Raw genomic sequence first — 70,397 nt, forward strand, 5'->3', positions numbered from 1 at the left:
GTAGGTAAATGCAAATTAAAACCACAATTAGGACTGGGGCTGTAGCTCAGTGGCAGAGCGCTTGCCTAGTGTGCGTGAGGCACTGGGTTTGATCCTCAGCATCACATAAAATTCAATAAATAAAAATAAAAGTATTGTTTCCAACTACAACTAAATATATATATTTTTATATATATTTAAAATAAATAAAAGCATTCTGTCACCTACAACTACAAAAAAAAATTAAAACCACAATTAATACTATTTTTTAATGACTAGGACAACAACTTTAAAAATGAAGTAAAATACAGGTGTTGGATTAGGGATATAACCTAGTGGTAGAGCACTTGCCTAGCATATCAGAGGCCCTGGGTTCAATTCTCAGTGCTGCAAAAATAAAAATCAAATAATACAAATGTTAGCAAGGAGGTGGAGAAACTGGAACCCTTGTACATGCTGGAGGGAATATCAGATGGTACAGTTACTGTACAATACAGTTTGGTGGTTTCTCAAAAAGTTAATCATAAAGGGCTGGAGATGTAACTCAGTAGTAGAGCATTTGCCTAGCACATGCAAGGCCCTGGGTTCCATCCCCAGCACCAAAAAATAAGTAAATAAATAGATACTCTCCTGCTGCTCTGCCTCTCGCTGTCTCCACTCCAGCCACATTGGCCCCTTGCTGCTGCTCGATGCATTACCCAGCTGTTTCCTTTGCCTGAAATATTCTTTTCCATGGCTATCTGCTCAGTTCCTCATTTTCTCCATGTCTTTGTTCAAATCTCACTTTTTCCCCCCACAATTTTTATTGGTGCATTACAATTATACATAATGGCAGGACTTGTCACATATTCATACATTTTTTTTTGCCCAGTATTGTTCCCCAGTATTTTCCCTTTCCCTTCTCTCCTCCCTCTCCCCAGTTCCTTTCCACTGTTCTACTGAACTTCCTTTGATTTTTCATGAGATCCCTCCTCCACCTTTTCCTTTTTCCTTTCTAGCTTCCACATATGAGAGAAAACATAAGACCCTTGTCTGAGTCTGGCTTATTTCACTTAACATAATGGTTTCTAGTTCCATCCATTTTCTTGCAAATTACATAATTTCATTTTTTCTTTATGGCTGAATAAAACTTCACTGTGTATAGACACCACATTTCCCTTATTTATTCACCTGTTGATGGACAGCTAGACTGGTTCCATAGTTTGGCTGTTGTGAATTGTGCTGCTATAGACATGGGTATGCATGGATCACCATAGTATGATGTCTTTAATTCTTCAGGATAAATATGCAGGAGTTAAGGTATAGCTGGGTCATGTGGTGGTTCCATGCCCAGTCTTTTGAGGAACCTCCATACTGATTTCCATAGTGGTTACACTAATTTACAATCCCACCAGCAGTGTAAAAGTATCTTTTCTCCACATCTTCTCCAGCTTTTATTATTTGTATTCTTGATCACTGCCCTTCTGATGGTGTAAGTTTTGATTTGCATTTCCTTAGTTGCTAATGATGTTGAACATTTTTTCATATATTAAATCTCATTTTCTTATCAAAGCTTCTGCCTAATATCCTACATAATACTGCAACTTCGCCTGTCACCTTTGGACTCTTTACCTGCCTTTCCTTCTTTTTGTCCACAGCCCATATCATCTATTACTGTATTGTTGTATTTACTTATTGTGTGTCTACTTCCCCCCTGCTGGGCTCCCCAAGGGCAGAGATCTTTGTTCATTATTTAAAGTTCCTAAAATAGCTGGGCTGGGTGCAAACCTGTAATCCCAGCAGCTCCAGAGGCTGAGGCAGGAGGATCGAAAGTTCAAAGTCAGCATCAGCAATTTAGCAAGGCCCTAAGCAACTCAGTGAGACCCTGTCTCTAAATAAAATACAAAAACAGGGCTGGGGATGTGGGCTCAGTGGTTAAGTGCCCCTGGGTTCAATCCCCAGGTTCTAAAATAGTGCATAGGGCATAGTAGGTGCTAAATACACACTTATTAAGAGACTGTGATGATTAAATGTGACACTGTAAAATGCCCACAGTAATGCCTGGCCCATAGAAAATGCTCAATAAACGACTGTACTATTATGATGTTTAAGTAGATCTTACCTCCATCCTCATGGGGTCCAGTCCCCTCCCATTTATTTATTTATTTCAATTGCGGCTGGGTCTCACTAAATTGCTGAGCCTGGCCTCAAGCTTAGGATCCTCCTTCCTTAGTCTCCCAGGTTGCTAGGATTACAAGTGTGTGCCACCATGCCCAGCCAGCTGCTTCAGATCTCATGAGATTGTTTTAATTTCTGTTTCTCACTAATTTTCATTCTTCTTTCTCCTTGCACCTTAATGTCACCCTCTCATTCAGAGGCCTAGGTTAGGCTGGATCCACCTTCCGTGGGCCATCCTAGCCTTTCATAGTTACACTCTTACAACACCCTGAACTCCATTGTAACAGTGCAATCCTCTGACTTTTCTGATAGTAGAAGCTCCACCAGGTCAGGTCAGCGACCCCTCGGACATGCTTGACCCCTCAGACATGCTCACTTGGGTCTCCTAGCTCAGTGCCGGGCATGCAGCAAGTGCTCAATAAAATGGGGGAATGGAAAAATGAAAGGACATATTTTCCAACCAGATCTCCTTATTGAAAGGCTTAGAGTCTTTGGACTAGGGTCATATTTCCAAGGATAGTGCTTTAAAGAAGCTAAACTGAAGTTGTGTCTTGCCTAAGGAGTCTCCGCAGCTGAGCCAGCATCCCAGGGCTAAAGCTGGGAATCTTTCCTCTAAGGGAAAATTTCCGAGGGGGCGGGGAATTGTACTGCAGGCGTCTTTCCTCCTCCAGGAGATTTTACAAATCCTCTGGGGCGGAGGTAATAATTCTCTGTTCCCTCTGGATTCCCAAATAATTTGTTCTTAGTTTTTCAATGGGTTACAATTTTTGGTCTCCTTTTCTACCTACCCGCCCCCCTTGCACTTCCCAGAGACAAGCACAAATAAGCGTCCCTCTGGAATCACTAACTCCACGTTTGAACCCTGACTCCACAGCTGTGTGACCTTGGTTAAGAAGCTGTCCTCCTCCGGGGTCTCCTTCCTTGGAAAGTGATAACGCCATTGACCGGATGGGGCCATTGAGACAGGAGATCTGATCAGGCTGCTCAGGTGCTGGGCCGCAATTCTGGCAAATCTCAATTTTCTGTTTCTCAACAAAGCTTTGGCGAGTTGCCGAAATTTGGGGGAAAGTGTCCAGAACTGGGAATCGGGAGCTCTGACTTCTAGCCCGGGTGACCTTGACCAAATCCCCCTCCCCTCTCTAGATCTCAGGTCAGGGGTCTGGGAACTGTCTGAGGTTCGAGGTTCTCCCGGCGGGCACCACCCCCAACCCCTAGCAGGAGACATTCTAAGATTCCAAAAGCCACTGAACTCGGGGGTGGGGGTGGGGGTGGGGGCGGGGGGCGGAGGAGAGGAGGCCGGGGAGCCCGATTGGCCTCCGCTCGCCACGTGTCGCGCGAGGAGCCGCCCGCGGTCAGCCCTGCCCATCCCCGCGCTGCGGCTGCTGCTGCTCAGCTAACGGGCTCCGACCCAGCGAGCTTCGCGTCCGCGCGTCTGTCAGTCCGCCGGCGACCCGGAGCCTCCACCGCGCGGTGAGTGGGCTGAGGTCGGAGAGGGGAGTCCTGCCCAAGGCTGCAGGGACAAGCGACAAAAGCCCAGTCTTGGACTGATCGGAGCCCCCCGCTGGTTCTGGGTAGCGGCGCGGGCAGCGGGGGAACCGCTGGGCTCCGGGGGAAGGAGGGCGCGGTAACCCGAGAGTGGCTCGGGCTGGGTGTGTCTGCGGGAGCCCAGGAGCAAATCCAAGGCTGGAGGCGGAGAAGCGCCGGCGGACGGCGCCCCTGCTGGGGGAGGGGGAGGGAGGGCGCCCCGGCTCTGCAGAGGGTGTGGTCCAGGGCCGGGGTCGCCGGGGCTGGGCGGGCTGCTGGTCCTGCTGGCCTTTTGCGGGCTTGAGGGAACTTTGAAGGCACAGGGCTGGGGACAGCTGGAGACAGATCTAAGGACTTTCAGGGAAGGATGTGGCTGAGGCCAAAGACTGAGAGTATGAAGAGTGGACCCCTCGAGCTGCTTATAAAATGGCCTGTGTGTGGCATTGGGGGGGCGCTGGTGCATACTTCAGGGCTCTGGTGGATCCCCACTCCCACCCACTCTGGGCCCCTGCTTACCTATGAAGGCCTCTCCAAGGGCTCTTGTGCGGTGGTAGTTTCCTCATCCTTCTTTCTGCTTCCCCTAAGTACAGTTCTATGCCTTCCCAAAGTTCGGAGGCTTCCGGTGCCTCCTAGAATGCTGGCAGGGGAGTAAATTACCCCAAATCCAAATCCCAGGGCCACCACAGCTTGCAGAGTGACCTTGAGCCAGTGGGTATCCCTCTCTGAGCCTCCATTTCTTTCTCCCAAGTTCAGGGCTGATAAACCTAGCCCCTTTCAAAGGAAACAATGGCTGTAAAAATGGATTTATTTGTCAGCTGCCAAGACCCATTCACAGGTTTGGAAATCTTGATTACAGTCTTGAGATGCCTGGGCCAACTCTTATAGGCCCTGGAAGGGGAAAAGGAAGGAGAACGGAGTTCTTTGGGAGGATTTGTCTGCTTTCTCCCTCCCCTTCTTTTGTCTAAACTCTGGTGGGTCTTCCCTGACAATTCCAAATTTGGGCATATGGCTCCCGGGTTTGTGGAAGAATTCCAGTTTCCCCTCTAGAATCTGTCCACTACTCCTTGCCCCCTTGACCTGAAAAACCCTTAAAATCACTAGTCCTCTGGGCAGGATGGCACATGCCTGTAATTCCAGAGGCTGGGGAGACTGAGGCAGGAGGATCTCAAGTTGGAGGGTAGCCTCAGCAATTTAGCATGGCCTTCAGCAACTCACTGAAACACTGTCTCAAATTTTCTTTTACTTAAAAAAAAAAAATGTTAGGGGGAGCTGGGAATATGGCTCAGTGGTTAAGCACCCCTGGGCTAAATTCCTGGTACTAAAAAAAAAAAAAAATCACTAGTTCCAGTAGGTTGCAGTGGCAGTAGTACAAGTCTGTAATCCCAGTGACTCAGGTGGCTGAAGCAGGAGGTTCAAAAGTTCAAATCCAGCCTCAACGACTTAGCAAAACCCTTAGAGACTTGGAAAGACCCTATCTCAAAATGAAAAAATAAAAAAGACTAGAGATGTAGCTCAGTGGTAAAGTGTCTCTGAGTTGAATTCCAAGCACACACACCAAAAAAAAAAAAAAAAAAAAAAATCAAATCACTGACCCCAGATAGGATTTCCTGGCCTGCTTAGCCTTTCTAGGTGTATCTGCCATTTTAGCCCCTATAGACCTTGACCTTCTATCTGGCAGGCCCAGAGCTCTGCAGAGGACACTGGCCTGCTGCTAGTAGAAAGCTGGCTTACAGTTCCAGATGTGTTAGAATCCTTGGAGAAGCCCCTTGACTCTGGGCTTTTGTTGCCCACTAGACTGCTGTGAGATCCAGGGCTGGTGTTCTAGCATTCAACCATTCTAAGATGTAAGATTCTGGGAACTGGGTGGGGCTGGGCAGAGAGGGAGGCAAAAGCTTCCATCCCCTCTGCAGCTGTGACAGTCACTCATCCATCTTCCTCTGCTTTCTTTCCTTTGTTCCCAAGGCACCATCCGCTGGGATACAGCAATTATTTGTGGTTTCTGGTAAGGGCTGCAGCTGTTACTGGGGCAGAAAGTGGATTGAGTGTGCGGAGGAGAGGGCTGCCCTGAGGAGTCCAGAGCCTGGTCTTTTGAGGTGGATCCTGGGATGGGTGGGGGTGGGGAGACCCTGCAGTGCTGGATGGCTGCCAGCATCTGGAACATCTGCACTGCAGCACCCAGAGGGAACCCTGGAATACCAGGCTCTAGCCTCACACCCAGCCTCTGTCCTGCGGCTAACCAGCTAGCTGTCCTGGGCACACCCACTGCCCTCTCTGCTTTAGCTCCTTCCTCTGTAGAGGGAAAAGACCTGTGCCGGGGGCACCCAGCTGGTAAATTGAGTTGGGTTTGTGTGGTTCTTCTTGCTGTACCATTCTAGTATATCTTGAGGAGGCCCCGTGGTGTCTCTGGCCTCACCCCCAGCCTCTCCAAGATACTTACTGGGTGGGGAAAAAGCACAGGATGTGGTCTCTACACTGATTCTTGAGCACACTCCCCCCCACACACACACCTCAACTGCCAATGGAGAGGAAGTGTGTGGGGGTGGGGGTATCTTTATGCTTATATAGTTCCTGACTTGGCTTAGAATCCAGCCACATTCCCATCTGCATTCCCAGTATCCTTTCCACAGGGACTGGCTCTAGAGGAATCACTGTCCATGACTGTTCATGGATTTTTTTTTTTTTTCCTGAGCTTCAGGTCCCTCATGTACAAGAAGGGTGAGGCTGATACCTTCACAAGTGGCAGATATGAAAGTACCTTGTAAACTGTAGAGTGCTCTAAACAGAAGCAAGTGTTGCTGTTATAATCTGAGAAGGGTGTGGTGCTTGAGAAGACAGGTGACCTGGGCCTCAGGTTCCTCATTTTGTAAAATGCCATCTTTATTCTCCTTAAGTAATAACCATAAAAAGGTATAAACCATTATTAATTGAACCCTTACCATTCTCCAGGCCCTGGCTGATATGTTAGGTGCTGTTACTATTTATGCCCATTTTGCAGATGTGGACGCTCCAGCCCTCAAAAGGGGGAAAATAAGGAATAACAATCACAAACTCTTTATTCTAGTGCTTTCCATGTGCCAAGTGCACTGCTAAGTGCTGTACTCCTTAATTCTTTCACCCCCACCATAATTCTTGAGGTAGGGGCTGTTTCTACCCCCATTTTCCACATGAGACAGGTGCACAGAGGTTATGCCTATCCTGGGCTGCGTGGTTACACATAGTGTCAGGGCTTCAGTCTCAGGTAGTCTGGCTTCAGGCTAACCTGAAAGACACTACATTTGCTGCCCTTTACAAAAGTGACCTGAGCTGGGATTCAAACCCAGGTCACACCATTTCCAATGCTGGGGAAGCCATATGATCTCCCCGGGCTTTGTCAAGCTGAGAATCAATGGTTCTGGGTCAGGAGGGCAAAGACACTGCTCTCTAAGAAACCTGAGTGCCTGGAGCTGGGGGGGTGTGCCCAGGCCCAGGGCCAGGGATGGCATTTACCCTCGATGCATCCGTGGAGGCTCCTGGAGGGCAGTAGGCTGCTCCTGGTGTCTTCCTGCAGATTGGGGGGGGGAAACCATCAGAAAAGGAGGAAGGGAAGGGTCTAGATTTTGTGTGTGTGCTGCTTGGGATGGAACCCAGCGCCTCACCCATGCTAGGCAAGCGCTCTATCACTGAGCTACAATCCCAACCTGGGAAGAAGGTAGATTTTATAAAAACCAGGGCCTTCCAACACACTCTGGATGCACTGAAGATAATATTCTGGAATACGGGAAGAGACTGTCAGACTCTTAATGTACTTTTTTTAAAATTGATTTTATTATTTTTTTTTAATATACCACAACAGTGGAATGCATTACAATCCTTATTACACATATAGCGCACAATTACATGTACTTTTAATACCATATTTTTAAAGTATATTTTTGTTCATCATGCTAAACGCTATTTTTTCTTTTGTCACTGGTGGTGTATAGAATCCAAAAAATTTTGCAAACTGCTTTACTAGACTGCCAGTTCCGTGGAGACAGCATTCCCATCTGTCTCGTTTTCTCTTCTGCCCCCAACTCCTACCAGTGAGCCTAGTTTGTTGATAAGTATTTTTTTGAAAAAATGAGTCCTGGGTTAATCAGTAATGTTCCTTATGGAGTTGGCCAAGTTGCCTAATCTCTCAAGTTCTTTTCCCTTTGGCTGTAGAATTGAGGAGTAAAGCATGGTTTGAAAACCACTAATCTAGACTATTTCATTTTTATTTATTTTTTCCTGTGACTTTTCAAAGACATCACTAACGGAAGCTTTTAGAGCTACTCCGGGCATTTCACTTGACAATTGTAAAGAGCTACCTCCGCTTGCCAAGGGCAAGATTTAACCTCTCTGGGGAGCTTAACAGAAAAGCATATAAAGTAAATATAATAATTTTCAAAAAAGGGTAAAATCATGACTCACCCAGATAGAAAAATGATCTTGAGCTAAAAATTTTATTGTCCTTATTAATCAGTGATAAAAGCAGGCAGGTAACCTGCTCAAAAGAGAATTGTAAATGCCTTTATATTGAACAGAATATGCAACTAGAGGTAAAACTGGTTTTTCCACTTGAGGGGGAGGGAAGTCCATCTCTAAATAGTCCAAAGACAATGAAAGCCCAGAATCAGATAGCCTGGAGGATTTTCCTTTGAATTATGGATTTTTTCCTGGAATACTTGGGAGGCAGGCAGCCTCCATACAATGGAGGAGTGATAAATTCACAAGGGTCGACCAAAGCCAGTCAGGTACAGGTAGTTGCTGAACACTGCAGAGTTTCTAAGGAGGGAAAGATTGCCCCTGGCTTTCTAGAAATTGTGGCATTTAAATCTAGCAGGCAGCAGTGGTTCTTGACCTCCTTGGCCGCACATCAGAATCACCTAGAAAAGTTTTTAGAAATTACCAAAGCCCAAGCCTTGTCCCAGAGCAGTTGAGTCAATCTCTGGGAGATTTTGAAAAAGTCCACAGGTTGTATTAATGAAGCCAGATAGGGAAGCTCTGGTCTAGGTTCTAGAAGTCTGGATAGAAAATACTGGTGCAGAGTGCTTCTGCTTTAGGGAGAGGGGAGGGTGTGGTGGGTGAAGAGGTGGGAGGTGAAGGCAGATACATCAGGAAGAATCCCACAAGGGCTTGAAGGCTGAGCTAAGAAGACTGGCAACCCAGGGCACCATGAGAGACTGGTGAGCAAAGGAGTGACCAGCTCAAATTATAGCCCCCTGGGCATCCAGGAGGCACAGAGGTACACTTTTCCCTCCAAAGTTTTGATTTTTTTTTTTTTTTTTTGGTACCAGTGATTGAACCCAGGGGCATTTAACCACTGAGCACATCGCCAGCCCCCGCCCTTTGTAAACTATATATATTTTATTTAAAGACAGGGTCTCAGAAATTGTTTTAGGACCTCACTAAGTGGCTGAAGTTGGTTTTGAACTTGTGGTCCTCCTGCGACAGCCTCCAGAGTGGCTGGGTGTGCTCCACCATGTCCAGCTAGTTTTGAAAATTTTAGTCTATGAAATGAATTGACATTACACAGACTTACAGGGGAAAAATGCACATTTATAGATGTGCATCAGCGTGGAAGCCAGGCACAGAGCATGAGAGTGAATAAGGGACAAGATCGATGAACCTTGTACAGAGTTAAGCAAAGGGTTGGGGGCTGGAGCTTCTAGAAGGAAGGAGGAGGAGTAGGCAGTGGAAGGTTGTGAGGGGAAAATGTCACTATGAGCAATAATGATCTTGTTAAGCAGATGCAGTCTTCCAGGTAAGGCTACCTGTGCTCCTCTGTCTGGGCCAGGTGTCAAACCCCCAATCTCATCTTCCTGTGAAAAGATCTTTTCAACACAGAAAGGGGGATATTAGATACTGCCTATGCTGCATCTGCTGTTAACACAGATGTCAACTTCTCTTTACAAAGGGACACCTTTGCAGAGCTTGTCTTATGTCTGCTTTCTTTGAATAACTAACTCAAAATACTCCAAAAAAATATGTTTGGAGCCCAGTGTGGTGGCGTACACCTATAATCCCAGTGACTCAGGAGAGGGAGGCAGGAAGATCACAAGTTCAAGACCAGCTTCAGCAAGTTAGCGAGACCCTGTTTCAAAATAAAAAGGGTTGGAATGCAGCTCAGGGGTAGAGCATCCTGGGTTCAATCCCCAGTGCCAGAGAAAAAGAGACAGACAGACATTTGGGGGTAGAATGTTTTACTCTCCCACAGAAAGCTGAGTGATCTTTATGCGTCATCTTTCAGTACCCCATAAAAACCAAATAGGATTGTCTTCTCAGAGATGAAGAAACTGAAGCAGAGAGAAGTTACATAACTTGCCCAAGGTCCTTATCTAGGAGTTTGCAGTGTCAGGATTTGAACTTGGAGACCTTGACTGCAAAAATCTGCATTTATTACCATGCTAGGATGCTGCAGTCTTTGAAAATGTTTGTGCTTGTCTTAATAGAAGTTATCATTTATTGATCCTTGACTTTGTGCCAGTCACTGTGCTAAGTGCTTTTCATATCACAAGTTGGTGTTTCTATATGCATTTTGCAAATGTGGAAATTGAGGTTCGGTTGAAGTAACTTATCTGAATCCCAAACTGGAGAACAACTGGGCCTCAAAGCCCATGTTTTTGCATGACTTGGAGAGACCCTACCCTTGTCCAGCTCTCTAGGATTGGGCAGTGGTGACGGCAGTGGGTGGCCACACAACACAAAGCCTCCCAGGTGACTCCACCCCGATTGGATTTCTAGAGCGATCAGCTGTGATGAGTTTTTATGGGTGTACAGATCAGAAAAGATTCAGAGTTTCTGGGAGGAGAGAGAGACTGTGTTTGCCAGGCTTGAACAACTATTTCAACAAAGTGATGAATCTTGCATAATTGGAGAGGGGCTGAGGTGGAATCCTGTGATCTGGGGGACAACCCTTCCAGGATCCGTACTCTGCTGTGAAAATCCCTGGTTGAAATCTATAAACGCCCCTCATATCAACTGTGGATCTTCCGAAAGAGGGAGGAAGTGTTATATATTGTTCCCATCTTTTTTATGTGGTGATGAGGATCGAATCCAGTGCCTCACACATGCTAGGCTCTACCAGATGAGCTATAACCCCAGCCCATATTGTTTCCATCTTATTGATGGAGAAACTGAGGCCCAGAGTTGGCCCTACTTGTCCAGGTCACATAGGGACAGACTAGTAACCAGAGTGTGGGTCTTTTCCTTTGGCATCTTCATTTGTTCCGCTGAAGCCAGTGTCAACAGCTGTGTGGGGGCTTGCTGTGGCCTGCTGCTGTCTAGTTTCTGAAAGGTCACTTTTCATCCTGAGATGCTGTATCTCTCAGAAATCAGAGGCTTAGAGCAGCAGATCGTTCAGCACCCTGCTGGGATCCAGGAAAACTGGGTATAAAAATTTGCCTAGTTTGAGAAGTAGGGTCCGGAGGGATCAGAGCTTCTCTTAAATCCAGGGTAAGTGTTAATGGCACATCTGTTTCGGACCTTCTCTGAACCCCTGGAGGGATCCACAGGGAGACTGGCCATTTGAACTGGAGTCTAAATGTCTAATTCTGGAAGAAGCTCCCTTTCCATGTAGCAGGAGACGTGCACTCACACAGGCCACCACAGAAACTGTTCTCAGAGCTGAGACCATTTTCCCAAAGGCTTAGAGGCCCCTCCTTGGAGCCATCTCTCCTTGGAAAGGGGCTTTCTTCCAGATGATCCTGGGCGGCAGCCAGCTACCAAAGTTTCCAGCAAACAAGGCCAAAGGAAACTGCTTCGATGTGCAGATGATGGACTTCAGCCCTCCCTCCCCTGTCAATCGACTTCCGGGGCCTCATTTAGTCAGATTCTCTGCTATACTTGGGGTTCCCTCACCCTTTGACCCCCACCCCATCATGCCCCAGACCTGGGGAAATCCAGAGCTGGCTGCCAGCCCAGTCTGGGGTGGATGTCAGTCCCCAAAACACACGCGCACACACACACACACTGTGAGGGGATATAGTTTCCATTTCCTGGTAAAAGCTGCATATTTGTACCAAGAGGCCCCTGGTTGCCAGGGCGACAGTAGGGTTTCCTTGTGAGCAGAGCTGAGCTGAGCTCAGCTGAGCTGGCTTTGCAGGCAGGTCCCCTTCACTCCCAACCCCATCTGATAAATGTCCTTTGCTGCAGTTTGGGGAGCTCATCAGGCAGTGGGAACACATGAACAAAGCTCCTGTCCTCAACCCCACACCAGTACAGTGAATTCCACCGTCTACTGAGAATATGACTGTCCCTGCTGCCCTGGAGATGACTTCGGTCTCATCCTCCAACAACCCTGAAAGGCAGAAAAGGGAAAGCCCCAGTTTTGTGCTTAAGATAAACCCAGAAATAGAGCAGTGAGACCTTGGTTACATAGCTTCAGATGACAAAACAAACATTCCAATCCAGGTCGCTCTGACTCTAAAACCTACATTCTTTCCACTCTGTCCCACCATGTCCAGTGTCCCCCAAAGAGTAAGGTCAGGGGCTGAGGTCTACAAGATTTCCTCTGAGGTTTGAGGGGTATGTAGAGGAATAAAAAGCATTGATCTGGACTGTCTCCTTGGTTTCCACCACCCCTTTCAATTCTGTTCCTTGTGGGTCTTACTGAGTAAATTTGTTATTTTTACTTTTAAAAAACAATACACAGGGGCTGGGGTTGTGGCTCAGTGGTAGACGCTCGCCTAGCATGCTCGAGGCCCTGGAATCCTCAGCACCACATAAAAATAAAATAAAGATACTGTGTCCACATAAATCTAAAAAATAAATATTAAAAAAAAAAGCAATACATAGACATGGTTGAAAGAGATGAGATCACACAGGCCTGTTTACTACGGAAAGCAAAGTTCCTTCATTTCTCCTCTTTTTATCCTGAAAAGTTTGCTTAGCTTTCATCTCTTGCCTTTCTGCTGAGAGTTCTCATTAGCCCAGCACCTGCCCACTTCCCTTCCCCTTTCCAAACCAGTTACATCCTCTTTTTCATTTATTTGTAGGTAATGTACCTGTGTCTCTTGTTTCTTCACTGTAGACCCTGGCTCCTGACATCACCACCCCTTACTCCTTATCCATTCTCCATGAGATCATGTGTCTTGTTCAGATCCCCTGCAATGGCCTTGACTCATCAGAGGAAATTGATCAGAGGAAAAAAAAATCAGACTTTTTTTTTTTGTACTGGGAAGTGAAACTGGGGTATTTCCCCACTGAGTTACATCCCCAATCCCCAGGTCAGCACAATCCCCCCCCCCCCAACACACACACCTTTTTTGAGACAGAGTCTTGCAAAGTTGCCCGGGTTGGCTTTGAACTTGCCATCCTCCTGCCTCTCCCTCCCAAGTCTTTGAGATGACAGGCATTTGCCACTCCCCCAGCAAAACTTCAGCCTGCACAGTGGCCTGAGGCACTGGCCTCCTGCCCCAGTCCTGTCAACCTCCTTCCTACGGCCACCTGAGCCACACCAAGCTCTGTGGTGGCTTCATGACACCCTCTGAGCAGCCACTTGAGATCGCGCCTTTGTCACTCTCCTGGCCAAGCTTTGTCTTTTTGGTGGTCCTTACCACCACTTGAGGTATGCATTCGTCACTCTTCCCCGTTAGGACTCAACCTCCAGGAAAGCAGGGATTTCAGCTCTCCTATACCTGCTGTCCTAGAGCAGGGTCTAACTCGGGACAGGTGGTAATGAATGGTAGACCTAGGAGAGGTGTGGATGGGAGCCCCTGCCCCCATCTGCACACCAGAAGTCCTGGGTTCTGAAGCCATTCTTGGTGACTTGGAGAAAGGCCACACAGGCTGCAGATAGCATGGACTCTGGAATCTGGGATCTGACTTGGAAGCTGAAGTGGTCGGATTCAGTTCTAAGCTGGTTGACCTCGGATCACACGTTGCGGCACCCCAGCCTCCTTTCCTCCTCTCGAGAGGGGTGGGTTGGAAGGATGATGTGAGGAGGGTTAGTGTCTGGGCAAGTGCTCTGCAGGGCCTGGAGGCTGCTGGGTCAGTGGTCCTGCCCACCCGCCCTCTTGGCTCGCCCTGGTGTGACTGTCTGGACACCATCTAGTGTATGGATTGTCATCTGAAAAAAGGTACTAAGCCAGACCAGGTCTTTGGATGTGGTTTAACCGGAGGGGCTTGAGGCAGCTGGAAAGAAAATTAGGGTGGGGGTGAAGAAAGGAAAGGATCAGAATTCAGGGGAATCTCACGAACTCTTTTTCTTCTCCACAGTGGTTTCTGCTGCAGAACCTGACACCATGGCCAATCCAGCACAGGTAAGGGGACCTTTCTCTCCTGAAGGTTGTGCCCTGTCTTCCCTGGGCCTAGGATCCCCCTAGAGTCATTAGACCTCCTGCAGAGACCCTCTGATAACCTTCAGCCTAAAACCATCAGGAAATGTGTTTAAGTCCTATTAAAAGTCACAGCTCTTCAGAAGCAAGTCACCAGTGATGCTATACAATATCCTAAGCAGAAAAGGATGCTCATTGGCCCAAATGATCAAGAAGCACAGGACTTCAAGTCTGGATAGATCCAGGGGCCCAGATGATAGTCAGGATTCTTTCTCTGTGAGTGAGCTTCTCTGGCTGGCTTTATTCTTGAGTAGGTCCTTCTTTGCCTGGCACATTAGTTACCAGCAGCTCCAGGTTTCCATTCCTCTGCTTTAGTAGACCAGGAGAAACCAACGCATGCTTCCAGGGGAAGACTCGGGTTTCGTTCCTGCTGGCTTGGCCTGGGTAACATGCCCTCTCTTGGAACCAGGAGGTTGAGTTGGTTTCACATGAACTGCATGGCCCAAGAGTGGTTCCCCAAGAAAGGAGACAGATACTCAACAAGCCAAGAAGCAATAAAGTCCTCTCTGCCCTGGAGATGGGGATGTTCCCTGTCACACGCAGTCAGGATTATATTTCCCTGGCTTGGAAGACTCTAAGCTCACTCTCTCATTCTGTCTGCCCATGCTGCTGGGAGGAGAATAGGAGACATGTTGGAACTTGAACTCCTGTGTGGCTAAGACTGGGGTCTATTCATAGTCAGCCCAAGGGGTCACCTTGTGCCAAAGTTGGCCTGAGAGTGGTCCCTGGTGGTCAGCCTTACAGAAAGAGGTGTGGTCAGTGGGATGATGGCATTGGAGGGGGAGAATAAAACTGAGGGACACGGAGCTCTGCCTTCCCCGGGCCTGGGGTCCCTCTAGAGTCATGGCCCCTTTGGAGCTAGGAGTTCTTCACTCTCCTTGGGGCTCATTTCCCCCTTACAAGGTGGCTGAACTCAGTGCAAAGAACTTCACCCTTATGTTCGTGACTTGCCACCCTATGAACTGGGGCCTGAAGGATACCCAGGGCTTGTGTAGAGCAGTGTTATGTGACATAGGACCAGCACCCTCAGGAGAACTCCAGTGTGGCCTCCCTGCCAGTCCCTTAGGAACACACTTTGCATGGTGGCCTCTGACCACAAGGAGAGAGTATTTGTGGTTATGGGCAAAATTCCAGAGCAGAGCTCTTGCCGTTTCCCCATTTCCCATCTGCAGTCAGACCAGATGGGCATTTGCATTGAAGGGTGCCAGATGACCCAAGTGGACCAGAGGAACCAGGACCTGAGGCATGGAGCTTTGGAATTCTGGGCCAATGCTCTAGGGCCAGGCCCAGTCCCTGGATGATCATTGTTTTTATTGTCAGGGACCAGGGGCCAATAGACCCCTGCAATCAAGTCCCAGAGTAGCAGGGCCTTAGGGGGCCCTCCTCCCATGGAGGGTCAGTACCTCGTGCACAGTGCTCTGATGGGGAAATACGGGAGCTCTGGGGCAAGCAGAGAGGATGGGGACAGTGGCCTGTAGAGAACTACTCAGAGGAGACACCAGAGGACTGAGGCATGGCCTAGGGAGGAACAGCTGAATCAGGCCAGAGCAGGGAGAGAACAGTGTGGTCCGGGAGGAAGAGTAATTTGGTGTGCTCAGAGTGCAGCAGCTGGGGCAGGGAGAGGTTGCAGAGGACAAGATTAGAGGAAGATGACAAAGGTCTTCTGGCCACTGAGCTAGAGTTTGTGTCTCTTGCTCCAGTTCTTAACTCTGTTTCCAGGGCCCAACCCCCATGTGCAAACACACGCAAACACACTCTTCTCAGGTCTGATCACCTGCCTCCAGTTCCTCCCACCATGGTGACTGTGCTGTCCTCCCATGTCTCCTTCCAGAAGAGGGGAACTTTAAACCCAAAAGCATGAGGAAATACTTCCATGTCACAGAAGTTCCCAGGAGGCATGTCTCTGTGGCCTCGGTTTCGTGGAATGTTCTGGGTCAGAATGCAATGTTGAATGTAGAAAGGCTTTGGGGACATGGCAAGAAGGGCAGGTGCTGGTGCCAGGAATTCTGGGAGTTATGGAGATGAGGCCTGGGTCAAGTCCTATCAGTTGAGGTCCTGTGCAGCCAGCCGTCTCTCTGGGGACGCCTGCTTCAGCTTTGAGAGACCAGGGACACCTGCTCCAGCAACAGCCTGGGAGGGGCCTCAGACCACAGAGCCCCAGGGCTCTGGCTGCTCACCAGCTGGCACCAGGACCTGCTGAATATTTCAGGACGGAAAGTCCCTTCCCTGCTGTCCCCTCCCTCCATTATGAGTACCTGTGGCCAGGATCTTGTCACCGGTGTGATAGGAAGTCAGGGTCAGAGGGATGAGGAGAGGCTTGGGCAGCCATACAGGTGACACTTAGAGATACAGAATTCACACCGTGGGTGTGAGAATGACTGACAGCAGTGGGAAGTCTGCGCCTGGGTGCTTTGAGAAGCTGTCTCTGTGGTTCTACATGTGACCAGTGCGAAGCTCCCCCCACCACGTGGGGTCCCAGGGTAACTAGCCTAACAGGAGATCACTTTTGTTATTCTTGTGTAAAGAACTGCATAGGAGACTGGGCTTGCGCCTCACTAAGCTAAGCTTGTCTCTAAGTGGACATTTTGGCCAAGCTCTGAGAAGGTCATTGGACACCCTTTCCTGGCAGGGCATGGCCTCATCTGTCACCTTCAGCCCCTTCCTTGGTCACCCCCACTCACCTGCACTGTCCAGAGAGGGAGAAGGGTCACAATGGAGGGGCAACAAAGGGTAGTCTGCTGCCATCTCTTCAGTCCTTCATCCTAGGGACAGACTTCCATCTTCTCCTTGTCCCCTCCTGGCAGCTTATGATTCCTTGATCTTTGGGCATCTGACTATGAGCTCAGAGACCTGCTCCAGCAGCAGCCTGCTCAAGCATACCCCGGTACTTGTTCACTTCCCCCAAACCCCCGCCGCAGCAGACAAGTTAAACATTTTCCAGATCTCACGTACCAACCTTGAGAAAGGCATCAGTTTGAACCATATGAAACTTGCTGTTATTTAACTGCTTTTAGTCTACATAAAAGTCGTGTGGGTCAACTGGATTTTTTTTTTAAAGTCCAATACTGGAACAGTGTCGTGAGCAGGTGCTCTGTTTAATGGATGAGGACCACAGTACCAGGAGCTTGTAGCCAAGGGGAGTGCCCAGGGCAGCCCAGCCAGGACTGGAGCCACTGGGCAGCATTACAGCCTCAGTGACTTGCTTTTCTCTGCTCTTCTACATCACTCTCCAGCCACATCCCATCCTAGCGACTCTGGACACCAGCCCCTAAGCATTCAAGAATCTGGGCTTGCTTTCCAGAGTGTTCCTTGACCCTACCCCAGCCCTCTGCCATGTGTCTCCTCTTTTGGTGCCTTTTCCATTGCTCTGCTCCCTGGGGCCAGCTGTTACTCATCTTTTAGAACTCGGCTTAGAGGTCACCTCCAGGAAGCCTTCTCTGACCTGCTCAGCACATGAGTTCAGTCATTCATAGATCCATTTATAAAACAGATATTTAGTGAGTGCCTGGCTGCTCCCGGCCTTGTGTTAGGTGCTGGAAATACATCAGTGAGCTAGACACAGCTTCCTAAAGGAAAGAGACCTAAAGGTTCCTTTTCTGGCTCCTTTGCTGCTCTCATTATAATGCCTACCCCACTGAATTACATTTGCAGCTGCAGTGCATCTTCTCTTCCGGCCTAGGAGATCTCAGTGGTCCCTGGTCCCAGCACTCAGTAGATGCTCAGTAAATGTTGCTTGATTGCTTAAATGAGGGGATGAATGAATGAACTGTAGGGAGGCCCTGGCCCTTGCTGCCCTGGAAACAGGAGCATCTGAATATGAGAAGCACTTAGGGTACAAAGACTTGGCCAGCACTACTGCCTATTTATAGCCTTGAAAATGGGGTCAGAATGGCACAGGGAGGAAATGGGTCTACCCCCAAAGGAGCCAGTTCCAGCAGAGGATTAATGGAGGAATGATGGTGAGTGAAATAACTCAAATGCTTAGAATTCAAGGACAGGGACAGGGGGACATCACTGGCCAGAGCAGAAGTCCTAGGCTGCGTGATGGTTGGCCCTTCCCATCTCCAGCCCCATCCCAGATGGCAACCAGGGGGAAGGAAGAAAGTTTGGTCTGTTAGAAAGAGCCTTGGATTCCTTTCCCAGCCAGGCCTCTGACTTTCTGTGTGGTCTTGATATGTCATCTGCCTTCTGTATTTTGGGTCTTTGGAACCACATGTGGTTTTTTTGTTTTTATTTTTTATCTTTTGCTGTACAGGGGATTGAATATAGGGCCACTCTACCACTGAACTCCATCCCCAGCCCTTTTTGGTTTTGAGACAGAGCCTTACTAAGTTGCCTAGACTGGTCTCCGACCTGTGATCCTCTTGTCTCAGCCTCCCAAGTTGCTGGGATTACAGGTGTGTGAGCCAATACGCCTGGCCCATGTGTGGTTCCTAGGGAGCTTTCCCTTCCTTGTTCCAAGTAAGCCAGGGAAGAGTGGCAGGAAGGCTGGAGCCACTGTGGATTAGGACAGGTGGAGAGAAAATCAACCAAGGATCATGGCAACAGCAGCCTGCAAAGGGGCCAGACAGACCCTAGAAGACTTGGCCCTAGTGGCATCTTTCAAAGCTTGGTGCTCACAGTGCCTGTCTCAGGGTTCCCAGCATTGGAGAGAACTTTGCTAGAAACTCAGGAAAACACTCCACCCACTCCTCAATCTGCCTGCCTTACTCTTTAAGCATCCTTCATCTCAGAGCCTGAGGAGTGCCTTCATTGATTTGTGCAACTGTCAGGTACAGAGCCCTTTCCATTCTCTGTACCCAGTTATTCTCCTTATGCACAGTTACTTGTCTTATTCATGACACAGTCCCTGTCCTCCATGGAGTCAAGAATCAAGAGGAAAGCAGGACTAACGGATCTTAAGGCCCCTTGCAAAGCAGTCATTCTGATCTCTAAACCGTCGTTTCTCCATCCATCCCAGAAGCTGATCCCAGAGCTCTTCTTTTCTAGTATTGCTGGGCTGGGAGTATCCAGAGAGAAACTCCAAGGGTGGGAGGTAAAATTTCCTGGAGGAGGCCAGTTGTTCTTTCTCCTGTTCATTTATTCATGTGACAAGTACTTGAGTCTCCTTTGTCAGTCCCTGAGCCGTATACGGGGTGGGTCTGGTGCCTGCCCTCTGGGGTTCCTGGATTGGAATGCCTGCCCAGGTGAAGATGCCCATGAGATGTGAAGTAAGGCAGAGGGAGCCTGGCCATAGGAAAAGTCACCATTCTGTTCTCTGAGCTCCTTACAATGTGTCCTGGTCCATGTATTTGACCTGTCTTAAGCTTTCCTTCTCTGCCCAAGGGTATGATCAGGTTGCAGGAGATTCATGGATGGCGGGAAGAAGGCAGTGTCCCTTTCTGGTCACCCGCACCGTCAGGACTTTAAATAGCAACACTGCGCCCACGCGTGCATACCTCAGGGGAGTCAGCCTCTGCAGACATAAACCAAGGAGCACGCAGGCGCCTGGCTGGGTCCTGCAGTGCAGGCCCTGGGAGACACTGGTCAGTAAGGGGCTTGTTCTGCCTGTCTCACTCCTGGAAAGGCACAGTCTTCGGGCCACCCTGACCCCTACAACTCTTTCCATGGTGCCTGACCTGGTCCCCCACCCCACTGAGGCCTTAGCTGGAATTAGCCTCTGCTGTCTCCCACATTACCTTGCTTCTGTCTTAAGGTATTCATTACAAGCTTTATGTTAATTTGCCTGCTTGTCTCTGCTCAGAGCTAGGAAGGAGCTCGTGAAAGACAGAGCTAGGCCCCTCTTCTCTCCCCACGTCTTCAGCTCCCAGCGTTGGGTCTGGCATAGATGAAGTGCCACCGTATGGGGTGGGTTCTGACGTCCTCGGCTCTCCCTGCTCTTCCTGCTCCTGGACCCCAGACTTCTCAGCACGGCATGGCTGACCCATATCTGACTTCTCTGTGAACCAGCCCATTGTGCATTCAGTTTAGATTCCATGTCTGCACCTCCTGGCTCTCTGCCCTCCTCTCCTTGCCTGCAAGGACCATGCCAGCTTGTCCTTAGATGCCAGTTCACAGTTCAGTTTACCGAGCCCAGAGAGGTAGCACCTTGTCTTGGCATTGAACTCAAGGGTGGTTCCAGGTCCCCTGGGCCCAAGACCTCACCCTGAGTAGCTGACAGCGGCCAGGTTTGTGGAGCTGGAGAGCAGAGGGGAGCAGGGACGAGGTCTGGGATCTGTGTGACTTCCTGCGAGTGGTTCTTTCTTTGTGCTTGGCTGCCTGTCTCTGTGATAGAGATCATCATAAGTGCTCCTATAGTTGCTAAAATAATCACAATAACGCAGATGAAAGGATTTTGTGAACTATAAAGCGCCATGAAAGTAGGAGGGGCACCTGTTACTCTCACAGGGTTCCTTTCCATCCCCTCCATCAGCCAGCTTTTTAAACCCTCCCCTGGGGGTGGAAGGTGGTGTGGGGCTATGGGCCTTGGCTCAGCCACCTTCCCTTGGAGAAGTAGCACTGCCCTCTGGGCAGGTTGGAGCAGTGGCACAAGAGAATCATCCTTACCCTTACCAGCGGTTTATATGATCAGAACTTGATTTTGCAGGGTCCGGGGCTGAGTGTGGATATGGTATTATATGGGTTAGGTATCTGCCCAGAGGTTGAGGCTGCAAGCCCAGTCCAAGTCCAAGGTCAGCATCTCATCCTCTGCTTTTCTCTCCACAGGGTGCCAAGTACCGGGGCTCTATTCACAACTTCCCAGACTTTGATCCCAGCCAGGATGCTGAGGCTCTGTACACCGCCATGAAGGGCTTCGGTGGGTGCTAGACCAACCTGAGTGGGTCCTACTGGAAGGAGGATTCACTGGATGTTAAGAGTAGTCCCAAAAGTGGGCATAGCCCAGAGTCCTGGTGTTGCAGAGGTGTGAGGTGGTGAAATGTATATTCCTTCTTCCTCCTCTTCCTCCTTTTTTTTTTTTACAGTGGATCAAACCCAGCACCTCTCACCAAGTGCTCTCTCACCAAGCCACGACTCTCCCTTTTTTGTTGTTGTTGTTTTTTGTCTCCTTCTTTTATTTTTCTCAATTTTATAATAAAACATTTCAGGTCAACAGAAAAGGTATAAAGAAGAATAGAGGGGCTGGGGATGTGGCTCAAGCGGTAGCACACTCGTCTGGCATGCACGCGGTGCTGGGTTCGATCCTCAGCACCACATACAAATAAAATAAAGATGTTGTGTCTGCCGAAAAGTAAAAAAAATAAAAATATTAAAAAAAAAAAAGAATAGAAACTTCACCCATAGATCTACCACCCAAGTAAAGGAACTAGTGCTTCATTGGTGTAGTTGAAACCTCCTTGGTAGAGCCCCCTTCTGATGACAACCCCCTGCCTTTCTTTAGGGTGACCACTGAGGGTGGCACTTATTGTTCTCTTACTTTTATCCTGTGATTGAAAGAACCCTGTACCAGGTCATAGATAACCTGGCTTCTAAGTCTGGCTCATTGGGAGACTCTGGGTGAGTCCTTGCCCCTCTCTGGGCCCCGGTTTCCTTCATGGTGCAGAAGCTGGATGAGGGCCCTTTGAGTTGAGATATTGTGTGTGCTATGACCCTCTTCAGTGGGAACTTGAAAGATGCCCATGGATCCTGTGCTCATCACCTCCTCCTTGTGAGCTGATGACTTCAGGGGACTGCAAGGCTGTGCCCAGGAAAGGGAGCACCAGTGGGCTTCCTGAAGGCAGAGTGGGTGGGGTGACCGGTGCCCTCCCCTCTTCCAGGCAGTGACAAGGAGGCCATACTGGAGCTGATCACCTCCCGGAGCAATAAACAGAGGCAGGAGATCTGCCTGAGCTACAAGTCCCTCTATGGCAAGGTAAGCCCAGCAGCTGGAGGGCTTCTGGGGTGGGCGGGGAGGATGCCACTCGCCTGTGTTCTGGTTCTGAGTCTCTTTCTCCAGGTCAGCCTCTGCTGACACTCCTGCATCCAGAGCCTGTTCTTCCTCTTTTTCTTCCTTCAGTCTCGAGTATGTCTAGAGCACCTGCTGTATGCTGTGCTCTGTGCCATGTATCAGGGCTGTGCTAGGGAATAAGATCTCAGTGGTGTCCACTCTGTAGAATCCCAGACTGTGGGAGAGACACATGGTGGACAAGGAAGCTGACGATGGGGAGGGGCACAGTGCTGTGGACTTGAACCTGCACAGCCCCTTGGCTGGCTGGGTCACTTTGGGCACATTCCCTGAGGTCTCTAAGGCCGTTTCTAAGGACTGATGATGGCTTTCTAAGGACTGATGATGGCGCATATTTCCAAAAGCCATGATTCAGAAAGATTACTAACCTCAGTGCTTGTCAGAGTAAGTGCTCATTAAATGTAATTCTTATTATTATCACTGCACCTCCCCACCCCCCAGGACCTCATTGCTGACTTGAAGTATGAGCTGACGGGGAAGTTCGAACGGCTGATCGTGGGCCTGATGAGGCCACTTGCCTATAGTGATGCCAAAGAAATTAAAGATGCCATTTCGGTAAGAAACGGGGATGAATATGTGCATGTAAGGGATGGGGGTATGGTGATGGGAAGATCCCGGGCTCTATAGCAAACATCTAGTGAGCCCTGCACCCACCCAGCAGCTGTGTCTTGCTCCAAGAGGCAGCTTGCCAAAACCCTACCCCAGAGCAGGCAGATGTGGACAGATGTCGGAGCAAAGCAAACCCCTCAGCCCAGACCCCCACACTAGGAGCTTGTAGTCCCAAATAAGTATCCAACATGCAACAGGCCAGGGACACCCTAAAAGAGGCCCACAGGGTAAGTTCCTGGGCTTGGAGTGGTTGGAAGAGGCATCCCAGGAGATGAGAGGATCAAGTTAAGCCCCAGACCTGGAGAAGGTTGATGGATAGGAGTATAGAGGTCATTCTAGGCTGGGGGAAATGGCAGGAGAGGTTGTGGAGGTATTTTCAAGATAAGAGGAGAAGTTTAATCTGATTGAGGCAGAGAATTGCCCTCCTGGAAGAAGGGAGATATTAAAAAGCCCATAATCAGGGCTGGGAGTATAGATTGATTGGTAGAGTGCTTGCCTTGCTTGCACAAGGTCCTGGGTTCTAATCCCCAGCACCAAAAAAACAAAACAACAACAACAACAGAAAAAAACAACCCTTAATCGTGCCTAGCACTTCACCTCCTATAAGGTGATACTGTCTTTGCTGCCAATGAGCTATCAATCATGAATTCGTTCCGTAAACTGATACTCTTAGCTACGTGAGAGACTATTGCCTTCTCAATCTCCCTTAGCGTTTGGAAGAGCAACTAGCATCATCTCCATTTTTACAAATGAAAAAACTGAGGCCCAGAAAGATAAAATCTTGCTCTCGCTCTCTCTCAGATGTTTTAAGATTTTTATTTTGTATACAAAGAGCTAGTATGTTTCCTTTCATTGGGTAGATGTCTTGGATTATCCATTCAAGGAAGATCACTTAGTCCAATTTAAAGAGTCCTCTCTCCTACTGACACCCTGGTGGCACATGTTGAGACCATATTTCCCAGTGTGACTATAGCAGTTTGAAAGTTACAGCAAGAATGAGAGCCATGGTCAGCTTTCCACAGGTGACTCCAGTAGATGAGCTGGTGACCCATCTGGCTTTCAGGGGTACAACTAGGCCAAAAAGCAAAAGCAAGATCAAGTTTCTTAATGAGACATTCAAGAGCAAGCTGCCCAGAGTTGCAGGTCCAGAACCCAACTGGTGCCCAAGACCTGGGGTGGGAGCACCCTGAGTAGGGGCGGCTGGTGTCCTACCACCCCTGCCCCTAACTCCTGTGTGCCTTTTCTCCAGGGCATCGGCACTGATGAGAAGTGCCTCATTGAGATCTTGGCTTCCCGGACAAATGAGCAGATCCACCAACTGGTAGCAGCATACAAAGATGGTGAGATGGGCAGGAGGGGCCACTGGGGATCTTCAGATATGAAATGAAGATGATTTCAAGGGTGGGGACACTGAGACTATCCATCGCCTCTCTGATTCTTCCACCTACCCGTCCATCTTTCCAATGAGTCCCTGCTCTGTGGTGGGTAGACGAATGAGATAACAGAGAGACACAAACAAAAATGGGTAATCAGATAAACATGATAATAAACATTGGGGTTAAATGTTATGAAGGAAACAAATAAGAATCAGACTTTGACAGGGAGGACCCACTTCAGATAAGTCACCAGGGAAAGCCTGTCTTGGGAGGAAACAAGGAAGTAATTGTGAGAAGAATGGAAAGACAGTCCTTTTGGCAGAGGGGACAGCAAGTCCAAAGGCCCTGAGGTAGAAAGCACTGGTAGCCAGATAAGGCTGGAAGAGGTAGAGGGATGGGCAGCATCACACAAGACCTTCAAGAGGGAAGTGATGTTTTATTCAGAGTCCAGTGACAAACAGGGGCTTTCAGACAGTTAATCTTGTCACTGTGGATTGGAAAGAACCAAAGAAAAGCTGTATCCACTGTCCTTGAGAAATAATATTGTCCGTAGTCAGATGGTCCAAAAGGGACAGAGAGAAGTAGATAGACTTCATGTCATGATGTCATAGTCCCAACCACTGCACATACACTCTGGGTCTTGCCACAGTGGCCTGTAGACTGGATTTGGGATTTGAAACAAAACAGGTCCCTTTGTGGGGTAGCAAGGGACCTTTGTCCTGGATCCCTGAGGCCTCTGGATGAGGCTAGATCTCATGTTCCTTTCTGCAGCCTACGAGCGAGACCTGGAGTCTGACATCATCGGCGACACCTCTGGCCATTTCCAGAAGATGCTGGTGGTCCTGCTCCAGGTTAGTTAATCCATATGAGCCTCTGAGCCCCTCCCTGGCGCTCTCTCCTAGAGTCGGGCTGAGGACCATGGGCGCCTCCTCCAGGCTCCCAGACAAATGGCCCCTCGAGGGGCTTTTGGGGAAAGGTCCTTCTCTTGTGCTCTGCCTTCCTCATTGCCCACCCTGCAACTGCCCCTAGCCTCTGGATCCCAAGACGGTTTCTCTGGCTCACCTGGGTATGGAATTGGGGACCCCCGGGGGGTGGGCCTGGACCCATCCTTCTGGATAGTGCAGTGCTTTCAGAAGACCCACACATCCTTGGCACACGCTCCTGTCTTGTGACCAGTATTCTCCCTGTGAACTCCTTCCTCCCCTCTCTGGGCCTCCCTCTTGCCACTGCTCCTCCAACCATGGCACCTGCCCGGGATACCAGGAGGGACATGGTGCTGCAGGGCCACCTGCATCACATCACCCACCGCCAGGCTGTGCTGCCTTCCTGCTGCCCATGAAGTCCATCACAAGAGGACTCTAAGAAGGCCTCACACTGCTCTCCATGGCTGAACTCAGTCTACCATGTTGGACTTTTTTTTCTTTTGTTTTCCCACATGTTTAAACACCAAAAAACTTTGAGTTAATTGCTGACATTCAAAAATAGATTTTCTCAGTAACCAGATTTCTAGATTCTTTGATTAATAGAAAACTCTGGCAATATCAGGCCTTTAGTGACTGGAAAACGTGTCTCTCTTGCCTGCTTCACTGTGTCATTTATTTTCCTGGCACTATGGGGACAGGCAAGGCAATGTCTCAAGTCCAGCTCCAATGACCAAACCTTTCTGAAGCCTCATGTATAAATCAAGCCATTGCAGCTGGGCACAGTGACACATTGTAATCCCAGCTACTTGGGAGGCTAAAGAAAAGGGATCACAGTTCAAGGCCAGCCTGAGCAACTTAATGAGACCCTGTCTCAAGAAAAAAAGGAATGTAAGTAATAAATAAATAATAAACCAAGCCACCACTTTGTCCCTCTCTCCACTTCTCTCTTCCCCTTCCCTCTTTTACATTAATTCTTCCTAATTCATCTCTTCCTGTTTCCATTACAACCTACCCCTCATATTGACAGGATGGGGATTTATCAGTTGTGAGGAAGTGTGTGATCTTTGCCCCATTTCAAAGTTTATTTTTGGGGGGAGGAGATTCCCACTCCTGGATCTTGGAGTCAGGGATGTTGCCTCGTCACATCTAACTAGTGGCATCAGTGTGGCACAGATTGCAGGCATGCCAGCTGTATCGCATGGTCAGTCCCAGAGAAAGCCCAGGGGGTTGAGACCCAGTGTCACGGGGAGAGAGGATGGAGCACAGCCCTGGCCAGGCCTACTGCAGACCTCTGCCCATGTGCTCAAGGAGCTCAGTGTGGTTTGCCCTGGTCCCTTTGATTAGCTTCCTGCTTCTAAGCCTCTTCTATCAGATGGAGCAGAGGGCTCCACAGAGCAATCGAAGCACCAAGGGGATCTGATAATCTTTGCAGCCTGGGAGCTCAGATCATGGGGCCCAAGTTCCAAATCCTCATTGCTAAGTTAGGTTAAGGTATGAGAGCTCCAAATAATAAAATGCAAATGCACAGCCCCTTTGCCCCTGTGGTATCATTGTAGGGATATGTGGTGGGTAATGCCAGGTCCTATGGCGGGGGCTAAACAGAGCTCAGAGGCTGTCTTCAGAATTCTCCTGGAAGGGGCACCTGGAAGGACCGTGGTTATTCTTAGGACTCTCCTGTTTGGTCACAGCCTGGGAGAGGGGTCCCGTGATTCCCTACAGCATAGATGCTACTATCTTGATCCACTGGTAGCTGCTGTTTCTCCAGACCTAGTCACTGCTCCTGGACATTTCTGGACCACCGGGATTCCTCAGCCTTCCTTGTCTCCACCATCATCACCAGGTCCTTCTCCTGGCCCTGTAGTATTTGAAACCTATTTCTTGTCTCCCTATCCAGGGAACCAGGGAGGAGGACAATGTAGTGAGCGAGGACTTGGTACAACAGGATGTCCAGGTAAATGAGCCCTGATGGAGGTCCCCAAGGCATAGCAGAGGACCCTTGAGAGAGGGGAGAGGTTGGGAGCCCTGAAAAAGGCTGGAGGTGAAGCCATTTGTATCAAATACCTCAGTATTTGGCACTTTGTTGAAGAAAAGGTTTAAGTTGTCTTTCAAAGATGCATAACAGAGAAAATTGCTGAGATGTATTTTGGAGGTTTCATTGTTTATTCATTTGTTTACTTCATGTTTTTTTGAAATTAAACACCTACTCTGTGCTGGGCACTCTGCCAAGCATTGGGTAATCGCTAATGAACAAAATCAAACAGTACTGGGAGAGACAACTCATGTTGATCCCACAGACACTTCTCTATCAATATACCATAATGTCCAAATGTTTTCAGCCCCTGCCTTATGTTGTTGTGACTATAGGGACAGGTAAAGAGAATGCTATGACATCATCCCTTCTTGTTGGGAGGGAAAGCAATGGTTAGGAGACAGATCTATGAGCAGATCATAAGGCACAGAGCCTTGAAAAGGGGAAGAGAACCCTGCTGGAACATTAGGGAGTACTTTGAGAAAGAATGGGACATTTAATCTGGGACATGAGGTTGAATAGAACCTTCTCCAGAAAGGAAGGAAGAAAGAACTCGAGGTTTATGCAGAGGTCCAGAGGCCACTAGTTATTGGTATGGTTCTGAGTGGCCTGGCCAGTGTCTCCTCAGGTTTCTTCTGAGTTAAATCCCACCTCTTCCCCTTTAGGACCTGTTTGAGGCAGGGGAACTGAAATGGGGAACAGATGAGGCCCAGTTCATTTACATCTTGGGAAATCGCAGCAAGCAGCATCTTCGGTTGGGTAAGCTCCAAAGAAGACCTACAGCTGCCCCCTACTGCAGCCTGTCCTTTGAGGTCCCTATCTCTTCTCAGTGTTAGGGGGCACTCTCAGACATCCTGTCTCTGTCTCACTCAGTGTTTGATGAGTATCTGAAGACCACGGGGAAGCCAATCGAAGCTAGCATCCGAGCGGAGCTGTCTGGGGACTTTGAGAAGCTAATGCTGGCCGTGGGTAGGTCCTCATGTTGCATTTCCAGGGCCTTTGAGGGATTCTGGGATACCAGCCCAGGAGTGAGGGAAGAGGGGAACTCTTTGTTATCAAGTTGAGAAAACCAGATGGGCCATGGATTCTAAAGGTGGAGCCAGGGCAGCTTGGCTGCAGGAAGCCAATTTGAATCTCAGCTACTGACCTCCAATGCTGTAGAGGGAGAAAGCGCTGAGCTTAGAGTTGGGATAATGGTGACCATGATCAGAGGCTTATGTGGAAGATCTGCTGTACCACACACCACACTGAGCAGGCACGGTCATTATCTCCATTTCACAGATGAGGAAACTGAGTCTCACAGAGACTGAGTCACATGCCAGTGGGTAGTTTCATAATGAATTAGGGGTGCTCTGATGGTGGGATGCCAGGAGCTGACCAATCAATGGTGGAATTTAAATTCAAACCCAGGGCTTATAGCCAGGCATGGTGACGCACACCCGTAATCCCAGCAGCTCATGAGGCTGAGGCAAGAGGATTACAAGTTTGAAGCCAGCCTCAGCAACTTAGCAAAGCCCTAAGCAACTTAGTGAGACCCTGTCTCAAAATAAAAAATAAAAAGGGCTGGGGATGTGGCTCAGTGCCCATAGGCTAAATCCCTAGTACCAAAAGAAAAATCAGGGCTTCTTCCAAATTTGCTGTTGACCTAGGTGGGCAGGTAACTTAACCTGACTGGGCCTCACGTCCTCCGTCTGTTAAATGGGAGCCTGACCCCAGTTATTTGTTAAATGCTGCCTGACCCCAGTCATTTGCACGTTTGACATTCCAAGAGTCACAGCAGCTGAGTCAGCAGTAAGCTGTGTGTTTGCATTCTGTGGAGGAGGGCCTCATCTTCCCACCCAGAGCTGCCCTCTCCAGCCCTACGTGACGTGACGTAGACAGGGTCAGGAACACGCTACCGGCAAGATCGGAAGTGATTCAGCTGCCAGTACCTTTCTGGTGTAGCAGAATCTAAAGATGCACCTTTTCCACCTCCACCCCAGACTCTACCCCCTGACCTGGCCTAGTTCCCTGTGACACCTGAAAGGATGAGAAAGATGAAGTGGGCCTTTGAGATGGGCTACCCAGATTTCAACAGGCTCATTTCCTGATTTCTTTACCCTCTGGGTTTGTGATAGAGGCAAATGGATTCAAGGTGCTCTGGGGCTAAGAGCTATCAGGAGCCAGGGTTCTTCCCGCCTCTGAACTAGGTGACTTCTAAGATACAGAAACCTAGAAGGGCTCAGGCGCCATCCCCTCTGTGTTCCAAGGTGGCCGGAATAACTCTCCCTCTTCCTCCCTTTTCCAGTAAAATGCGTCCGCAGCACCCCGGAGTATTTTGCTGAAAGGCTCTTCAAGGCCATGAAGGTATGTGGGGGGTTGATATGAACCAGGCTGGGTGGGGGGCTCTGCTCACCCCTCACAGGACTGTTGGGACTCTGGCAAGTCTTTGATGTCCACTGGCCAAAGAGAGCCCTCAGGGATTGGCCATGGGCCTCACCTTGGTGATGGCACTCTGTCCCAGGTGAGCTCTGGAGCCTGGGACACTGAGTGCTTACACATCCTGCCGCGGGTATACCTGCCCCGACCTCGTGATCAGTCGTACAGTAAGTATGGTGGCAGACAACACCCAGTCCATCCAGCCGTGTGTGGGGGTCAGCAGCCCACACTTTTAAAAACTAGTGATTAACCAGAATGTTTATGTGCAATGTGCATGGGTAAGAACGCTTCAAAACACTTCGGGAAACATTGTGACGTAACTGCCAACACTCCTTATGACCCAGCAGGTCCCCTTTGGCTGAGTTCTTGAGAACAGTATTTCACAGGTTTTTACACATAGGACAGAGAAACTGAGGCTCTTTCCGTGGCACACCAGAGTGGGTGAATGCAGTCATTGGCTGCCAGAGGCCCAAGGCCCAGGAGCTCAGGCTTCTCTGGCTCTTCTTGGCCATCCCAGAAGGGAAAAATCGACTACCCACCCTGCTCTGTCTGCCAGTGTGCCATAGTGAGGTTGGGCAGCTGAGTTCTGGAGAGATGTTTACCTGTACACGTGCTCCTAAGAATGCTCGTGACATTATCATCTGTAGGAAAAAAATGGGCAGCAACCCCATGTCCACCCAGAGGAGCATGGAAACATAAATCTACAGTAGTATTTTTACAAAGTTCCAAAATGTGCACATCTAAGTATTGCTTAGAGTTGCAATATTATAAAAATTATAGGGGAAATCAAGGATGAAAATGATATTTTCAGACAGAAGACAAGGTTTATAAAAAGCAAGAAGGGACACACAGGGACCTTCAGAGGGAACGTCAATGTCTGCCTCTTTTATTCTTTACTGGCAACTAAACTGGGGGCTGTCAGCACCACAACCTTCTCTCAAGGCCCCGTTACTTGACCCTGCTTGTCTTCCAGGGCCTGGGGACTCGCGACAACACCCTGATCCGCATCATGGTCACCCGCAGTGAGCTGGACATGCTGGACATTCGGGAGATCTTCCGGACCAAGTATGAGAAGTCCCTCTACAGCATGATCAAGGTCAGCAGACCTCATAGGGGTGCAGTGGGGAGCAGAGAGCTTTCTTCCAAGACAGAGGGCTTGGGAACCACTACCAGGAGAAAAGGCACCATCCGAGAAAGCTGGGGATCTCTTGGAAGTTCCAGGAGCCTGTGTCTTAGGTCTCAAGTGTCAGGAGTGCTTGTGAGAAGTGAGGCTGAAAAGGAAGGCAGAGCTGTATCGTGGAGGGCACATGATTTGATTTAAGGATAAGGACTGTGAGTCACCCACCCCCACCCCCGCCCGGGGCAGGGGGAATGTACATTCTGCTGGAAGATGGTACCCATTGAAGAATAAATGAGAGTTAATTGAGGAACCCCTCTGGTCATGGGCCAGACAGAGATGCTTGTGAGGTGTCCAGCCTCTTTTTCACAAGACAGATATAAAATTAGGGGGGCTTTCCTTTTTTTTTTTTTTTTTTTGGAGTGAAGTTTTTTGGTGACAGGGCAAGAGATCTCACTTGTGTTCCTAAGGTATGTTTCCAAATTTTGTGCAAAGATAAACCAGTAACTTCTCATAGCCTTTAATATTTTGAAGTTTATTAAGAAACCTCAAGCAGGCTATAGAATATGCCATTTATTATTGATACGTGTTATCTATCAGATATATAGGTGTTTGACTTTTAGCATTTCCCAATGTTTTCTTTCATGGAACCTGAGTTCCATGGAATATTTCCCTTAGAAGAGCTGGGCTAGGGACTCTGGTGGCAGTGGTGTGCTGAGGCTCTCTCACGCTGGCATCTGGCAGCAAGAATTCTCCATTTTGGGAAGTATTTACACCACAGAAATTGGCGAATACCTTTTTTCCTTCCTACTTTTCTTCCTTCCCCCCACCCCCGAGAGCCTGTTGTTAAATATTGACCAGCCCACCCTGTTAGGTGGTCTAGGACACCTCCACACTCATTCGCTGTGAATGTGTGTGCAGCCCTCCACTCTTCTGGGCTATGCAGAACCTTGCCTTCTGTCTGAGAAGAACCCAGGGCTGGGTGAGAGGTCACCTTTATTTCTCTTTCTTCCCAGAATGACACCTCTGGCGAGTACAAGAAGGCTCTGCTAAAACTGTGCGGGGGAGATGATGAGTAAGTGGCTTCTTGGGTCAGGCCGGAGGGAGTGGCCTGGGACTCTCCTGGCTTTCATCCCGATGGATGGATTGGATGTGCTGGGGCTCCCTCTGAGCCAGGAGCACCATGCTGGTGAAAGGTGGCCTCTGTTGACTTCTATTGTGTTTGTGGGTCTGTGGAAGTGTCTGTGTGTCTGAACATGAGTGTGTTCTCTTATACATGGAGATGTCTCTTGTGAATAAGTTCTTGTGAACTTGGAAGGTCAAGGTGGAGTTTGGACCAAGAATATGGGGGTCCAGCCAGATGCAGAGGTACACACCTATCATCCTAACCACTCAGGAGACTGAGACAGGAAGATTGCCAGTTCCGGGCCAGCTTTGGCAACTTTGCAAGTCCCTGTCTCAAAATAAAAAGGGCTGGGGTGTAGCTTAGTGGTAGAGCACTTTCCTTGACATGCAAGGCCTGGGTTCAATCCCTAGCACCTCAAAATGAAAAAGAAAAAAGAGAGAACATGGGAGTCCAGGCCCTACTACTTTGTAGCTGCTTCTCAGTTACATTGTGTGTTTTATAGGGAGAAATACAAGCTCCTGCTCTGCCTACTCATTGATTAGGATATTTGTATCAAGTGCCTTCTGTACAGCCCTGTGGGGAAGCTCCCATTGAAGCCTACAGTGTAGCAGGGGATGCGGACCAGTATGCCAACATGGTCAGCCCTACAATGAGGGAGAAGTATAGGCGCCATGTACATGAAAGACAGAGGTGCACTGACCCTAAACTGTGAATGCTCCTCAGAGATGATGGGGCAGAGACCCAAGGAGGAAGGGGAAGAGGAACAGCCAAGTAAAAGGAGGGAGAGTGTTTGGGGTAGAAGAACTCACAAGTAGAAAGGCCTGGAGACAAGGATGGACCACCTGGTTTGTCATATAACTGAGGTCACAGTTACATGGTGCATGAAGAAAAAAACAAAGCAGAGACCTGGGCCGGGCCTGGGACCTCTTCCTGTCATGTTAAGTTGGGCCATGGCTTGATGAATTTGTAGAAAGGGAATTGTGAGTGCTCTGATTTCTCTTCTCTGAGGTCTTTAAGAATCAATTAAAGAATCAGGTGTGGTGGTGCACACTTGTAATCCCAGCAGTTTGGGAAGTTGAAGCAGGAGGACGGCAAACTCAAGGCCAGCCTAGACAACATAGTGAGACTTTGTCTCAAAATAAAAAATAAAAAGGGCTGGGGGCATAGCTCAGTGATAGAAAACCCTTGGGTTCAAGCCCCAGTACCCACCACACCCTACCCCAACAGGATCCATTAAGGAAGGGAGGGATACAAGAGCCTCCTGCTAACTTTGGTAAGTGCCATAGAGGCTGCCGATTCAAGGGGATACCTCGGTACTTTGCAGGAGATGTAGGGACATCCTGGGCCCAGTAGCCCGGCTTCCCAGGCATACACACCATATCCCACCCCTTGGCCTTTGAGAGGGTTTGAGACAGAAGTCACTCATGTTATTAAGAAGAAAGGGGAGGCCCAAGGATTGGAGAAGTCCTTCCCCACTTGGATCTGGGGCCAAGAAGGCTTCTGGGAGAAGCCAGTGTTTCAGGGAGCTGGAGGACAGCTCAAGAGAAGATGGAAGATGCTCAGGAACGAGGGAAGGGCTCTGGGTAATGAATGAAGCCAGGCTGAAGAGAAAGGAAAGCCACAGGTGTGTGTGTTGGTGAATGTGTGTGTGTGTGTGTGTGTGTGCGCGCACGTGTGTGTATGTGTGCGTGTGTTGTGTATGGAGTATTACCCATAATGACATTCCCTCCTTCCCCCCCTCAACCCCCCTCAACCCCCTCCATTCCAGTGCTGCTGGCCAGTTCTTCCCGGAGGCAGCGCAGGTGGCCTATCAGATGTGGGAACTTAGTGCAGTGTCCCGAGTAGAGGTCAGACCCTCCCCACCTCCTGCTTGACCACCAGCTTCCACTCTTCCGCTTGCACCTTCCTGCTGCTCTGGTTGGCACCCAGCTGCCCCCTGGCGGCCAACCTGAGACAGATTCTCACAACTGCAGCTTCCTTTTCTCCCCTCGAGTGATGAATTGGTTGGGGGATCTTCTGGAGGGGGCACCTGATTCCTGCATTAACTTCTAACACGCTGGGGAGTATTCTGGCCCACTCACTGCTAACAGGGCTTGCTCAAGCAGAGACCTGGCTGGTTCCATGGGGTTCCTGTTTCATCCTGGGTCCAGTAGCTGGGCTTCCCAGGCATACACACTGAGATCCCTGGAGGCACTGAAGGAGTCGAGGCTGTGCTCCTGAGCATCCTCAGACCTGGGGTCCACAAAGACAGGGATGAAATGTTTCACAGAAGCACTTGGGACAAACCATTCCAGAGGCCAGTAATACTTGGCCCACACAATTTGGAACCTTGGATTCTATAAGTCACTGTCTGGGATACTTGGGGCAAGTACCCACCTGTCTCTGAGCCTCTATTTTTGCATCTTCAAAATGAAGGGTTAGTCATGGCCATCTTGGTGACTTAAGGGCTCTTGAGCTCTGATGTTCTTGTTGTAAGGCAAGAACTATTAATGTAAATGATCTTAAGTTAAACAAGAAATGAACTTAGTCTGGCAGAGTGGAGGACCCTCAGGACGTTAAGTGACACTGAACCCCACACAGTGGGAGAGCAATTCCTCTTCAATTCCATCGATCTTTCTGATTATGTCAAAGAAATAGTCTAAGCGTGGTGCCAAATGAGTCCCAGCACTCATTGACTATCCTTTTTCACAGAGCAAAGGGCCAAGTGTAGTGTCACATGCCTATAATCCCAGTGATCCAGGAGGCTGAGACAAGAGGACCCCAAGCTCCAGGCCAGTCTCAGCAACTTAGCAAGACCCTGTTTCAAAATATGAAAAATAAAAAGGGCCAGGAATGTAACTCAGGAGTAAAACACCCTTGGGTTCAACCCCCAGTACCAAAAGGAAAAAAGAGCGAAGAGAGCTGGCTCTGAGTTCAGAGCTTTTGGCAAGCGATGACATCTTGTGAAATTCGGTCATAGTTAACGTTGTTGTTTTTTGTTTTTATTACATTTTCATGGGTTATCGGCTTTTATAGCGTATGATACTTCCTAATTCACTATTGTAATATAATTTTTTTCAACCATTAATTCATCTAACAAGTATCTTTTGATGCCTATTATGAGTCAGGCACTATTGTGGGCACAAGAGAGTATATACAAGGACAAAATAGGGAAAAAAATTATCTTTGTCCTTTAAATGTATTCAAATGCACTTCAAACGAATGGGTTGGGTCTTAGTAGCTCAGTGGTAGAACTTGTGTATAGCATGTGGAGACCCTGGGCTCCACCCCCAGCACCAAAAATTAAAACAAAAACAGATATGTCTAAGTAAAACAGAAAAGAAGTTGACTCAGGGAAAATATTAAGACTATCACGGGGTATATGCAAATGTAGAAACTAGTGTGAAGGTCACTTGGGGGTGACTGAAATTTGGGAAACTCTGGTATAATATTTCAGAACACTTTGGCTGCCTTTTTAGGGGCAGTGACTCTAACGGGCAACAGGGCCCTAGAGACAGGGTGGCATTCTGAAGGACTGGGGGGCCCAAATGGAGTACGCAGTCCCAGGAAACTGGGACAGGATGAGTCCTATAGCAGAAGCCGACTCCTTTTCCCTGACCAGCTCTTGCCCTGCTCCAGGCCTGAGACCACCTCTCTCCTCTGTCCCTCTCAGCTCTGGCTCAGGGTCTGTCTGCTGTGCCTTTCCCCTGCCTCTTTTCCCCAAGCTGCTTGGTTTGGAGCTCACGGGGAAGGCTCCCCCCTTCGCATGCTCCTCTCTGGCCTGGCTCTGGAGCCTCTAGACAATTGCTCATGCTCTTTCTGCTTCTCACAGCTAAAGGGAACCGTGCGCCCAGCAGGTGACTTCAACCCTGATGCAGATGCCAAAGCCCTGAGGAAAGCCATGAAGGGACTTGGTAAGGAGCACATGAGGGCAGGGTTGGCCTCTGGGGCAGCAGTGTGGCAGGTTTGGCAATGGGCTGGGCAGGACCCAGGGATGGGACATCCAGCTAATGTCTGCATAATGAGGAGGCCAGGTCTTCACCCTCCTGGGAGCCTCCTGGCTCCTTCAGTGGGGAAAGGAAGGGCACGAGAGGGCTTGTAAGGAACTTGGCAGGCGTCTTTCCTGGAGACCAAGGTGCCCCCTCAGGGCCTTGGGTACAGTATACTGGTGTGAAAGAAAGTATTAGGTCATAAAGCCTGGATTTGTGCTGTGGCTTTGCTGCTGACTCACGGTGTGACTTAGTCCTAAGTCCTTTAACTGTTCTGGGTAAAATGAGGGCGATGACCCAGTAGCTGAGAAACCCAGACCTGGGACGAGAGCGCCCCCTGCTGGTCAGCTCTTCTAGGCTGGCATTTGCTTGTTGTGGAAAAAGCCCCACAGCACCCAGCTGGACCTGTGCTCAAGAAAACCCAGCTGGGGACAGAGAGTCAGGGCTTTGGCTTCCATCACCTTTTCTCCTCCTCGCTGTTCCACAGCAACTCCCAGTAGGCTTTAGGGAAAGTCCACTCTTCCAGGCCTCATTTCTGTTTGTCTCGTGGGAATAGTATCTATCACGCATATCTAGGTCTGTAAGATGATAGATGTAAAAATGAGTCCTGTGCCAGATCTGAGGTTGATGGCACTGTCTGAGCCAAGATTAGAACCAGAGTCCCTGACTCCCAACCCAGTGCTCTCTCCCTTCGTAGGTATCCCTTTTTCTCAACCAGTGACTTGACAGAAGGAAGCTGGGAGGGATCCAGGGGAAGTCAGTGGCCTGAGCCAAAGACAAAGGGCCGGCAGGGGCTCAGAAGCACATGACTGCCTGGCCAGATTTCTACCTAGATGGGGACCATCACTGGGGGGACATGGAGAAGCTGAGTCATAGGCCTTCCTCTGAGGCATGTGGCTTTGATGATTCAGGAACCGACGAGGACACCATCATTGATATCATCACGCATCGCAGCAATGCCCAGCGCCAGCAGATCCGGCAGACCTTCAAGTCTCACTTTGGCCGGGTAAGGGCCTCCCCTCATCCACGCACCTCCCCTGATGAAGCTCATCCCCTCACAGCCAGCTCTGCACTGTTGGGCACAAATGTCTTCATGGCAATAGGAACCTCGTGTGATTAGATGATCTTGGAATGTCTCCAGTACTGGGTTTGGGCTGCCGCAGACATGCCTCTTGGCTCCCCCAGTTCCTTGCTATCAGTGACACTTGTGCAAGATGGCACAGTAGAGGCAGAAGCTCAGCATGGGTCCCCGATCAGGGATATGAGTGTTTTTAGATGGTGCTTTGGGGGACTTGCAGTTCCTCTGTGCAGAGAGAGAGCTGGCTTCAAAGCCCCAAGGCTGAGTGTCAGTGATTATCGCACCTTGGTGGCACCTGGCTTAGGCTGATGAGTTTCCCCCAAGATGGAAATGGTATCCTGCAGCATTGCCTCCCAGGAGAGCAGATCTGCTTCTTGGTTCTTTTTCTCCCACTCTCTTGAACTTCATCTGAATAATAAATGCAAGCCTGGTGCATTGGTTCATGCCTGTGATCCTGGAGGCTGAGGCAGGAGAATCACAAATTTGAGGCCAGCCCTAGCAACTTAGCAAGACCCTTTTTCAAAATAAAAATTAAAACAGGCTGGGCGTGTCTCTCAGTGGTAGAGCACCCCTGGGTTCAATCCCCAGAACCAAAAAAATAAAATAAAACACAAAATAGGGCTGGGAATGAGGCTCAGTGGTTGAATGCCCCTAAATTCAATCCTTGATACTACCCCCCCCAAAAAAAATAGGTATAATATATAAAATTTAACATCAGCAAAGACAGACTCCTGTGACTTTCCCACAGGGAGATCCTGTTTCCTCATTTCCTAATGAGTTTTGATATTGGCATGACCTTGGCCCTGCCCTTTGTAGGACTTAATGGCTGACCTGAAGTCTGAGATCTCTGGAGACCTGGCGAGGCTGATTCTCGGGCTCATGATGCCACCAGCCCATTATGATGCCAAGCAGTTGAAGAAGGCCATGGAGGTATAGTGTGGGCACCAGTCTCTGCTGGTTCCAGTGGGGCACAGAGGTCAGGACAGTGGCCAAGATTGTCTTTGCCTGGATGTTCTAGGGAGCTGGCACGGATGAAAAGGCTCTGATCGAAATCCTGGCCACTCGGAACAATGATGAAATCCGGGCCATCAATGAGGCCTACAAGGAGGGTAAGTCTGGGGAACTGGGCCTAGTGCTGCTGGGAGGCAAGCGGAAGAAAAGCCAGGGCCCTCTGCTCTCAACCTCAGCCTCAACTCCACCCGCAGCTCCAGCCTATCTCCTTTCTCTCAGTTCACGAGGCTTGGATAAGCCCCTTGGGTGTGCCCAGCCCTGTGTCTGGGAAAGACAGAGGTGTCCCATAGGACAAAGGCCTGGCAGTGGAAGAAGGTTTGGAAGGAGGTGAGAAGAGAGAGCTTCCCAGCCCACTAAAGAGAGCGAGAGAGACTTCATGGTGTATGGCCTGAGCAGCTGTCCAGGGCCCACACTCAGCAGGGTCTTCTGCTTAAATGCACACTCTGCTGTTGCTATCTTCAAATTCTTAGTGTTTAAACAAGTGGCCTCTTATTTTCATTATGAAAAGCCGCAGACAGTTTTTCTCTTATAAACAGTTTACAGTAGAATTTTTGAGTAGGGGAGTGACATGGTCACAGTTGTTCTCCTGGGTCTAGATAGAGGTTTTAAGGGAGAGAGGTGAGATACTATGAGACCTCAACCAGCATGTAAGCAGAAGGATGCAGAGGAGGTGAGGGTTGATGGGAATACCAGTTGTCTTACAAAATCAGCAGAAGGATGACTGGATGCCCCCGAGAGTTGAATACACACCCCTTCATTCCCACCTCTCCTTGCTAACAACTGCCCTGGCCCAAGTTTGAGCTTGGCTAGCAGGTGCCCACACCCCCTTTCTCTGTCTCAGACTATCACAAGTCCCTGGAGGATGCCCTGAGCTCAGACACATCCGGCCACTTTAAGAGGATCCTCATTTCTCTGGCCACGGTGAGTGCATTCATGGGGCCTGGGAGGAGGGGAAGCATGGCTGAGTGCGAGAGAGGGGTCTCCCCTCTTGACTTCTCAGTGTCTCACCACCTACCCTTGTTCACTTCTCAAAGCTGGCTTGGTGCCACCTTCTCCAGGCAGCCCTCTTTGATGGCCATCAGCATGGCTTTTGGACTCCCAGCTCATAGAACAAGACAACATGGGTGACCTCCTCCTGTGATGTTACCCAGGAGCTTCCTCCACCATCTCTTGAATGCCTCATAACCCAAGTATCAGGCCCTCATCCACAAATATTGAGAGCTCACTGTGTCAGGCATGGCTCTAAGTGCCACCACCACCTATCCTAGAAGGCAGGATTATTATCCCTGTGTTACAGATAAGGAAAGGAGTTTGGGAAGGTGGAACTGGGGATGCTGAGGGACAGGGATGGGTGCATGTGTAGGAACTGACTTTTCTTACTGGTCTTGTTGCAGGGAAACCGTGAGGAAGGAGGAGAAGACCGAGACCAGGCCCGGGAAGATGCCCAGGTGAGACCCCAGGCCACCATTAGCTGGGCTCTTCTGAGAAGCCTCTCCAAGTGACGTCAGGCCAGGCCCTGGCAGTCTGGAAGTGGGGTAGGCTCCTGCAGAGGTGTCGCCGGTTTGATTGGTGGACTCTTAGACTCTGGGCCCCTCTATTTCCACCCTTTAGAACTGAGACTTTAAGATTTTCAGAATGAGATTTGGCAATAGATGCTAGTCTTCCCGGCATTTCCTATGTGAGCAGTAGGTTCCTCGGAATGGGAAGGGATGTACAGATGGCCCAGGTCAAACCTTTCAAGTTACAGTTGAAAAACAGAGGCCAGAGTGGGTGAATGTCTTCTGGAGAAAGTCACACAGCAAACCAGTGGCCCAGGTAGAATTGACCTAGAGGGAGCAGGCTTGGGATCTTGCTGGGAAAGAGGACTTATTATCTATCAAATGGGGCTGAGGTTGAAGAGAGTGTCCTGGGAGAAGCCCAGGGCTGGCATCTCTGTTTTGCTCTGTGCATTCTGTTGTGTCTGAGCATGTATCCAGAGTGGCACATGCTCAGCAATACTCAATAAGTATTTGTTGAATGATTATGGGGGAGGGTTTCACCAGGATCTCTTAGCCACTCAGCTGCTGCCCAGCTTCTTAGGCCAGGAAGCTTAGGTCTAGAAATGGCTTCTCCAGAGGCTGGACAACCCCCAATTTATTTCCCCTGATGGTTCCTATGAATGCATGGTCCCTACTGAGGCCATCTGAATTGTCCCTATTGACCTGGGACTTGATCCCAGCATCCACTGGCCTGACCCAGAACCTGTCTCCATCTCTTCTGCCTGCCCCTTCCCCACCCCCTCAAAATCTCAATGTCTTGGGATTGAACAGAGACACTACAAACTGCAAAGCCCCTTATTTTCAGCTGATGGGTAGAAAATGGATTGAGAGTCAGGCAGCAACTTTTCTGTTCCTGGCTGCAACCACAGGTGTGTGGTATGTTGCAACAGTTAATGAGCTAGAAAAATCCTTAGCGGCACCCCAACAAGTACAATTGCAATGATTAGAATGCATGCTTTATACTGAGCATAATGCTGAACTCTTCTATGTCAATTATGTTTCCTGTTTTTACTGGAGGAAAATGAAACTCCTAAACTTTTCTAAGGGAAGTTTCTAAGAGTAGTGGCGTTGGTTTGATTTGAACTCGGTCTTGCCTGACTCCAAAGTCTATCCTTAATATCATTTAGAATCTTCCAGGACCCAGTCCAGAAATTTCCCCTGCAGCTTAGCAAAACAGGTAGCAGTTGTCTAGAGGTCCTGCCCTTGCTTTGGAATACAGTTGTCAGGAGCTTCAGGGTTCCTAGCTGAATCGTGGGATGTCATTTATATTCTGGGCGCATTTATGGGATAGTCAGGAAACCCAGCCAGACACAATCGCAGCTTGGTGTGAACACAATTTACTCACTCATTCAACAGATGTTTATTAAGTATTACAGTGAGTAGTGTCACTGTGCTGTGAGGGGGCTTTTGGTCTTAGCTCTCTTCCTGAATCCATCCCCTATCCCAAAATTCAACCTTCCAGGGAATGCTTCTGCCTGGTGCCTGGTCTGCCTGTGAGCTTAAGCTTCCAATGGACACTAGCAGGGGGCAGCTGGTTTGCAGGAGAGAAAGGGAGAGAGGCAGCCTGAATGGAAGCAATTGAGACCCTTGAGCCAGAGCCCTGCCTAAATCAGCTGCTTCTCCAGATTAGGGTGATAATCCTTCATTTTAGGATGGACCCATTTTCTTATAAACAGATTTTTTTTAAGTTTTTTTAAGATATTGATGGATCTTTATTTTATTCATTTATTTATATGTGGTGCTGAGAATCGAACCCAGTGGCTTGCAATGCTAGGCAAGCATTCTACCACTGAGCCACAATTGCAGCCCTATAAATAGAATTTTATTGTTGTTGTTACATAAGTAATGCATATTCTTTTACAGAAACTAGAAAATAGAGGAAAAGAAAACCTATAGTCTACTTGCACATATTCAAATTGTTTTTCTGTAGATATATAAAAGTAGATCTAGAACATTTAAAAATTAGTATTCTAGGGACTGGAGTTGTGGCTCAGCGGCAGAGTGCTCGCCTAGCACAGGTGAGGCCCTGGGTTTGATCCTCAACACTACATAAAAATAAATAAGTAAAATAAAGGTATTGTGTCCAACTACAACTAAAATATCAATTTTTTAAAAAAAAATTAGTATTCTATGCATATTGCTGCATATATTCTTAGAGAGCAGCAACAGTTAATGGCCAATACTATTCCATCTGAATCCACTGTACTTTATTTAACCAAGCCCTCTACCTAGTATCCAAGACTGTTAACACACTCATGATCATTTTCATTAGAATACATTTCTAAAGGTGTAGTGGGAAGGCTAGAGCAAAGTGTCTATAAAAATCAAAGGCAGTTGATAGGCAGGACCAAGTTTCCCCCTCAGAAAGATAATGCCCTTCCGTTCTTGGCAGTTTGGTGTGCTTGTTTTGACTGCCTCCTCCCCCAGCCTCTTCCTCTGCACATCTGGAGCAGCAGCAGGTTCTCAGAGTCTATTATTAACAGAGTGACTGCATGTCCAGTTTCCACCTTTCACCACACAGTAACTGTCAATAGCCTCCTCTTTCCCCTTTAGCGTTCTGGTTTGAGCAATAAGCAATGTAGATAACCTAATTATTACAGGACCACAATGAAAAGAAGCATTATAGTTATTTTTAGATAATCAATCCCCAGAGATTTTTTTTTTTTTGTACCAAGGATTGAACCCAGGTATGCTTAGCCACTGAGCCAAATCCCCAGCCTTTTTATTTTACTTTATGCACCCCCCTACTCTTTTTTTTTTTTTTTTTTCTGAGACAGGGTCTTGCTAAGTTGCTCAGGGCCTTTCTAGGTTGCTGAGGCTGGCTTTGAACTTGTGATCCTTCTGCCTCAGCCTGCCAACCCTCTAGGATTATAGGTGTGTACCACTGAGTCCGGCCAATCCCCAGATTTTTTAATGATATAACAGCTGTATTGAAATATAGTTCAAATACCATGCCATTGACTCATTTATAGTGCACAATTCAGTGGATTTTACTATCTTCACAGATGTATACAACCGACACCACAATCGATTTAAAACATTTCTTCACCCCTAGCAGAAGCTCTGTACACATTGACAGTCACTCATTTTCTCCCATGTCCCTAGCCCTAAGCTACCTCTATTCTGCTTTCTGTGGCTAGATTTGCCTATCCCGGACATTTTGTGTCAGTAGAGCCACACACCACATGGCCTTGGGTGACTGTCTTCTTCCGCTTAGCATGATGGTTTCAAGGGTCGACCACTCTGCAGCGTGCATCTGTGTCTGTTCCTTCCCATTGCAGAATACTCTCTTGAGGAACTGCCTAGATTAATTTTTTTTTTTAAAGAGAGAGTGAGAGAGAGAGAAGAGAGAGAGAATTTTAATATTCATTTTTTAGTTTTTGGCGGACACAACATCTTTGTTTGTATGCGGTGCTGAGGATCGAACCCGGGCCGCACGCACACCAGACGAGCGCGCCACCACTTGAGCCACATCCCCAGCCCTAGATTAATTTTTGCAAGAAGTAGCTGAGCTAAAAGGAAAAGCTTTTGTGGGGAATATTATTTTAATCTTCCACCACATTTTTCTTAGAGGTTCTGGGACTTGAACCCAGGACCTTGCACATGCTAGACAAGCACTTTACCACTGAGCTACAGCCCCAGACCTTATCTTAATTTTATTTTTGAAACAGGCTCTTGTTAATTTGCCCAGGCTGGACTCCAACTCACAATCTTCCTGCATCAGCTTCACCTCCGTCTCCCCGAGAAGCTGAGAGTAGAGGAGTGCACCACCACACCTGGCTCCTACTACCTTTTTTTTGTATTATAGATGTTATTGTCTTAAAGTTGTCTTGGAAAAAATACATCCGGGGTTGTCTGACCTGAATAAATAAGAATATTTAGCACTTTATATTATTTTAAATATTTTTTTAGTTGTCATTGGACCTTTATTTAATTAATTAATTTAATTATATGTGGTGCTGAGAATTGAACCCAGTGCCTCACGCAGCCAGGCAAGCGCTCTACCTCTGAGCCACAAGCCCAGCCCATTTGTTTTATTTTTTTAAACGCCGCCCCATCCCCGTTCTTTTTTCTCTCTCTTTTTTTTTAAGTAATACGAAGTTTGTTTGTTTGTTTGTTTTTTGCTTTTTGCGGGTTTTTTTAGTGCTCAAACTAAAATTTTTTTATAAAATACATGTAACATAAAATTAACTGTACTTATTGTTTTTAAGTGTACAAGTCATTGGTACCAAGTACATTCACATTCTGGGACAAGAATTACAACTAGCTATCCATCTCCAGAATGCTTTTTATTTTGCAAAACTGAAACCTAAACCCACTAACCAGTAACTGCCTATTTCCCTCTCCCCTGGTCCCTGGCAACTGCCAATCTACTTCCTGTCTGTGAATTTGCTTCATGTAAGTAGAATCAGACAGTGTTTGTCCCCTTGTGGCTGGCTTCTTTCACTTGGCACAATGTCCTCAAGATTTAACTGGATTGTTTTTAATACAGCTTTCAATACAGTATTTAAAAACCAGAAGCTGTTCATAATCCTAGTAATCCTGACAAGTCCTGTTTGACATTTACACAGATAAGTAAAGTAATAGTCCCACAATGGGAAAGGTAATCATGACATTTCAGAATGAATAAAAGAAAATGCTGAAGTTTTTCTTCACATTCCTTCCCAAAGGAATCCATAGTCAGCCATATCTTGGTAATTTCTGATGTCCTTCGAAGTAAGCAGGGGAGTGTTTATTTATTTTTTTAATCTAGATAAAAGGAACACAGTTATACACAATATGTGTATTCTATTTTATATTTCTATATCATTTAGATGGAAATGCCTTATTAGCATTGTAGATCAATCTCATTCTTTCATTGTTGTTTTTGTTTTTTCCTCTTCCAGGGCCTTGCTCATGCATCCCAGACTAATTATATTTATTCTTTTTTTAAAATTTTTTAGTACTGGGGATTGAACTCAGGGGCATTCTCCTTCTGAGCTTCATATCCAGCTGCTACCACCACCCCCTGCCTTTTTTTTTTTTTTTTTTGAGACAAAGGTATCTCACAAAGTTGTTGAGGCTACCCTCAAACTTGAGATCCTCCAGCCTCAGCCTCCCAAGTGGCTGAGATTACAGGCATGCACCACTGCACCTGGCTCAGTCTTATTCTTTTTTAATTTTTTAAAAATATTTTTTAGGGGGCTGGGGATGTGGCTCAAGCGGTAGCGCGATCGCCTGTCATGCGTGCAGTCATGCTTGCGGCCGGGGTTCGATCCTCAGCGCCACATACAAACAAAGATGTTGTGTCTGCCGAGAAATAAATAAATAAATAAATAAATATTAAAAATTAAAAAAAAATATTTTTTAGTATCAATGGACCTTTATTTTACTTATTTATATGTGGTGCTGAGAATCAAACCCAGGGCCTCACACATGCTAGGCAAGCGTTCTACCACTGAGCCACAATCCCAGCCCTCAGTCTCATTCTTTTTAAAAAGTTGTGTGGATTGTTTCTCTTGATTGGCTAAACCATACCGTTTTTTTTTTTTTTTTTCTCAATTGCAAAGAAGGCTGCAGTGAGCATATTTTTAATTATTTTCAGGCCTTGCCCCATTTTGTATTATGGGGTAGAAGACTTGCCAGTCCATCTCTAGGGCACACTCCTAGCAATATTATGGCTCAACCAAAAGCCACGTGCATTCCAAGTTATGACAGACATTTTAACTTATGCAATAAAAGAAGTTTTCCAGAGCATAAGAGTGTTGTTTATAAAGATTAGGATTTCATTCTATCCAAGAGAATAAAGTAGTCAGCAAAGAGTCGAGGAAGAAAGCAAAGGTGACATCGTCTGGGTACACAAAGGCCTAACTGCTTTTGTCCCCAAGCACAGCCACGGATTGCTGTGCTGTGCATTAGGAAGAATCCTGTGAAATGCCTTCCCCACCCTGCGGCTAGGCCGTCACCCCCAGGTAGATCACCCCCCAGAAGCCTTGGCCATCCTGTCCCAATGCGACAGGCGCTAACTCTGAACGTGCTAATAGGTGCAGAGCACTTTGCACCTTGCGTGTTACCTTCTCAGTAGCTCTGTGGGGAGTGATAGGGTTTCTTTCTCCCAGTTTTCTGACAGGCAAACTGAGGCCTGGAGCCAGCTCCAGGTTACCTGGAGGGAAGGACACACTTCTTTGTCTTTCTCTTATCCCCAGGGGCACATATTTTTAGTTATTTTCAGGCCTGGCCCCATTTTGAGCTTTAGCCCAAAGATCAGAGACAGGCATTTTCCCCTCCTGTCCCTCATAGTGGTCCCAGGGTTTCTAGGGGACCTCGGCCACTCCCCCTGCCTCCCAGGAGCCCCAGAGCTAACCTCTGCAGCCTCTCTGACTCTTGCCTTCCCTTTTCTCCCTCCTCTCTCTCCTCCCCGCTCTCAGGTGGCTGCTGAGATCTTGGTGAGTGTCCCGATCTTCATCTGGATGTTAACAGCCTCAGTAAAGTCTGTGCTTTGGGGCTGGGCAGTGACCTAGGGGCCTTGCTCTGCAGCTTCTCTCTCTGCCCTTCAGGGCCGCTTAAGGACCCTGCTGGGAAAACATGGGCCAGGCAAGTGTTTCCCCAAATTTGCTGGTTCATCTCTGGCACAATTTGGGCTACTTAACCACCGGCTATGATTGTTTTCTTTAAGTCCACTCACTTGTTTGTTAACCTAAAATGAGTTATTTCAAAGGGAGTTAAGTGGATGTAAATAGAACTGTAGCCAACTAGAAGATAACTGAGAAAGCATACACGTGAGGTGTGTTAAAATGTCTGCCTTTCGGGGTGCAGTGGCTCACGCCTGTAATCCTAGTGGCTCAGGAGGCTGGGGCAGGAGGATCATGAGTTCAAAGCCAGCAAAAGTGAAGTGCTAAGCAACTCAGTGAGACCCTGTCTCTAAATGAAATACAAAATAGGGCTGGGGATGTGGCTCCATGGTTGAGTGACCCTGAGTTCAATCCCTGGTACCCCACCTCCAAAAAAACCCTAAAATGTCTGCCCTTGACTCTATTTGGGGAAACACTGACTAGGCCAATTTTCCTTGCTTGTGTGCATGTATACATTCCCCAGAGGGGCTCTCTAATTGGAGGACAGAAGGCAGGAGAACCCTGAGTCTCTGTGCCCAATGCCAATTTGGTCCGTCCCCTGGGCCCCAGTCCCCAAGGCCAGGGTGGAAACACCCAGTGCCGAGCCCATCAGTGTGCCCACTGGGCCTCTGGGACCTGAAGAGGGGAATGTGGAGGTTACTGTGCTGGAGGCTGAGGAAAAGGAGGCCAACCTCAGCCTCCTCCCATGGCGGCTGGATCAGCCCCGCTTCCGGCTGCCTCAGCCTCTGCAGATAGGAAAGTGGATCATAACCGGGACTTTCTTATGTCTCCCCTCCCAAATCCTTGTCCCCACCCGGGCTCTGCAGGAAATCGCAGACACTCCCAGCGGAGATAAAACTTCCCTGGAGACGCGGTTCATGACGATCCTGTGCACCCGTAGCTATCCGCACCTAAGGAGAGGTGAGGCCCAACTCCTTCCAGTTCAGCAGGAAGAGTTCCAAATCCAGCAAGAGCCTCTCAGCTCTCTGTGAAGAGGAACCAGTTGCACACTGTCCGCCTCCCTATTCCTGCAGTGGTAGGGGACACTGTGGTTAATGGGGTCACAGGCACCCTGGCATATCATCAGCCTCGGGCCATCTCCCTTCACCTCCTTAAGAGAAGCAGGTGAGATGCCTGGGATAAGGGCTGGCAAGTGGATTTCACCTTAAAGGCCAATGCTGGTGGATTGGAAAGGAGCTGCTGTGTTGAGAAGGCTTCTGAGGTTCAGTGTCACAATCCATTGGTGATATCTGCTAGGAGCATGGCAGTGAGGGGTGGTGGTCACACAAGACCACATGTAAGTGTTTGAACCACAGGCTGCCACACACACAGGCACACCTATGTGTAGGGGCCCTTGCATGAGAAGACCATAAAGTGCCCTTTCCACTAAAGCAGCTGAATATGCATTCGTCTGGCACATTTCAGTACAGCTGGTGCTTTAACATAGTGGCTGAAAGAATGGACTAGGGCACTGAACCACCTTGAAATGAATCCCCCACTTATCAGCCATGTGGCTCTGGGCAAGTTTCTGAATCTTTATACCTAAACCCCTTACCTAGGAATTGGGATTTTACTTCTGCTTCATGTGATTGTTGTGAGGACACAAAACACAATACATGTCAAGCATGTAGCACTGTCCTTGGCCCATGTGCTGCCCAAGGGTTGTACTCAAGACTAGTCTTAGTGTCCCCACCTGACCCATGAGGAAAAAGAAGCCCAGAGTGGGAAAGGGTTCACCTGAGGTCACTCAGTGAGCCAGGGGCAGAGCCATGACCAACATGCCTGTTCCCTTTACCACACCAGCCTGGGTCCTTTGTACTTGTCCAAGTCCCAGGGGCTTCCAGTCAGCCTGGGGGCTCTGGCCTGGCACAGATTTGGCACTGGGCCCACAGCAACATTGAGGTCAGAATTCCTTCTCACCATGGTCTTGCCTGGTGTATTTAGCCTGTCTGTGGCCACTTCTGCTCCCCTTTCCTCTTCCCCAACACAGCCTGTGGGCAGAGCTGAGTGGGGCTGGGGAGTGGTGATCTCCCTCTCTGAACTGAAGCTCACTGTCACCTCTGGGGCTTCTCTTGGGGTCAGTCTTCCAGGAGTTCATCAAGATGACCAACTATGATGTGGAGCACGTCATCAAGAAGGAGATGTCTGGGGACGTCAGGGACGCTTTTGTGGCCATCGGTAACTGACAGGGACCAAGGGAAGGGACTGGGGAAACTGGGAACACGGCCAGCTTCCCTGAAAGAGTGCCACCTTAGCAGCTTCCTGTGCTACTGGCTCTGGAGAGTGAATTCTGTCTCAGGTCACCTCCAGGGTTTCTGCCAGTTGAGATTGTTGGGAGCATCATGAAGACCTGTTCCAGGCTGCAGGTCAGGATGCAAAACCAGCCCTCCCTGGGGAAGGATCAGTGAGGAGGACAGGGAAGAACTTGGTGTCCTGCAGGACTAGAATGTATATACAAACAGTCACACCCACCACACATGCACACACATAAGGACATGCACATGCAGGATATATTCACACATGACACACTGCACACACATGCACACACACGCATTCTTTCCTCCTCCCAATACCTCTCTTTGGTTCCTCTCTTCCTGCATAAATCGAGTTCTTGACTTTAAAGAAGTCTTTCCCTTTGGGATCTGTATTTCTCTATGTGTAAGCATGAGTAAATAGATAGGAGCAAGGGTTGAGCGCCTAGCTATTGACTTTATTCGTGTTTTTTACTGGCATCCTATTTCATGTGCTATTAAAAGGATGCATTGATGCATGTACTTTCCTTATCTCGCCAGGAGGTGTCAGCGGAAGGATTTCCCATAACTGCCATCCATTATAAAATGCATCTGGACTTCAGAGATGCTAATGTGGAAGAAAGGTGGTTTGGATTAGATGGATAGAAATGCTGTTGCTGTTGTTACTTACCACGTAATGGTTCTTTGCCACCGAGCACAGTGTCTGGGAAGCCAGACGGCCTTGTGGTTAAAAACATGGGCTCCAGGGGGAGTCCCTGTTCTTCCACTTGCTAGCTGCATGTTCTTGGGCAAGTCACAAAGCCTGTGTCTCAGTTTCCTTCTCTGTAAAATGGAGATAGCAATAATACCCAGCCTGTAGCGTATTTTTGTAATATTTAAATGAGTAAGTATATATAAAGTACTTAGAGCAGCACCCCCTGCCACAAGGTTGCCACTGGCAACGTGAGCTTTTATTGTGATTTCCAGCCAGGTTCTGTGCAAGGTTCGTTATGGTTTGGTCAGATCCTCACCAGAAACTTCACAGAGGACAATGCTGAGGTTCAGAGAGAATAATGCTAACACTAGAACCAGGGGCTGCCTGAGTCCAAAACCCGTGTTCTTAACACCAGAATAATCAGCCTTTGGAGACTCCTTTGAATCTTGCCCTTCTCATGTTTCTCCCTCTTTCTTCTCTCCTCCCACCTTGAACATGTGTGCATGGAGTCATACCATACCAAACTACACCACTCCACCCATGGCAGTCACCAGGGTCCCTCGAGGCACATAGGCTGTTGCAAGGAAGGCTTGCAGGGTTGATTGTAGAGGAGAAAATTTTCTGCTCAATGTGCTCCTTAACTAGACTCACGAAGCCCTAGACCTGGAATCAGGGGAGGCTTCCTGGAGGTGGTGTCGTGACTGGAGGAGACGTGCACATCAAGTGCAACCTTGCAGGATGGGGTTTAGGGGGACAATAAAATAAATAAGAAGCACATCCATACCAGGCAGACAAGACACAGAGGAATGTGCACTATGTTCAGTGGGAGGGAACAAGGGTGACTAGGGGGCAGGAGCTTTGGCTCTCAGGCCCAAGAGCTCATGGGGAACTGCATCAGGAGCTAAGCAGGGAGGTGTGTGATGTGATCTTTCCAGAGGGGCCTGCGTGGGATTGTGCCTTTGGGGTAAGCAAGGCCAGCCTCTTGCTCCCCAGAGTCTTATAGCTCTCTGCTCTTGGTGTTTAATCCTCCTCCTTAAGCTGAGACAGCCCCATTGGTCCTTGGAACCTTGATATCAGGCAGCTGCGAACCCCAGAGAACCCCAGGCCTTGAAAAAGTGCTGTGTTGGGTGACATTGGCTGTTGTGTGGGTGGGGTGCAGGGGCTGCCAGTGCAGCAAGAATGTGCAGGCCCTGGGGCAACAGTCAGCCCCAGGGATTGGCACAGTGCCTTAAAGTATACTGACAGTCATTCTTTGGGGTGCGCTATTCTCTAGATCAGTAGTTTTCAAACATCACTAGAGGAGGGAGAACACCTATACTGGTTTGTACGGACGTTCAGTGCTAAGACAGGGAATGTACCCAGCAAACTGGGATGAATAGGTCATCCACCTCCAGAGTTTCTGATTCAGCACATCTGCGGTGGGGCATGAGAATTTGCATTTTTACCAAGATCTCAAGTTACGTGGATACTGTCAGTCTGGGCATCGTACTTTTAGAACCACTGCTCAAAATGTCTCTAGAATCTAAGTCTCAAGCGGGGAGCCCAAAACCTGAGTTTTAAACAAGGTTCTCATGTGATTCTGATGTGCTTGAAAGTTTGAGGCCCTCTTCCTTGGGCTCAGAAGGGGTTAATTCCCTTGGAATCCTCTTCTGACCTGGGTGAGCTGCAAGCATCTGAACTGGAAGTGAGTTGCAGTCCAGTGAGAGCCAGGCCTAGGAAGGAGCAAAGGAGGTGGCATTGGGAAGGGGAAGTGAAGCTGTCATCCCCTGAGTGACCCTGGGGTTTGCAATGATCTGCAGGCCCAGGTTGGGAGAGTCGGGTAAGAGGGAAATTCCAGCACAGAGCCTGGGTGCACAGCTCTGACTAAGTTCCCTTCATCTCCCTCCTCTCCCCACCAGTTCAGAGTGTCAAGAACAAGCCTCTCTTCTTTGCTGACAAACTTTACAAATCCATGAAGGTAAGAAAGTCTTGTTTATTTCTTTCCCTTCAGGCACTGACTTTCATGTACCCACAAACACAGGCGTGCACATACCCCGGATCAGGACTTCTGGCCACTGTTTCTTACCTCTTGTTATTTAGCAGCATCTGCCCTTGTCTGGCTGTAGGATAGAAATTTTCCAGTAGCATTGATCTTGCTCCCCAGGGGACACTTGACAATATCCAAACGTATTTTGGATTGTCACGATTTGACGAGTGTTGCTCTGGGCATCTGCTGGGAGAGAGCAGGGGTGCTGTTAAACAACCCATAGTGCACAGGGCAGGTCCCCATTGTAAAGAAATCATCTGGCCCCAAGTGCTGAAGTTGAGAAACTTGCTGTGGGGACAAAGGGCTGAGTCCCCTCTCAGAGCTCACATTCTAGCAGGTGACAACGTCTCTTGACAAATGATTATCCAAGATCACAAGTCCTTAGCCCTCTTTTTCCTGAAAATGCCAGGCCATGCTGGCCACATTCCAAGCCCAAATGCTGAAATCTCAACTGCTGACAGAGCCAGGCATGTGGTTTGGTGGGAAGGAGTCTGAGACCCCACTCAGCCTAATCCCCAAGCATGGTAGCCATTTATTGAACACTTACCATGTGCCAAGTTTTGTGCCAATTGTTTACCTCCCTGAACACAGTTGACCCTCCCAGCAACCCTATGAGGTCATGGTAGTATCCTCATTGTATAAGGAGGAAACTGAGGCCCACATAGGTGAAAACTTCACCCACATTTACCTGACTCCTAAGTGGCGGAGCTGGGGGCAGAGGCAGGCCCTGGCTGCCTGTACCTTCCGTGCCCAGTGCCAGCTTCTTGGGCCCTGTACCATTTCCTAGGGCTGCTATAGCAAATCACAAGAAATTGGGGGACAACAGAGACTTATTGTCTCAGAGTTCTGGAGGCTAACAATCAACCTAGGCCAGGTTGATTCCCTGAAAACATGAGGGAGGAACCCCCCCATGCTACTCTCCCAACTTCTGGTGGTTGCCAGAAAGCCCTGGCACTTGTGTTTTGTGGATGTACCACTTCAATCTCTGCCTTCATCTTCACATGACATCCTCTGTGTGTGCGCTCCTGTCCCCTCTCTTATAAAGACACCAGTTACTAGGGCCATACCTAATGCAGTATGACTTCATCTTAACCGATCACATGTGCAGAGACTCTATTTTTAATGTTTATTTTTTAGTTGTAGTTGGACACAATACCTTTGTTTTATTTATTTTTATGTGGTGCTGAGGATCGAACCCAGGGCATCGCACACGCTAGGCAAGTGCTCTACCGCTGAGCCAGGACCCCAGCCCCACAGGGGACTTTTGGTCAGGACTGTTTGTGGAAAACAGAGGCAGAATATCTCACCCCAGTTTTGGAGAGTGAAAGAGAGGGAGGCAGGTGGACACCACCATGTCTTGCCTCACCGGCTCTGTCTCCTGCCCGTGTCTCTCTCTTTCCTGGCTCCAATAGGGCGCTGGCACAGATGAGAAGACGCTCACCAGAGTCATGGTTTCCCGGAGTGAGATCGACCTGTTCAACATCCGGCAGGAATTCATTGAGAAATACGACAAGTCTCTCCACCAAGCTATCGAGGTAAGGGGACAGGTTTGCCAGGGGGTTACCTGGTAGAACAGCATGTGGCTCAGTGAAAGGAGACCACCTTACTGTTGATACCAAGACCAATTCCAGAAGAACCAAAAGTTCATAGCTAAAGATATTCAAATGAAAAAGCCTATTTTTTTTAATTTTAAAAATTTTTATTAAAGCACAACTCACATACCATGAAATTCAGAAATATTTAGTAAATTTACTGAGTTGTGTACCCATCACCACAGTCCAGTTTCCAGATATTTCCATCATCCCACTAAGGTGCTTTCTACTTGACTATTTCCACTCCCAGGTGTAGGCAGCCACCAGGCTACTTTCTTTTTCAAGATTTTGGGGACCTTAGGGGTCAAATCTTTCTATCTAAGAAGTTGCCTTTTCTAAGTATCTCACATAAATGGTTTCATATAGGGACCTTTTGTGTCTGGTTTCTTTACTTTAACTTATGGAGCCCTTTTTTTTTGGGGGGGGGGGGTCTTGAGATTGGCCCAAATCTTAGAGCTTGATGCTGTCTATACTTGCTTGACAGCCCTGTGGGTATCACAGGCAATGTCATGAAGACTTGATGGAAATTTAAATTGGTAGCACACCTTGAAAGGGCAAAATTGCCCTTTGTCAGTTTCAAAATTTGAAGTGTGTGTACTTTTGACTGGGTAATTTCTACTTGTTGGAATTTATTCTACAGACATTAACCGTACATGTTCCCAAAGACATGTGGGAGAATAATTATGCCAGTATTGTTTATAGTAGCCAAACATTGGAAGCTGTCCATAAAGAACTGGTTAAATAAAATATGGTACAGGTTAAGCCTTCCTAATCTGACAACCTGAAATCTGAAATGCTCCAAAATTTAAAACTTTTTAAGCATCAACATGACAGTAGTATAAGTAGAAAATTCTATATCATGAAACTTAGTTTCATGGCACAGAACTATTTAAAACATTGTATAGAACTATTTAAAACATTGTATAGATTTACCTTCAGGCTATGTGATGCATATGAAACAAATGAATTTTGTGTTTGAACTTGGATCCGATTCCCAAGACATCTCACTACATATATGCAAATATTCCAACATTTTTTTTAAGAGAGAGAGAGAAAATTTTTTTAATATTTATTTTTCAGTTTTCGATGGACACAACATCTTTATTTTTATGTGGTGCTGAGGATCGAACCCAGCGCCCTGTGCATGCCAGGCGTTACCGCTTGAGCCACATCCCCAGCCCTTCCAACATTTTTTTTAAAAATCCCCAGTCCAAACACTTCTGATCTCATGAATTTTGGATAAGAAATACTCAACCTGTATATCCATATAATGGGATATAATACAGCCTTGAAAAAGTATGAGAAGGCTCTAGGTGTTGATTTGTCAAAAAGTACAGCCCAGGACAGGATATGTGTCCATTTGTGTAGAAGAGGGATGTATATGTATTTGTATGTATACAGACTGTTGCTAGGAAATCATATCAAAATGTAGTAACAGTAGCTGCCTCCTGATTGGGGAATCTAGGGGCCAAGGATGGGAGGGAGACTTTTGGGTACAATCATCCCTTTGATCTGAATTGTTTACAATTATAACATTATTTTGAAAAAAAAAATCACATATTAAGTACCCCCAAACTCCAGAAACCCACATATCATAAATAGGTTTTCATAAGTGACAGGAGCCCTCTAAAGGGGACTCTGTAGCATAGGCTACACTGGCCTTCCCCACTTGATAGTGGTGTGTCAGACCACTGTGCTGTGTGGTGAGTATAATGATGATCAAGCATGTCACCAGTGGGCTCAGCAGCGCTTGTTCAGGTCACATAACATGACTTGTGAGGGTAGGGTGGGTCTCTGTGGTGTGCGAGGAGAACCAAGGTGGGAAGGAAGCATTCTGCCTCCTAAGGTATGATGGATGGCAGGAAGGTCCTTGGAGGAGAGGGCCCTGCTGCAGACAGGACCTGGGGCAGGTGCAGGGGCCTATGGACAGCTGGAATAGTGGGGGAAGGAGCCAAGAGGACAGTGCTGCCCCCAGGAGGACGGGAGGTGGGGTGCTGCAAGCTCTAGGGTCCAGAGGTCCTTGAAGCCAGGCCAAGAGCTGGCACATATTCCTGGGGGTCACAGGGCCCCAGAAGGGACATGATCACATTTATGCACAAGAGACCTCTCTGGCCTTCATATAACAGCTTTGTTGGTGACAGAGAATACAAGGGAGATGTCCAGGCTGGTGGGTAGTTAGGAGAAGGGGTGGGCATTCAGACAGAATTGTTTCCACTCACTCTACTCTCCCTCTGCCCCTGCCAGGGTGACACCTCCGGAGACTTCCTGAAGGCCTTGCTGGCTCTCTGTGGCGGCGAGGACTAGTACCACTGGCTTTGGTGTGTCCCTCTGCCAAGAAATGGTCTGCAGCGCCAGCTGCCGTGACCAGGCCGTTGTTCCAGATCCAGAGACTAAGGAAGGCATTAGGGTGGGGGGAGGGGTTAGGGTGGGGCTCTTGTCTTCAACTGAGGCTTAGGAAAGTCTCCCACTCCCAGGGGTCATCAAGGGCCCAGCACGGTCACTCCTGCTCATGCCCGAGCAGCTGAAGAACCGTAGCCACAGGTCCCATCCACCTCTGCTCCCTTGTTACCTCCTCTCCAGCCACCACCCCCACCTGCCTCTGTCCCTTGCCACACCCTTGCCCTGGTTTGGGCTTTGTCAAATCCCAAAACATACTGAGCCTCCATAAAGTGAGTGATGTGTGTGTTTTGAAAGGGGAGATGGTGGCAGGTGCCACTCAGCTTGCTGGGAGTGGGGAGGGAAGAAGAAATGACTTTGGGCACACTGGCAACCTTCCCCCACCCTCAAACTCCACCCATCTCCATGGGATCTGTGCTGGAGGGCCAGGCCAGGCCTCAGGACCCTGGGTTCTTGCATCTGCCACATAGTTGCTTCTGACTTGGGCCAGTCCCTTCCCTTCCTGATTCATTTCCTTATCTGCAAAAGGAGAGAGTTAGACTATAGAATCTTGTTTCCCTTCTAACATTGACATCCTAGAGTGAGCTTCCAATTAATTCCCTTGAATCCCATTCATTCTCTTTTCAAAAGAGGAAAAATATGACACACAGAAGCACATTTCCAACAAGAGCCTCTGTCTCTTCCCTAGAACCTGCAGCCTGAATTTTCCTCCTTGGAGGCTGAGGTTGTTAAATGTGCCTGGGGATGTGGGTGGAGGAGTAAGTTAAGTCTTTAAGCTCTCCCTGGGTGCTTCCTAGGAAACTTCCAGAAGGGTCTGAGCTTGTCTTAATCCTGGGGAGGCTGGCCCAGCCCTGCTCTGGGTCTCAGGCTCCCTCTCACTGCCTGGACGTCTGTCTCTCCGTGTGCTCTTCATCCTTTACAACCAAACTCAACTTCCTCTTTTGACCTCTTCAAGGGCATCGATGCGATTGTAATCTTAGGAGGGCCAAGAGCCATGGAAAGCTTCCACTTCACAAGAGCACTGATAAGCAAGTAGGCTCAACAGTAGTTTCTCAGTTTTCCCTTCCCCCAGCTCCAGTTCTGGTTTGTGACTTGGATCAAAGGTTGTCCAGTGCCTGTGGCCTGCAGCTATCTGCTGGTTAGAGAGAGGGCTCTGTTCCCTGCCCTGGCTGGCCAGGCCTGTTTATTGTAACTCAGCATGTGTTTGCTATTGTAGCTATACAGGTGGCACAGGTAGCTGGGAGACTTGCTGGATCTGGTCTTGTCCCTCTCTCTCTGTGTGACCTTGGACCAGCTGTTCATTGCCCTCTCTGGGTCTCAGTTTCCCCATTTGAATTAGTGAGGGGTTGGATCCAACAGTTTCTAAGGACCCTTTCTTCATCTCTGATAATGAATCTGGAACTAAGAAAAGTGACCCTTTTTCGTGTCTTCTGCAGTTCCTATGCTCCACCAAGATGTGAACCCAAATGTCTTGAAGGTCAGCGGACAGCCCTTTTGAGTGTTTGCCCAACTTGATTTAACTGTTACCAAAGCATAATTTAACAAAATGATTAGGAACTTTGGAGTAAGACCTTTGTCACTGCCTGACTGTGAACATGTAATCTCTCTGAGCCTCCATTTCCCTATCTCTACAGTGGGCTCTAATTCTGCCTATCCTATAGCTTTGTGGGAGGAAGATGAGATGTGCATGGATGGGCAGGATGGGCTCTGCCTGGTGCCTGCCTGACTTGAAGTTAACTATTCTCACTATCTGCCCTGAACCAGGCAGATATTTTTTTCTTTTAAAATATTTTTAGTTGTAGATGATATTTTATTTATTTTTATGTGGTGCTGATGGGGTAAGTGAAAAGAAAAGAATCTGAGGGGGGTAGCAGAGGAGTTTGGGAGATGTGGAAACCGGGAATGAGAATAGCTAAAACAGAGAACTTAAAATGGACAACATGCTGTTCTAATGGCTCCACGTGCGTTTTTCAACTTGTTTCAGTCAAGATAGGTGATTGCATTTTGGGATTGGTCAACAGTAGGAGAGAGACCTTGTGGATTTGTGGGGTGAGGTAGATGAGAACAGAAATGGGAGTTTGCCTCTAATCATAAAGGAACTTGAATGTCAGCTTTTCTCACATAACCAGTGAATCCTTTGGAAGTTCCTGGGTGGGGAAGACATATGTTTAGCCATGCATTTAAGAAAGCCTAAATGAAGAAAGGGGACCATTTGTGGGGCAATTGCAACAACCCTGTTGGCTAGGAACTAAGTGGCTGCGAAACAAAACATTTTTTCTTAGAGTTGTAGCAAAGGAAGGGACAGCCATAATTCTGAATCTGAGGTGTTGCATTTGCTCATTTATGAGCTTACGCTTTCTGGATGTCTCCTGTGTGCCAGGCCACGTGCTAGGTGCTGAAGATCTGAACCGTGGTGTTTCTGGTCCTGAAGGAGGTTCCAGGTCCTGCCTGCCTGCCTGTCTCCAGGGCAACACTGTAGTTTGCGTCTGTGGACAAAGTTAGATGAGGAGAAGTGGTGGGGGCTAAATTAAACTAAAAGGAAAGAGAAAGCAGAAGCTCAAACCACTGCTGTCTCAAAGTGGGAGAAAAGGAGGATGGTTGTGATGTTCTAAGTGTGGAAGGGGCCTCAGAAATTCTCACCTCCCTCTCAGCTACAGATGAGACAACTGTCACTTCCACAGAGAGGAAGCAACTGGCCCAAGGTCACAGCAAGGTTGCAGATAGAACTGGATCTCTGCAAGGATTTTATAAGTACCCCATACTTCCTCGAATCATTAGTGCCACCCTCCCTCTGGCTCCTTACTGCTCCCACTCTTGCCTTGGACATTTTCCCTTCAGAAAAACCCTTTTCAGAAGCCCTTGACTAGGATGAGCCAGACTTGGTCTTTGGGGCCACCAGGAAAATCTGCAGAAAATGGCTGGCTGGGAGGGGGTTGCTTTTTAACCTGAATTATTTGGGAATTGCCACTGTATACTTTCTGCCAGCAGAGAGTGGTGTGGGAACAATTGGCTGTTTGAAAACGACTGATACGTACCCTGCCCCAGCTTGGCTGAGAGCAGGCTGCTGCCAGATTAATCCCACAGGAGAAGCTTCACCTCCATGACCACTTGGTTTGCAGCAGTACAGGATAATCACCTTCATTTTATGAGGAAACAGACTGCAAGTAGTGGCACCAGTTGCCTGAAGACACAGGCAATACATCGTGGACTGATGAGCTAGAAGTGGTCTTAGAGGTGATCCCAGTCAATCCCTTGTTTGACGAGTTTGGTAATTGAGACCCAAAGAGCAGGACTGTGCCTGTGGTGTTGGGAAGGGGCTGGAATCCAGGGCTCCGGGTTCCTGCCCTGCTGTCTGCTAAAGCTTCCTCCTTTACCTCTTAATGGCAGATGCCAGACAGAGCTGAGAACAGGAGGCAGAAGTGTCAAGTTGCCTTAGAACCCAAAAGCATTATATCGACTTTCTAATTTGGCTTTCCGTTCCCTACCAGACTTCAGGTTTCCCAAAGGAGACTTCCTCATTTTATAGTAGGAGTGAAGCAGTTGGGAAATTTTAGAATGTAACAGACTCTGCTCATCAGTTAGAGCCAAAGGGTAGGTAGGCAGACCTGGGGTTCAAATCCTAGTCCTCTACCAGCAGTAGATAAGTCATTTGATCTCACCTTGATTTCCTCACCTGTAAAAAGGGAATGACAAGCTGGGCATGGAAGCTCACACCTGTAATCCCAGATACTTGGGAGGCTGAGGCAGGAGGATCATGTTAGAAGCCAGCTAGCACAATTTAGTGAGACCCTGTCACAAAATAAAAAGGGCTGTAGGGGGCTGGGCTGTAGCTTAGTGGCAGAGTACTTGGCATGTGTGAGGCACTGGGTTTGATCCTCAGCACCACATAAAAATAAATAAGTAAAATATAAAGGCATGCTGTCCATCTACAACTATAAATAAATAAATAAAAAGGGCTGGGATTGTTGCTCAGTGGTAGAGTGCTTGCTTTGAATGCCAAGACCCTGGATTCAATTCCCAATACTGCAGAAAAAGACAGATATCAGCTCTAGGGAACCACTGCAGACAAGGAGACAGGATCAGCAACTGGATTCCCTGGGTGTGAAGACATGAGGACCCTGGCCAGGGCAAAGGAAGCAGAGGTGGAGAAAAGAAAGACATTGGGGGCAAGAAAGTAAGGAAAAGAGCCCCATCCTGCTATGGGGAATGGGAAAGGGGGGAAGTAGATACAAAGCCAGGTGTCATTACCTGGGAACCCAGAGGCAAGAGGTGCTTTTAAAGGCAGGATATGAGGCCAAAGTCCCCCAGGACAGACCATACCCTGCCCTCCTCTCAGCTAGGTAAGCACTGACAAAGCCCTAAGCCACCGCCACCTGGGAATGGGCCCTTCCCCCAGCCCAACTGGTTTTCTTTTTTTTTTAATATTTATTTTTTAGTTGTAGTTGGACACAATACCTTTATTTTATTGATTTATATGTGGTGCTGAGGCTCACACGTGCTAGGCAAGCGCTCAACCGCTAAGCCACAAGCCCAGCCCCCAGGCCCAGCTGTTTTAAGAAGCTTCCAGCACAAGTATTTCCTTCTGTGGATAGTCCCACCCCTTCCTCTCAATTACCACCATCTGCCCTTGGTGCTCCCAGCTGCAGTCAGAACCCCCTTTCTCGGTAGGTACCCATTATGAGAGCTGGCCCTTGACCCAGAAGCTCCTGACAAAAGCAGGGAGGGCGGGAAAGTGACATTTCCAATTCCCAGTTTCCCACACAACTACTCCACTCAAAGCCCACATGTGCTGTTTGGTATGCAGAGAGTTTCACATCACTGTCAGCCACACCCACAGCAGCGTACTATGGATACCCAGAATCGGAAACGCACTGCTGGGAATAAAAAGGCATGTTCTCTCCTGGTAACACACACAGAGAAACACACATTACTGATCATGGAGAAAAATAAAATTGTTGGGCCAAAAAATAGACTGCTGATAAACCAGAAATCTGGACACTGCCCATATTTAGATCAAGTGGCCACACAGGAAACGCCTTGCATGGGGACCCAGACTTGCTCCTCACATACACTGGGGCACATACACACACTTTTCTTGGCACACAGTCTTAAGGTGACACATGCAACTCCAGAAATCAGGGACTTGCCTGTTCATGACCCTTAGAGGACAGATGTTGAGCCTAACAGCCATGACTTGAGGTCTGTCCCACCTGATGTCCTGCTCTGAGAAGACAAGCCCAGGTCCCTGGAGAACTAGGGAGTGCTTAGGATCAAGGCTTGGAAAGGAGTGGAGTTCTGAAACAGGCTTCCAAGAGTCTCAAGATGAGTAAAATTTAAAGGGCAGAAGGGAGAGAGTAAGAGTCTCCTTCAGAAGCCTGGATCCTCTGCCATTCACTTTTCCAGGAGTATTCTGGAAGCTGGTAGTGAAGGGGTTAATAGTGCCAACCTTTCAACTGTTCCCACTTCCCCTGCTCCCAGGGGGCCTTAAAAAAAACCAGAGTGTTGGGATTTGCCCAAGGTGAGTCAGGGTCACTACCTGCCCTCTGCTTTTTGCCTCTTCCTAAGAAACAATTCCCTTAGTGAGATAGAAACCTAAAATGAAACTTTGCTAGACTTCTGGAACTCAGGCCTCATCACTGTCAGCAATGCTGATTACATTATCATAGTCATCATCACCTCCCCCTGAGCCCTGATCTCCTTGGGGCATGGGAATATGCTGCGTTTTCCTGGGCAACGCACCATCTCACTGGGCCTCAGGCTCCCAGTTTTCCCACATTGGAGCATACTTTAGGGACAAGATGAGGTGAAACCCATGAGGAGCCTGGCACAACAGGTCTTGGAGTGCTCAGAACCTGTTATCCTCTTTGTCCTTTCCGGTGTCCTCTCTCCTCTTCTCCCTCTCCCATCCTGGAGTTCAAGCTAGTTGAAGTGCAATATTTGCATAGACAAGAGACCTCACCCGGGGAATTTCCCTCTGGTGACCAGGCTTCCTTTCTGAGGTTAGGCCACATCATCAGACTGCTCCTTCCTCTCTGGCTGCCCCCAGCCACTCTCTGGTTCCAGCCCCTGTTGTCTGGCAGGTGAGATCCAGGCAAATAGATTTAGTCTCATCCTTTGACCTTGGGTGCTGTCCAGAGGGTGGGGGTATAGAGGCAGTCTAAGGACCTGGAGCAAAACAGTGGGTATCAGATACATACTTAGGAGTAGAGGAAAGGGCAGCAGGAAGGAGTTGGTCAGGAAGCCAGAACTGTAGAGCTAGTTCATCAACAATTCCCTGCCTGACTCTGGACACTTGCCTTCTCTTCCCTGGGCCTTAGTTTTCCCTTCTGTCCAATGAGAAGATTGGTCAAGATAATCTCTAAGCTTTGTCCCAGATCTGATGGACTAAGAAGTCACTTCCTTTAGCAGCACAGTCTTGCAACATTTGTTCTTGGATCCTCTTCCTCTGACAAAAATCTTGCAACAAACCACCCTGTGTCTGTTTCCTTGGAAAACACAGTTTTGCAAAATTCATTCCTGAATCCCATTTTCCAAATGTTGATAGAATTACATGAGCCCTGTTTCATCTTAGTGACTCTGTTGGAGTTTTGATTTTGCCTTTTGCTTCACTAGGCATAATCTTCTATGACCCAGAAAAAAATGGGGGATAGAGCCTTCTTCTCTTCAGATTCTAAGATTTGTTGTCATGGCAGTCTCTGACCTGATTCTAGAAGGCACCTTCTCTGGTACAAAGGGGGTCAAGTTGGGGGACCACAGGGACCCTGGGATAATGAGTTCCTAGGACTCCTACATTAAAACCAACCATTAAAAGGACAGCTCCTAAGGCAAAGTCACAATTTTACAACTTAGAATCACCTGGGAAGCTTTATAAATACTTATGCCCAGGCCACACCCCCAGAGATTCTGAAATAATTAGTCTGGGGTGGGGCCTGGGCATCTGTATTTTCACAAACTCCCCAGGTGACTCGAATGTGAAGCATGACTGAGTATTGCTGATGTAGGCCCTACCCAAGACCAAAGGGATCAGAAAATCTGAAAGACATTAAAACTGATAACCCTCTGGCCAATAATATCTTTAGAAATTATTATAATGAGTTCCCCTTTCCTGCACACAGTTATTCCCAGTGCCATAAAGGAGTAAAAAGAATTTACTTTCTTTCATAGATGAGGAAGGTGAGGGACAGAGAGGAAGTCACTGCTGAGGTCACAGGGTGAGTCAGAAACAGCAGTGGTCTGGTCCTGGTACCTAGCAGATGCACATAGACAGCATATTTTTTAATATCTGTCCATCTATCACATTTTGAAGAAAAACTGCCTCCAGCTCTTCAGTTTTTTGAATTAGGCTGTATCAATAATATAGGGAGGCATATTTTGTGGATTCAAGACCCAACTCCGTTACTAACCAGTCAAATCCTCTTTCTCAGGATGTACTTTTCATTTTCTTCAATCTCTTCCTAATGGTACCAAGGATTGAACCCGGGGGTTCATAACCACTGAATCACATCCCTAGCCCATTTTTATATTTTATTTAGAGACAGGGTCTCGGGGCTGGGGATGTGGCTCAAGCGGTAGTGCACTCGCCTGGCATGCGTGCGGCCCGGGTTCGATCCTCAACACCACATACAAACAAAGATGTTGTGTCCGCCGAAAACTAAAAAATAAATATTAAAAATTAAAAAAAAAGAGAGAGAGACAGGGTCTCACTGAGTTGCTTAGGGCCTCACTAAATTGCTGAGGCTGGCTTTAAACTCACGTTCCTCTTGCCTCAGCCTCCTGAGTCAGTGGAATTACAAGGTGTGCCATCATGCTTGGCTGATGGCAAAGCTCTTTAACCTAGTGTTCATGACTTCAGAGGTCTGTCTCTACTCTCCACCCACTCTCACCTCTTATTGCCTGTCTCCCCAGTTTGCCACTCTTCCCAACATCAGGAACACTGCATATTACAGCCACATTTGTAGTTCATTTCCTTCTCTGTCCCTCCTCTCCTCCTTCATTCTACAAGCATTCATTTTCTGTCTACTGTGTGTGAGGCACTTGAGAGGTAGTGACAGTTCCTGGTCACCTGGGGCTTACACCAGCCCAGGGTTTCACAACACTATGGACATGTTGAGCCAGATAATCCTTTGCTGTGGGGATCTGTCACATGGAACGTAAGCTGTTTAGAAGCATCCCTGGCCTCTGCCCACTAAATGCCAGGAGCATACCCTTCCCCATTTGTGACAACCAAAAATATCTCCTAACATCCCAGATGTCTTGTGGGAGGCAACATCCCCCCTGAATGAGAACTATTGCTCTGGTCAGACACTAAACAAACCAATGATCATTTTATTACAGTTGCAGGAAGAGAATAGGAGGAGGACTGAAAGTGCAGAACAAGGATCCTGCTGTCATCTGGAGGGAATTCATCAGGGTAGGGAAGGCCATGCAAACTTTCCAAAGGAGAAACATTTGAGATTAATGTTAACCACATGAAAGGCACAGTAGATTGAAGAGTGCTGCAGCCAGAGGCCAGGGCACATGTTGGGAGCCAAAAGCACCCAGTATAGCTATGGTGGAGTAGGGATGGAGTATAGATGCAGGAGCACAAAGGGCCTTACAGGAGTTTGTCAACTATGATTGCAGCCATCCAAAGGAGTCAGAGCTGAGCTTTATGATTGAGTGCTGATAAGGGCCATCTGTGAGATAGTGAGCACCCCATCATTGGAAGTATATTTACAGAACCTGGATGACCACCTGCCAATGATGAGAACACACTTGCTGTGGGTGGACTGTTGAGCCAGTAGACATCTGAAACTGTGTGATCCTATGGCCTCTCCTAGTGGCCTGTCCTCAAAATTCAGATAGGGAGACAATTTTATTAGCTTGTGTGGGAGTTTTCAAAAGCCATGGATGCTTGGGTGACTCAGCCATGTAAAAGCATATTTGGTACCTCTACTGGTTCTCCCTGGCTACCTATATATGAGCAGAAATCTTTGCTTTTGGCACTGGAAACCTTGCTCAGGAAGCTTGGGCTTCTCAAACTCTACCATGTATCAGGGGCATCCCCTGGGAATTTATTAAAAATGCTGCCTCTAAGACTCTACCTTCCCTCCTCCCAAGAGTCTGATTTCTTGGGTCTATGATAGGGCACAGAAATCTGCCAAATCCAAGGCAATCCCCAGAGGATTGGCTCCAAGAAACCCCTCTTAAACCAAAATCCAGGGATGCTCACATTCCTGATATAAAAGACATAGTGTTTGCATTGTAACCTGTTTATATCCTCCTGGATACTTTGCATCACCTCTAGAGTACTTATAATGCCTCATACAATGCAAACACTCTGTAAATAGTTACAGTGTATTGTTTGGAGGATTACAAGAAAGAAATCTGTACTTGTTTGGTATAGACACAATTTTCTTCTGAATATTTTTCCATTTGTAGTTGGTTGAAACCACAGATACAGAACTCACAAACATGGAGGGCCTATTGTATTTGAGTTTGATTGAATTCTAGCTGTACCATTTATTGGCAGTTGGCCATTACAAGTCACTAGAAGGCTCAGTTTCCTCATTCATAAAATAGCAGTATTAGTCTCATAGGAGTCATTCATAAAATAATTCATGTACGAATACTTAGTACTATGCCTGGCACATGATCATCTTAAATATTAACCATCAGTGGTATTTCCTGACCCCCTATGGCCCACCCTGATTTCTTCTCCATCTGAACCTTTGGACTTCCTTACCATGTCAGAATGGATGGTCCCTTAGTGATCATCCAGTCTGATTCCTTCCTGTCATAGAAGCAAAAGCTGAGGACCTGCAAGGGAAAGGTTTACAAAGAGGAGTGAGGACCCAAAGTCAGCTCTTCTACACCCATACAAGGACCTCTTCTTTCATAGTGTCTATTCCATGTTCTCAGCATTTCATCAGGGAGAGCTCAAGCTGATCTTCCTCAGGATGTACAAGCCAAGCGCTCCTAACCAGTGATCCCTGTTCACGCTGGTCCAGCTTCTTGGATCTGCTTAGCCCTTCAAGGTCCCTCTGCCCTTTAAGACTCCATGGGCAGGAACTGCTCCCAGTCAGGCTCTATATGAACTCACAGAGGGTCTATTATATGACCTCATATATAGAGAGTATCATGATCCAGGAACATCAGGGCTGAATAACACTTATTTTTACTCCCTGCAGAGAAAATGGTCTATGCACAGGGAAACAAAGCCATCCTTTTCCCATGGTCTAGTTCAAGGGTTGGTGCCATTGGTTCAATAAAACTTCCCCAACATTGAAAATATCTGTGTAATCTGAATGATAGCTGCTCCTACATGTTGCTAGTGAGCCCTTAAAAAGTGGCCAGTCACGAGGGACTGAGTGTGGTATGAGAAAGAGCACTAGACTAGGAGTCAGGAAGCTCCTCATTTACTCACTTGGGAAGTCATTTCCTGTTGTCTGATCTTTACTTCCTCATCTAGGAAGTCTCTCCAGCATTCTCAACCTAAAGGGTGTAAAAGCAGTTGGGACTGGATTCGGTGGGCTCTCCCCTCCCCAGCCCATCCCCTAAGCAGATCTCCAGGGGCCACGTGTGACCCAACCCTGCCTATTTCTTCAGGTCCATGTTACTTCTTGTTTGCTTCAAATCCCATGATTCACTTGGAATGAACCATTTTCAGTTTCCTGAATATAGTCTCTCTCCTCTTTGCATATTCTATTCCCTTCATTGAGAATACTCTTCCTTATCCTTTTGCTTGGCTAATTTCAGGTCTCAGCTGAGAAGTCACTTCCCCCAGAAAGACTTTCCAGATCCCCAAATCACAACCAGACACCCCTCTCTCCTGGCTCACATAACCCCTGGAATGAGCCCAAATACATCTTTGTCCTACTTCATTGTAATTGCTTATCCATTTGCCCATAGCGCCCAGAGCAATACTATCCAATAGAACTTACTATGATGACAGAAGTGTTGTATATACCTGTTGTCTAACATAGTAGACAGAGGCAGCTATCAAGCATCTGAAATGTGGCCAGTGCTGATGAGGAACTGAATTATTACTTTATTCAATTTTAATTTATTTATATTTAAATATCCATGTGTGGCTAATGGTTACTCTATTGGACAGGACAATCCCAGTGTCTATTTGAGAAGGCAGAAAGTGGGTCTGACTTGTCCATTCCTGTATCCCCAACAGACCATACATGTGGCTGTAAGAATGAAAACGCCCTGGAACCAGGAATGACTAGGAAAGCCCAGGTCACCCAGATGACCCCCTCTCCTCTGCTTCCTAGGCATCTTTGCAACTATTAGTGAGTGGAGACCTATGTTTAAGGATGTCTGCAAACCATTATTTTACTTTAATTACAATTGCAGAAGTCAGGCAAAGCAGGACTTATTGTTCCCATTTTACAGTGGGGAATCACTGAGGCTCAGGATGAAGTGACTGTTCAGAGCTCCAGCTGGCAAAGGCAGAGCTGGGCTACTCCTTGGGCTGTAGGTCTCTAGGTTTCATTGACATCTGAATGAAAGGAGGGAAGGAGCATGCAGGAGGGAAGGAGTGGGCTCTTCCTTCTCTGTGGAGGATCCACAGAGGGTAGTAAGTGGAAACAGATGGAATGGGAACAAGGCCAGAGGATGTGGGCTGGACATCTGGCAATTTCCTCAGGGGCTTGAGGACTGGAATCCCCCACCTTAGGCAAAGGAGGAAATAGAAGTCCTCAGGAGAACCCAGGCAGGGCAGGGCAGGGCAGGGCAGGGCAGGTCACCCCTGCCCCTGCCCCTGCCCCTGCCCCTGAGCCAGTGCCTGTTCCCAGCCTGGCCAAAGGATCATTAGGCTTCCTGAACTCCCTCCCCTCCCTGGAATTCATAGCAAGTGACAGCCAGTCTGGGAATTGACAGGTGGAGGCTGACAGAGAAGGGCCCTGTGCTTTGCCAGAGGGCAGGATGGGGCCTCAGCTGGGCCTTGTGGGGCTGCCTGGTGGCTGGCTCCTCCATCATGGGGAATTCCCCTCCTGCCTAAAAGTCAGCTCGGCCCAGCCCTCCTTCCTGCAGAAGCACAGTGAGCAGAGGAGCCTTCACAGGGACAGCAGCCCCCGCTGTACACACCCTCGGATTTTCCTGCTCTTGCCCAGGTGAGTGACCCAGACCAGGGGCAGATGGGCCAGGACAGGGGAGAGGGCTCCCGGCACTGGTGCCCAAGCCACCAGACCTTCCCAGCTCTGTGCCAAGAGCCACCTGGCCTCCTCTTTCCTGCCAGCTGGGGTCCACTGCTCCCCAGTCCAGCTTGCTCTGCCCACCCAGGTCTTGGGGTCTGGGCCTTTACTCCTTGCCTGGCCTCCTTTCCTCAGACTTTTCTCCCCATCTCATTTCCTCTTCCTGCCCTGCCTTTTTGGCCGAATTTTTTCTCTCCGGTTTTTGCTAGCTTTTCCAAAGGAAAGGAAAAGAAAGGCCTATTTTGTCTTATTCCCCGCCGACCCAAAAAAGGTGTAGGTTTGCAAGTATGAACATGGATGTATTTGTAAGAGAACATGTCTGTTTGTGAACTTGTGTCAGACCCACAACAGTGTACATGTGTGGGTCCGTGTGAGTGTACATATGTGACCATGTTTACATTTATATGTGAGAATGTGTCTGTGCACAACCTATGTGTGTGAATGTGAGTTTTTGAGAGCAAGGTTATTGGGGGCACTTTAGAAGTCTAAAAGACAGATAGGTAAAGATGAGGTGCTCCCTGGGAAGCATAATGGAGGCTGGGAACTTCCTTATCACTGGAGCAAAAGGACCTTTCTCCTCTCTACTGTCTGCTTAGCTCCTAGGGCCCCTGGACCTTTTTGTGTGAAACTTTAACCAAGTGCAAGTGGGCCAAGGGCTGGAACAGTGGTGATCTGGCCTCCTCTTTGATCACAAACAGTCCAGATTTCCAAAGCTGGTCAGAGGCCCACCCCAGGGAAGTCCCTGGCTAGGAGGGGCAAGGAGTACAGGCCACATCTGACAGTCGCTTCTGGGCTGCAGAGGAATGGAGGGAGAATGAGGAGGGGCCCTAGAAAGCTGGGGTGTGGGTGAAGACATGGGAGGGAGGGGGCAGGACTGAAAGACAACTGCTCTCAGGGCCCTGTTAGGGCTTCCCAAGATTAGGAAATGTTCCAGTTGGGTAGGTCTGCCTCCTAAGGGATGGGCCAAGACTGCCCAACTTAGACCCACTTCCAGAAGGATGACAAGGGGCAAGCTTGGATCCCAGCCCAAATCCTTTTGGACACCCTAGTCTGGAGACAAGGGCAGCAGAGGGAGAGAAGCTGGAGCAGGGGAGACCCAGGACTCCCAGGGACTGTGGGAGGGGCCTGGCTAGGCCACATATGTGACAAGGCTGGGAATTTCCCCCAGTGTCACTTTGTCCTTTCTTCTCCTCCCATGGTGCCCTAGAAATCAAAGAGTAACAGGCAGGCCAAGGACACCAGGGAAAGAGTTGGGATGCAGAAAGAGGAAAACAGGAAAAAGTCTGAAGAACAAGTCAGTGGGGATACCTTCCAGTCCCGCTCCTCAGAGAGCACTCCATGAGGTCTGGGCAGTTGCTTCACAGTTGGGGCAGGGAGAAAAAACAGCTCTGCTGCCTCGCAGGGTTGATAATCACGATGACCACTGCTTCCCTTCACTCTGGCATTTAATTATCACTGGTCCCATGCACTGGTCACTCTTACAGCCTTCATGGCATTGATAAGGAAACTTGAACGTAAATAGCAGAGCTGAGCTTTAAACCCAAGTGTGTCTGACTCCAGAGCCCATGCCCTACCATGTGACATATCTCGGAAAAGGCACAAGTTGTGGATATAAAAGGTTTCATCTGCCTTGAGGTGCTGGGTGGATGTGAAAGTTCTAGACATCTTCCCATTCCCTCATGAAGATAGGTAGGAAGAATTTTAAAATGCCTTCTTAGGCTAAGGGAGGGAATCTGAGACCATAGGCTGTGCTCATTTATTTCTTATTTGAAAAATGCTCTGATTAGCTGGTAGCATTTCAGTCAGTAGCATGCGCTTAAGTGCACTATCTCACTTAGCTATCACCCAAATCGCTCTTTGATATACATACCACACCCAACACCAAAAAGTACCTAGAATCCACTGTAGGGTTTTACATTCCTGAGATTGCTTCAGGCTATGGATCTAAGAAAGGGACCCAGAACTGCTCCTTTCCACGTTCATTAGCCGCTGTCCCCCCTCCCCAAGTGCTATTCACCACTCATCTTGGCCCTGATTCACTCATTCATTCATGGAATGAAGCACACACTTGTTTGACTTTGAAGCTCCATTTCTCATCAGTGGGATGTGTGGCAATTGCCAAAGTCTTGAGTTCTGGTCCCAAGTGTTAATCATAAACTCCACATAAGCCTGACACAGTGGTGCACACCTGAGAATCCAGCTACTCTGGAGGCTGAAGCAGGAAGATCATAAGTTCAAGACCAGCCTGGGCAACTTAGTGAGATCCCGTTTCAAACTAAAAATTTTTAAAAGGTCTGGGAGTGGGATTCCCAGCTCTTGGGGCCCCTTTTCTTCAGAGAAGTCTATCTCTGTCACTTTTGTAATAAACCCACTTCTTTCTTGCTTAAAAAAAAAAATATCTGGGAGTGTAGCTCAGTAGTAGGGCACTTGCCTCCCACGTGTGAGGCCCTGGGTTCAATTCTCAGTACCATAAAACAAAAAACAAACAAACAAAAACTCCAAGCAAGACCTCTTACAAGTCCTTGCCCTGTTTCTGGACCTCAGTGTGGCCCTACAAATGTAAAGCTAGGTTTGGTCATTTCCTTTTTTTTTTTTTTAGTATCTCTACAAATTCAATCATTTATTTTGAGTAGGATTTTGGGCTTGATCATTTCTAAACACCCTTTCAAGGCTGGCATTCTGTGTTGCGTATCTTAATAGCTGGCAAGACTCTGCAGTATAATGCCTCAGAGTGGTAAGAGTTTAACAGCCTTGCTCTTTGTCCTCCAGGTAATTGCTGCTCTATAAGATCTTGGGTGAGTCATTTAATACCTCAAAGCTCCTGTCTCGTCTGTGAAATGGGAATATCAGTACCCACCTTGTAGACTGGTTGGGAGATAAACTATGTACAAATGTCAGCCTAGCACACAGCAAATACTCCGTGTTACCTTATGTTTTTTTGTGTATGGGGGGGTACAGGAGATTGAACCCAGAAGCACTTTACCACTGAGCTACATCCCCAGTCCTTTTTTATTTTAAGACAAGTTCTCATTAAGTTGCTTAGGACCTCACTAAGTTGCTGAGTCTGTTCTCAAATTTGTGATCCTCCTACCTCAACCTCCTGAGCCACTGGATTACAGGCATGCACCATGGTGCCTGGTTTATAAAACTTTTATGATGCAGCCTCCACCTCTCTTCTGGCACTTGGTTTAGAATTAAATCTGTTATAGGCGAATTTTTTTTGCATGCTTCTTATTTTCTTCAAATATATATTTGGAGCTATTCTCGCTGAGGTGGTAGAGGAGCAGGGAGAGGTAGAAAGATTAGGAAACTGCCTGCTTCAAAACAAAACAAAACAAAACAAAACACAGGCAGTTTGGTTCTCCTCCCAGGTGGGGCTTTGTGCATGTGCTTGTTGTCACTCTGGAAGAGCAAGAGGTTGCCACCTGCCTGAGTCACTCAGCTCCCAGCCTCAGGCCCAGCTTCCTGGCTTGGAAATCCCCTTCAGGCCGAAGGGGTGGGTGGTGAGGCTTGGGGGCCCGTCTCCCAGCCT

The 70,397-nt window shown here is 48.0% G+C and overlaps 2 protein-coding genes and 1 long non-coding RNA gene across 6 annotated transcripts in view; 2 read left to right on the forward strand and 1 right to left on the reverse strand.

Annotated features, from left to right (window-relative positions):
* Positions 1-3,463: 3,463 nt before the first annotated feature.
* Positions 3,464-54,959, forward strand: Anxa6 (annexin A6). 2 transcript variants are annotated; one of them, XM_015492713.2, is made up of 26 exons: positions 3,464-3,606; positions 13,879-13,922; positions 20,703-20,793; positions 21,752-21,846; positions 22,381-22,494; positions 23,798-23,888; positions 24,696-24,775; positions 26,742-26,798; positions 27,542-27,635; positions 27,750-27,845; positions 29,164-29,222; positions 30,268-30,390; positions 31,428-31,486; positions 33,306-33,384; positions 35,349-35,430; positions 36,417-36,511; positions 37,400-37,513; positions 37,602-37,692; positions 38,436-38,515; positions 38,989-39,042; positions 45,540-45,557; positions 46,550-46,643; positions 47,805-47,900; positions 50,567-50,625; positions 52,107-52,229; positions 54,531-54,959. In XM_015492713.2, exons 2-26 carry the CDS (start codon positions 13,905-13,907, stop codon positions 54,588-54,590), a joined length of 2,022 nt encoding a protein of 673 aa, XP_015348199.1. In that variant the 5' UTR covers positions 3,464-3,606; positions 13,879-13,904; the 3' UTR covers positions 54,591-54,959. The 2 variants fall into 2 exon arrangements, with proteins under 2 accessions (XP_015348199.1, XP_015348200.1); XM_015492714.2 differs by lacking the exon at positions 45,540-45,557.
* Positions 41,971-51,068, reverse strand: LOC125610648. Of its 2 annotated transcripts, none has more exons than XR_007340629.1 (3): positions 50,734-51,067; positions 48,645-50,380; positions 41,971-42,434 (listed from the first exon to the last, which is right to left on the reverse strand). It is a non-coding gene; the product is annotated as an uncharacterized LOC125610648 (long non-coding RNA). The 2 variants fall into 2 exon arrangements; XR_007340630.1 differs by lacking the exon at positions 41,971-42,434 and adding an exon at positions 44,496-46,750 and having other exon boundaries at positions 50,734-51,068.
* An 11,706-nt stretch (positions 54,960-66,665) lies between the features above and the next one.
* The window catches only part of Tnip1 (TNFAIP3 interacting protein 1), a 50,572-nt gene continuing 46,840 nt past the window's right edge, over positions 66,666-70,397 (forward strand). Inside the window, exon 1 of one of the 2 annotated variants that reach the window (XM_048783121.1) lies at positions 66,666-66,784. The gene's annotated coding sequence lies outside the window, so the exon portion shown is untranslated. The remainder of the gene's footprint in view (positions 66,785-70,397) is intronic. The other variant, XM_048783102.1, reaches the window with a different exon arrangement.

The sequence above is a fragment of the Marmota marmota genome, unplaced genomic scaffold (genome assembly GCF_001458135.2).
Source record: "Marmota marmota marmota unplaced genomic scaffold, marMar, whole genome shotgun sequence".
Lineage (NCBI taxonomy): Eukaryota > Metazoa > Chordata > Mammalia > Rodentia > Sciuridae > Marmota > Marmota marmota.

What these genes read in the sequence shown, in the direction of transcription:
- Anxa6 (XM_015492713.2), top strand. An exon ending in CAAGCAGCATCTTCGGTTGG is followed by an intron (nt 27,636 to 27,749) that starts GTAAGCTCCAAA and finishes TGTCTCACTCAG; the next exon opens with TGTTTGATGAGTATCTGAAG. An exon ending in AACTTTACAAATCCATGAAG is followed by an intron (nt 50,626 to 52,106) that starts GTAAGAAAGTCT and finishes TGGCTCCAATAG; the next exon opens with GGCGCTGGCACAGATGAGAA.